The sequence below is a fragment of the Triticum urartu genome, chromosome 4 (genome assembly GCF_003073215.2).
Source record: "Triticum urartu cultivar G1812 chromosome 4, Tu2.1, whole genome shotgun sequence".
NCBI classification, from domain to species: Eukaryota; Viridiplantae; Streptophyta; class Magnoliopsida; order Poales; family Poaceae; genus Triticum; species Triticum urartu.
In genome coordinates this window covers 458,765,479-458,837,567 of record NC_053025.1, presented here as the reverse complement: position 1 = coordinate 458,837,567, position 72,089 = coordinate 458,765,479, and positions in this window count along the sequence as shown.

Below are 72,089 nucleotides of genomic sequence, written 5' to 3'. Positions count from 1 at the left end.
TGCTACAGTAGAGAATGATAAGGTTTTTGCATTAGTTTATACTAACTTATCTCATGAGTTCTTGTTGAATTTTTTGTGGAAGAAGCTTTTTGAGATTTAGGAAAACCGTGATATGAGCAGAATTAAGGAGACACAAAAGCTCAAGCTTGGGGATGCCCAAGGCATCCCAAGATAATATTTCAAGAAGTCTCAAGCATCTAAGCTTGGGGATGCCCCGGTAGGCATCCCACCTTTCTTCTTCAACAATTATTGGTTAGTATCGGTTGAGCCTAAGTTTTTGCTTCTTCACTAGATGTGTGCTCTTCTTAGAATGTCATTTTATATTGCTTTGCTTGTTGTTTTAATAAAGTACTTAGATATGAAAGTTTTTAAATAAAATAGAGTCGTCAAATAGTTGCCAGAGAAGCTAGGTAAGCGGCATTCACATCCCGTCAACAAAGTTCTTTTCTATGTCATTTACTCTTGTGCTTTACTTATACCCTCTGAGTAAATTGTTGAATAAATTGAATGTCATGAAGTTGAAATCATATCATGCCTAGTGGTAGCTTCACATTGGGTTTAGAAAGTGAAATCTTTTGAGGCTTTACAATCACAATATTGGTCGTACAAGCAATTCACGAATAATTAGTATAAGGAAGAGAACTTACATATAAATACACTATCATGGAAATCATTTGTCATTGTGAGCCCCCATCAAAATATTATATGCCAATTTTTAACGTTGGACAAGGAAGACAACATAATGGTTTATGTTTGTTCATATTCACATAGAAGTTATATTGTCATAAATCCTTCAACATGTGGTGCTTGCCCCCCATCTTTGCTAGCCAAAAATTCTGCACCAAGTAGAGACATCAAGGGCCTCGTGATCCGGTTCGGTGTCGCCAACCGCATCATCACCGAAAACGGTTCCCAGTTTACAAGCAACCTCTACAGGTTATATTGTGCTAACTTATACGCCTCCAACGTATCTATAATTTTTGATTGTTCCATGCTATTATATTATCTATTTAGGATGTTTAATGGGCTTTAATATACCTTTTCATATTATTTTTGGTACTAACCTACTAACCAAAGGCACAGTGCAAATTGCAGCTTTTTTTTGCCTATTTCTGTGTTTCGCAGAAAAGGAATATCAAACGGAATCCAAACGGAATGAAACCTTCGGGAGAGTTATTTTTGGAACAGACGTGATCTAGGAGACTTGGAGTTTAAGTCAATAAATAAGTGAGGAAGCCACGAGGTAGGGAGGCGCGCCCAGGGGAACTTTTTAGGTGACTCCGTTAACGATAACTCTACCTGTTTTCCAGGATCCATATGTAGCTCTCCCCTGGTTTCGGCATGTTAAATAGCCTATTGCTTATTGCATTATTTGTATCAATGCGCCTTGACGTACTAATTACATTACAATGAAAAAAGTTTGTAGATGGAGCTTTAGGACCCCAGCTTTTTACCTTTACGTCTTTTGTGTTTTCTTTCTCTCTTTTCTTTTTGACATTCCCTGTCGATAACCCCATCAGGTAGCACCCGTACACTTTGGTATGTCTGATGTTTACTAGGGGCTTTATAGGACCTTACACTACGACAACAAAAGTCTGAACACTTCCTATAAGTATAGTTCGGCACCCCAAATTTAGCATTCTATGCATTGGCTCCGAATCATGTCTTTGGTCATTAGTTGGGTTGCTCGGCTCCTGTGCTTGCTACCCTACGTTCCGCTACATCGTCTAGGGTAGTAAATGGAGAACTACTGCGATTGTGTCCTGGTCTAAACCAGATGAGCAGATCAGTAGAGAATACTGAAAACTGACTGTCATGATGCGGTGAGAGCTGGTGAGCTGTTCGAAAGTCTCAAATCGTTGGAGATTTTTCTGCATTTTGTGAAGGATCAGTACTTCCCGATCAGACGCTGACAACACTTTGGTTCGTATACCAGGGGCTGCGCCTACGTTTTATTATAAAACTCCTATGGCTAAGTGAGGGCGTTCAAGCCGCATAGTGTGGTTGCCTGGTTCGTTGTGCTAAACAACTCCTTCAAGGACCATATAATTGGATCAAGATTGTTTAGATCCCATCCCGAACACCTCCGTACTACCCACGCGAGGGCAAAAGCCGACGACTGGTTAACCCTCAGATTTCATACAACACGACCGCACAGGAGGAAACAATCAAAACATAATAAAAATTATATATTACAAAGCGGATTTATTTATACAAGGCAAAACATGGATGTATTCATTCAAGAATAACATCCTGCCCGCACTATGTTGCTACAAGTCGAGACCCCTCCAGAACATCTTCAAAATATTGCTCAGGTGTGCGGTGCTCCTTGCCCTCCGGCGGCCCCCTGGCCACCTCGACGACATCCATCTTTGCCCACCACATCTTGCAACGAGCGAAGGCCATGCGGGCATGCTCGATGCAGACGGATCGCTTGATGATGTCTAGCGGCGGACAAGCCTCCACCACCTGCTTCACAAGGCCGAAATAACTACTAGGTATAGCTTCGGCCGGCCATAATCAGATTATGAAATCCTTCATGGCCAGTTCGGCCACCCTATGCAGCTCGACCAACTGCTTCAGCTGATCAGAAAAGGCCACCAGTTGTTCTGGCATAGCATACTGCGACCAGAACAGCTTCTCTGAAGAATCCCCTTCCCTGGCTCGGAAGAACTCCGCAGCATCGGATACACTGCGCGGCAGATCCACAAAAGTCCCTGGGCAACTCCAAATCCGTGTTAGTAAAAGGTACTTCCTCTCCACATACTTGCTTTTCATGTTAAATGCCTTGCTTGCTACGATCTTCTTCGCCTCCTGGATCTCATGGAGAGCATCCCGGGCCTCATTCCGTGCGGCCTCTGCACTCTGACGAGCCTTGGTAAGTTTGGCCTCTCGGGCGGACGCCTCGTGCTCCAAAGCTTCAAACTTCTTCACCACGTCTTGGAGCTCCTGCTAGACCTCCCCGACCCGAGCCTTAAACTTCTTACGGGCGGCTTGCTATTGGACAGCCTTCCCCTCGGCTTCGGCCAGGGCCTTTCTCAGGGCCTTGACCTCGGTCGTCGCTTCTGTACAAATCATGGCATTCTGGTCATCACATACAATTTTCTTCTTTTCGAATATATAACAGGTTATTGCTTACCTTGTTTCTCCTGGAGATGCCTCTTCGCTTGGCCCAGCTCCTCCTCGGCCTCCGCCAGTTTCTGCTTCAATCCAGAAACTTCGGCAGTATGCGAGGCCGCGGCTAGCAATGACGCCTGCATTTTAGAAAAATTAAGTCAGTTTCCTGTTAAAACGAGATTGATCCTCTGTCCGGCTTTTTCTTTCCGAACACCGGACAGTGTCTCAGGGGAAACTAGTCTACACTGGGATTTTCTCCTTGTTCGGCGTCTCTTACCTCAAAACCTGTCAGCAAGCTGCTGCAGGCTTCGGTTAATCCGCTCTTGGTGGACTGAACCTTTTCAATCACCATGCCCATAAGGGCATGGTGGTCATCCATAATGGAAGCGCCTCATAGCGCCTCCAGCAGGTTATCCGGTGCCCCTGGTTGGACAGGGGCCACTGGAGCAACAGGCATCCCCCTTATTTCGAAGGAGGGTGCGTACTGGATTCCGGAGCCGCCTCGGTCTCCGGAATTGAGTCCGGTTGAGGGTTGAACTATGTACGGCCCTCCCCGCCAGTCTCATTGGGGATTGAGTCCCCTTGGTGTTCAGCGACGGAGGTTTCGCCTTCAGGCGCCGCCTGAGCCTCTCCCCCACCTAAGACAGTCCTCCGGGACAGCACCTCCACATCCTCCTTGGTCTTGGGGGAGTGTGCGTCCGGCAGGGAGTCGCTGGCCATTGCCTTGGAATCCAGCGAGCCTCTCGACGAAGATTGCTGGGAGCTGTTATGGGCCGGACTACAATAACATTTGCCAATCGTTTCAATACAATGAGGAGGAGGAGCTTTATGGGCGGATAAGGTATTAGTACTTATGATGCGGCCAGAGGCTTATCGCGGGGGCGTCTCTCTGGACTGTCATCCATATCTCATGCGGAGTTACCCGCTAGGGAGCCCTTCCCCTTTTTGGGCGCCTCCGCCTCCAGAGTTGTGGAGGCCGCCTTCTTCTTCCTCCCCCCATCGGGGGGAGAGTCGCTCTCCTCCTCCTCATCCACGTCGTCTTCGGCAGCGGGGGAATGGGCCTTGTCTTTGGACACCGCGTCCGAAGTGCCCTTGCGGCGGGGGCCACTCCGGACCCCCTTGGCCTTTCCCGTGGCCTTCTTCTCTAGTGCCTTGTAAGGCGCCGGCTCCAGCATCTTTTCTAAGCGTGGGGTGACTGGCTCCTCGGGCAGGGGATCCGGACACCGAATCTTCTTCTCCTGCTTCAACCAGTACTGAAAAAGCAATGGTAATGAAAGCATTAGATACCACCCTTGAAACAAGCAAGTAAGGGATGTGTTAAAAATAACATACCTCGTTGGGGAGGTTATTTATGTCGTGGCCACAATTCGAATCGGTGGCCGGCGGTATCTTGTTGCCCTTGAAAAGCAACTTCCAGGCATCTTCATGAGTCGTTGAAGAGCCTCACCAAGGTATGGTGTTTCTTCGGGTTGAAGTCCCATAGAGGATGGCTTCGGCTCTGGCAGGGGAGGATCCGGCGCACCAGCATCACCTGGATTATGTCGACGATCTTGATATCCCTATCGATCATGCTTTGGATGCACGTTTGCAGCGCAATCAGCTGATCCGACAGACACCAGTTTGGGCTCTTCTCGACCCAAGAGGCGAGCCGCACGGGAGCGCCGGAGTTGAATTCGGCAGCTGCGGCCCAGGTGGCATCGCGGGGTTCGGTGATGTAGAACCAAAGCTTCTGCCATTCCTTGAAAGATTCCATGAATGTGCCTTTTGTCCAAGAAACATTGGTGAGCTTGCTCACCATTTCTCCCCCGCACTTTGCATGCTGTACGTCCACCACCTTGGGCTTCACGTTGAAGGTTTTGATCTATAACCCGAAGTGGGGGTGGATGCGGAGGAAGGCCTCACACACGATGATGTACGCCGAGATATTGAGGAAGGAGTTCGGGGATAGATTGTGGAAATCTATCCCGTAGTAGAACATAATCCCGCAGACCAAGTGGTGGAGTGGAAACCCTAGCCCGCGGAGGAAGTGTGGGATGAACACTACCCTCTCATTGGGCTTCGGTGTGGGGATGATCTGTCCCCGGGCTGGAAGACGGTGTGCGATTTCCTTCGCCAGGTACCCAGCCGCCCGAAGCTCGGCGACGTTCTCCTCCTTAACGGAGGAGGCCATCCACTTGCCTTGACCTCCGGATCTGGACATGGTTGAGTGCTTTCTCGAGACTAGGGGAATGAGAACTTGGGCGCTGGAGCTCAAGGACGGAGATGCAAGAGGAAAGTGTGGGGGAAGAAGGAGGAATCTTATCTCCTTATAAGGGTGGTGAATATCGAACGCCCCCCATTCGCCTTAAAATTTGCCTGCTCCCAAGGCTGTGTAAACGACACGGTTGGGTTACCCACGCCCGTATTGATGAGAATCCCGTGATAAGGGGACATGTTCTCTACTTTGACAAGATGTGCTAATGACAACCACGTCTCGAAACGTGGGGTGAAAAATGGTTCGAAATTATAACCGGACAGGTGTGACATCACATTACTAAAGTTGTTAGTGGATGGGACTCGTGTGTTATTATATTCTCCCTACGATTGTGTGCGGTGTGTGTTATAGGTCCGGACACAATCAATTTGTCCGAAGACTATTCAGGAGTTCGGAAGGAGGAACCCGCCTTGCAATGCCGAAGACAGCACTACGCGCCGGATACCTTGTCATTTAAGCCAGGTTCAGGGGCTACTGAGGGAGTCCTGGACTAAGGGGTCCTCGGGCGTCCGACCTGTTATCTATGGGCCGGACTGATGGGCTGTGAAGATATGAAGACCGAAGACTGTACCCGTGTCCAGATGGGACTATCCTTGGCGTGGAAGGTAAGCTTGGCGAACAACTATGAGGACTCCATATTATGTAACCGACTCTATGTAACCCTAAATCCCCCCAGTGTCTATATAAACCGGAGGACTTAGTCTGGATAGGGGATACTCAATACCTTAGTCATATAGGCTAGACTTCTAGGGTTTAGCCATTACGATCTCGTGGTAGATCAACTCTTGTAATACTCATATTCATCTATATCAATCAAGCAGGACGTAGGGTATTACCTTCATCAAGAGGGCCCGAACCTGGGTAAAACTTCGTGTCCCTTGTATCCTGTTACCATCAACCTTAGACACACAGTTCGAGACCCCCTACCCGAGATCCGCCGGTTTTGACAACGATACTAATCTACTAACCAAAGGCCCAGTGCAAATTGCTGTTTTTTTTTCCTATTTCAGTGTTTCACAAAAAGGAATATCAAATGGAATCCAAACGGAATGAAGCCCTCGGGAGAGTTATTTTTGGAACAAACGTGATCCAGGGGACTTGGAGTTTCCGTCAAGAAAGAAGAGAGGAGGCCATGAGGCAGGGAGGCGTGCCCAGGGGGGTAGGCATGCCCCCCACCCTCATGGGCCCCTCGTAGCTCCACCGACGTACTTCTTCCGCCTATATATACCCATATACCTTGAAAACATCTAGGAGCACCACGAAACCCTATTTCCACCGCCGCAACCTTCTGTACCCGTGAGATCCCATCTTGGGGCCTTTTTCGGTGCTCCTCCGGAGGGGGAATCGATCACGGAGGGCTTCTATATCAACACCATAGCCTCTCCGATGATGTGTGAGTAGTTTACCATAGACCTTCGTGTCCATAGTTATTAGCTAGATGGCTTCTTCTCTCTCTTTGGATCTCAATACAAAGTTCTCGTCGATTCTCTTGGAGATCTATTCGATGTATTTCTTTTTGCGGTGTGTTTGTCTAGATCCGATGAATTGTGGGTTTATGATCAAGATTATCTATGAACAATATTTGATTCTTCTCTGAAATATTTTATGCATGATTTTAATATCTTTGCAAGTCTCTTCGAATTATCAGTTTGGTTTGGCCTACTAGATTGATCTTTCTTGCAATGGGAGAAGTTCTTAGCTTTGGGTTCAATCTTGTGGTGTCCTTTCCCAGTGACAGTAGGGGCAGCAAGGCACGTATTGTATTGTTGCCATCGAGGATAAAAAGATGGGGTTTATATCATATTGCTTGAGTTTATCCCTCTACATCATGTCATCTTGCCTAATGTGTTACTCTGTTCTTATGAACATAATACTCCAGATGCATGCTGGATAACGGTCGATGTGTGGAGTAATAGTAGTAGATGCAGAATCACCTCGGTCTACTTGTCGCAGACGTGATGCCTATATACATGATCATGCCTAGATATGCTCATAACTATGCGCTTTTCTATCAATTGCTTGACAGTAATTCGTTCACCCACCGTAGAATTTGCTATCTTGAGAGAAGCCACTAGTGAAACCTATAGCCCCCGGGTCTATCTTCCGTCATATTATTTTCCTATCAATTTGCTATTTCTATTTTGCAATCTTTATTTTCCAATCTATACAACAAAAATACCAAAAATATTTATCTTATTATCTCTATCAGATCTCACTTTCGTAAGTGATCGTGAAGGGATTGACAACCCCTTTATTGCGTTGGTTGCGAGGTTCTTGTTTGTTTGTGCAGGTACTAGGGGACTTGTGTGTTACCTCCTAATAGATTGATACCTTGGTTCTCAAAATTGAGGGAAATACTTACGCTACTATTCTGCATCACCCTTACCTCTTCAAGGGAAAACCAACGCAAGCTCAAGAGGTAGCACTAACCTTCAAATGCAGATATGCTACATTTTGCTGGTGCACCCACGAAGCAACGGCCAGGTCGAGCGTGACAACACGGAGGTCCTTAGGGGCCTCAAGGCTAGAAGCTTCAATAAGAATCTTGAGGCCAGTGCCAGGGGCTGGCTGGATGAGATGCAGCCCGTGTTGTGGTCCATCCGCACCATTGCAACTAAGCCCACCGATGAACCTCCATTCTTCCTTGTCTACAGGGCTGAGGTGGTGCTTCCAGTTGAGATCAAGCTTGGTTCCCCATGGGTCTTAGCATTTGATGTGGCGCACTAGGATGTCGCAAGGGGAACCGATCTCGTGCTCGGCGAGGAGGCCCGTTGCCTAGCCTCCCGCAATGCTGCGAGGTACCAGTAGGCCCTGCGGCGTTACCACGGGCGCAACATCCACTCCCGGACTCTTGAAGTCGGAGACCTTGTCCTGAGGCGGGTCCTCTCCAGGGAGGGCCTTCACAAGCTCTCGCCCATGTTGGAGGGCCCATTCAGGGTTGCCCGCGTCTCCAGGCCTGGCACCGCTTGCCTGTAGACAGAGGACGGGGTCCGCGTGCCAAACGCTTGGAACATCCAGCAACTCCAGAAGTTCTACCCAAGGAACTCTCACATAATAACGAGTTGGGATGTACACGCCCCGGAGTCTCCCGGTGCGCCGTTCCATGCCCAATTGGAAGCCCCATGCTCCGCGTTGGCGAAACAGTCAAACAACGACTATGCCCTCCGGCTTCATGATGGTCTTCATGGCCATCAGGGATGAACTGCGCGATCATATCATCCAGATGGTCCTCAACCCAATCCCCCAGGGCCTCGAAGTCGAAATCAATGTCGGAGCGAAGGAGGTTACTGAAAATGTGCATCGACACCCGTGCCAGGAGATCACGGCTCTCCTTCTCCATGAGTCTGCGCACCCTCTCCGCGCCTCCTTCTAGCCGCTTCACAATCCTGGTGAAGAAGGCAAGATAACCGGCATCGTCGGGCACAAGCGGGCTGGAGACGCTATCCCTCTTAGCGTAGTTCAATGCGCGACGAGCCCTTTGCTCGAGGTCGCAGAACATCTCGGAGTGCATGTGTTACAGGCCCCGACCTCGGCTAGCCTCGTCCGCTGCTCGTTCTGCGAGGGTGGTGACATCACCCACCTGCTGATAAAGGGATGCTAGCTCGGCTTCGGCCGCGGCCTGGGCGTCCAGCGCGGCCTTCTGGCGCCTCTCTGCCTCGGCCAGCTTCCCCTTGAGGTTGTCAATCTTGCCCCTCAATTCTTCGTGCCGTGCACAGAAACAGGTCTCCTGAAGCTTCAATTTCTGACGATGGTCCTTGATGAGGGCTCGATGGGCTGCTGCGACCCCCTCGTTGATCTCGATCTGAACCTCCGCCTCCCAGGAGGCCTGAGAAGCCTCCGTGGCCATTACTTGGAGCCGCATCACCTCCAGCCACTCATGCTCCAGGCTTTGCTCAGGCGCCTCTAGCGCCAGCTGTCCTCGAGAGCACGAAGCCCTACTTCGTGCATCGGTGGCTCTTCTGTTGAAGCGCTCAAGCTGGCTCCACGCGCCTGGGCTTGCCGCTCGAGGACGGCGAGTGAAGCCAGAAGTTCCCGCTCGTGATTTTGTACGGCTTCGCACCGTCGTTCTGCGGCCTCGAGCAAAGGTTGACGGCGACCTCGAGCCGGTGCTACTCGCGCGCCAGGCGCTGATCCTCGTCCTCAATATGCTGGTCAACATGGCGAACCTCCACTTCGAGCCGGTTCAGCACACCCGTCGCGTCCTCAAGGATGCCATGCCAAATGAAGCCACGGCTACGCGCAAGCTCCGACGCCTGACCGGGGCTTTGCTCTATGCTCCAATCCATGGTGGAGGCAAGGGATGGCCCGGGGTCAGCCGCCTCCCCGTCCGACTCTCCTGCCCAGGGCGTGGCCCTACGCGAGATCGACGACCAGTTCGTTGGGGTCGTCGACTCACGAAAGACCGGGCCACTGGCAAGAATTTGTGAGGGGAGCCTCGGGGCCATCCTCGCAAGCCTGATGTTGTGTCTGATGAAGGGAGCCAAAGACGCGGAGCCGAGTCCCGCTAGGAGTCGCCTCAGGAGGGGCTTGACTTCCCCGGCACGCGCGGGCTCGGCCTCGCGACCCACGGGACGCTCTACAACCACGAGCCTTGCACCCACCGGAGTAGGCAGCGGGGATGCCCCCATCTTTTCGCCTAGAGGATACCTGAGAAGCAAGAGATTAAGGGGGTCTTGATGCATGAAAATCAAGGAGACCAAGGTGCTTACTTGTCCGCAGCGATCCACTTCCTCCTCTTCAAGGGCTGCGAGGCTGGCCGGTGCTGTCTTCGAGCCGACCCCTCCTCCGGGGGACACGTGAATCACGCCGTTGGTGCACCGGAGCTTGGCGTGCAGCTCCCCACCCTTGGACTATGGACCGCACCCCCGAGGGAGGTGACGCCGATGGTGTTCAGAGGCGTGGATATGGGCTACCGCGCGACAGGCTGGTCGGTGCGCCCCTCCGCGATCGTTAGTGGTTCCCTGGCTTCAGAGCCCTTAGAGCTTGGGGTCGCCAGGAAGTGGTTGTGTCGAGGTCCCTCATGGCCCTCGGGGACCAACCCCCACTCGTTGAAGCACGGTATTGCCCTCGCGAAGTCTCTCCCATTCGTGTAGTTGTACAGGGGGAGCCCACCCTGAGGGAGCGCAATTGCTTCCTCACCAGTCAAGAGGCGTCGGATACCGTTCAGCATGTTTGGGGGTAGGGAGGCAGCCTGGAGCCTCATGGTGTCATCATGGCTGGTATAGGCCCAGATTGGGTGAGAATGACACTGAAGGGGAGCGATCCGCCAATGGATAAACTCCCTCACCACCATCGTCATTGTTACACCCACCACCCTCAGGCCGGCCAACCACACCGTGACTCGTGAGAGCCTCGGGTCGGTGATGACCCACAAGTATAGGGGATCAATCATAGTCCTTTCAATAAGAGTGTTGAACCCAACAAGGAGCAGAAGGAAATGACACATGGTTTTCAGCAAGGTAATTTCCGCAAGCGCTGAAATTGTTGGTAATGAGTAGTTTGATAGCAAGGTAATTTGTAACGAGCAAGTGACGGTAACGGTAAATAAAGTTAAGCAAGGTAGCCCAATCCTTTTGTGGTGAAGGACAGGCCAAAACGGTTTCTTATAGTAAGCATAGCGTTCTTGAGGGTACACGGGAATTTCATCTAATCACTTTCATCATGTTGGTTTGATTCATGTACGCTACTTTCACTATAGGAATCACATGATTTGCCATTTTTCATGGCAGACGACAAAGCACAAGAAAGCTGACGGCAAAGGTCTTTGCCATCAGCCGCAAACGGGAAACATTCTAGCACTGTAAGTTATGGTAAAGAGCTTCTCTATCGTATGTTTTTGCACATCAAATAACAAAAAGGTTTGCCATCAGCTTTCCTAGGCAAGCAGACAACAAATAATGTGGATGACAACAAATGGACATTAGCCACATTAGGTGGCTAACGCGATGCTTTGCCGTCTGCCAACTGACGGCAAATGTGTCCTCCCCTTTGCCGTATGCCTTCTGACGTCAGTAGAGGCGTCACTCCTCCCCGCTCTTTGTCGTCTGGCACAGACCGCAAACCCCCACTATTTGTCGTCTGCCATAGACGACAAACAACACCATCCTTTGTCATGAGCCACCGATGACAAAGTGACCAAATGGGTCAACTCCCAGGTTGCACAGGTTGCTGCCACGTGGCCACTTTACCGTCTGTGGCAGACGACAAAGGGTCGGTGGCAGACAACAAAGAGCCTGCATTGCCTCTTTTTTTGTTTTTCTTATATCCAAGAATTTTCACAACAAATATATGATATATATATATTCCACAGGGCAAGTTTCATAGCAAATATATGAAATATCCAACACATAAGTTTCATCCATACATTCATAGTTCCATCCATAAATACATATCAAGTTCCACATACATAGTTCCATCCATATATATTACAATAGTTTCATCCATATAGCAAGTTCCACATTGTTCATCGATAGAAAATCAAAACAGAAAGTAAAAAACCAACTCTCCATCAATGCAAGCTTCCGTGAAGTGAATGAAATCTACAAAATGGGAAATAATAAAGTTAGAGGAAGAAGACTAGAAGAAGAGGAAGACTAGAAGGAGAAAATGAATAAGAAGAAGAAGCATATGACATTTATGAGCTTACCAAGGTTATCATGCCATTTATGAGCTAAGTAAGTTAAGTATATGACATTTATGAGCTTACCAAGGTTATCATGCCATTTTTGACCTATGTAAGCTAGGTATATGACATTTATTGGCATACGAAGGTTATCATGCCATTTATGAGCCAAGTAAGCTAATTATGTCATAAATGAACTAAATAAGCTAAGTATAGGTCATTATTGAGCTAACCTAGGTAATTATGCCATTTTTAGTTAGCTAACCATATTATGCCATTTTTGACATAAGTAAGCTAAGTATAGGTCATTATTGAGCTAACCTAGGTAACTAAGCATATTAGAGCTAACTTAGGTAAAATAGAACATTTTGGAGCGAAGTAAGCTTATTATATCATTTTGGAGGAAAATAAGCTAAGTATATGACATTTATGAGCACTACAAAAAACCCACTTCCGTGATGATACGTGTTTGTCACAGTAAGTCATGTTTTCTGTCATGCATGTACATCCATGACAATTTTATGACAGAATCACGATAGTCATACTTGTGATGTCGTAGAAGTGTTCCATGACATTACCAAAATTATCATCACAGAAGTGTCCACTTCCATGACGATAAATCACGCATCATAGAAGTGCTTTCGTAAGGGTAACCGATACGTGGCATCCATTGTAACGGGTCGTCGTTAAGCTATAGGGTTCCGGTTTTGATCCAATAACCTGTTAACAGCCCGAACCAATGGGGATTTTCCACATGTAAAATTCTCATTCTCCGGCAGATCCACGTGTCGGCCCGGCGTTCGGACAGGTGTCATCCAGCGAATGGACGGGACGCGCCTATGATATGTCGACACATGTCTCGACCCAACAATGGCCCATTCAGGTTAAAAGGCCGGGCCTGTCAAAGTAAGCGGGCTGGTCCTTTAGCGGCCTACTTGAGTCAGGCCCATTCACAAGCATGGCCCATACAAGTTACACAGAATCGGCCCATCAAAGGCCCATTTTAGATTTGACAATTTCCAGCCCATCGTTAGTTTTAGCCCGTTAACGGCATGCTATGTCTTTGGGCCCAATTACAACCTGAGCTTCTTTCGGCCTGTTAGCAGCCCATTGCTAGTTCTAGCCCGTTAACAGCCCGGAACGTCTTTCGGCCTTTTCTCCATCCATTCTTCAGTTGGGTCAACTTCTAGCCTGTTGTGACTTTAGGCCTGTCCTCGACCCATTTGGTAAATGGGCCAATTCCTAACCCATTTTGTCTTTTGGCCTGTTAACGACCCACACAACAGTTGGGCATTTGACTATGCAACCTAATTTTGGGTCCATTAGGGGCCCACGTTCCGCAGGGCAAAATTTCAGCCCGATGCGACTTTTGGCCTGTTAAAAGCCTAGTTTGCAAATTGGGCCTCCTCTGGCCCATAACACTTTTGGCCTCTTACTGGCCCATAAAGTAAAAGGTCCGAGACAAAATCGACATTTATTTCGGCCTACTAGAGGCATGCGGGCCATTTCCATTTATACGGCCCTATCAAGCTTTCGGCCTATTAACGGCCTGCTAAGAGCCGTTGTTACGGTGGGCCACATCATTTGGGATCCACTAAATATTATTTTCACCAACCCAATTAAGGCCCCCTTTGACTACACATGTTTGTTTGTTCGTACGACGTCCCGGAAATGTTTGCGCGTGTTGGCCCCCATTTCAACGATATGGCATATTCAAAGAATTATCCTACTCTATACTATCGCCTCTAAAAAACATACACTATACAATAAAAAGACTAAGACATAGAAATGTAGAATAATCCTACACCATACACTACTTCAGGATGGTCCAAACGTGACACTACGATCAGAGACCCTTCGACGAAACTGTGTGTGATGCCATAATCGCAAACAGTGGTGTAAAAAACCTGTCAAAAAAGGTGCAAAACATTTGCGATTACGGATGCATCAAACACGGTTCAGATTTTAGTTGTGTGTGCGATGTAAGGCATACGGTTCAGTTCAATTAAATGTTTGGGATGAGGAGGAACAAAAGTAATGGGCAGCCAGATGAAGGCGTGTGCAATATATAGCATACGATTCACTAGGATGAACTGTGTGTGATTAGGCAACAAAATGGAAACGGTTCAACTGAACAAGATGTGTGTGATACGCGGCAAACAGGTCCGTAATCACAAATGTGTGTGAAGACCAATAATAACACAGACGATTGTTGCTAATAAGCGATGTGATTTGATCTGTCTACAGCAGAATAACATGTATATATATATAACTGAAATAAACATCCAATTACATAAGTGACTATACAGATCATTCGCACACACCTCAATAAACAATTGCATGCATTCTAAAGTAGGAGAAACGATCGTCTAGTCATCTACTTCTTGTGACGCTCCCGCCACTGCTATGTGACTCGATCCCTTGTCTAGGTCAGGAACAAGACAGTTCCTCATGTCAACGATCCACCTGTACATCTCGTAGCTCGTGTACGCGTCCATGGCCGCGTACTTGACATGTTGATCATCCATTCTCTCACGCCACACACTGTGCCAGGCGTTCCTATCCTTATTGCTGTCATTCTTCATCTTCATGTAGTAGGAGTCGATGATGGCCGAGGCGAGGTCAACCAGGGAGTTCTGTTTGTTTTTGTTGCTACCCAGACCTTCTAGTGGCGCTAGATGTTGACAAGATTCGGGCATTTCAAGCCCGAAACCTTGAGCGCTTTTAGATCGTTGGTGGTGTCCACCTCAGCGAAACTGAAGTCGAAGCTGTTGATAAACCTGGAGAAACGCTCGCAAGCCATTGTGGCTAGGTGGTAGTGGAAGACAAGGATGTCATGTCGCACGCACAACTGGGGAACGACAACCTTTTGATCGTGCCCGGCACGACCGATGTTGTACTCGAGGTCGAAGCCGACCACTTTGTACCTATCCTCAGCAAGGAACTGCTCCATAGTTTGGATGGAGCTCTCCACTGTAACCGGATCGTTCGTGTACACCACCGAGAGAGCCTTCCCCCTCACGTGGGTGTCCACGACGTGTTGTGTGGTGAACTGCTTGCCGTTGTCGTCGTCGGCCGCTGGGAGCGCCATTGGAGCCATGGGGAGCGCCATTGGAACCGCTGGATGTCCTCTCTGTATGTGTCCTCGTGCATGTGATTATTGTGTCGTGTGAGACGATAGATAAAGGTAAGTGGCCGCAGGAATAAAAGGAGGCCGGGCAGCGTGGATTCTCGGTGCGTCCGCATGGCAGTTTTTGTAGCGGGTAAGTGCATCGTCACGCCACGCTCGGCGCAACCGCATGCACACCAATGTGCGTGATCATGCGCCAGCCCCAAACACTAGTAGAGCGCGTGGTGGGACGAGGGCAGAGCACCCGAAGGGACGCGAGATCAGAGCACGCGTGGCGGGACGCGAGCAGAGCGCGCCGCGGCCGCCTGAACTAATAGAGGAGTTGAACACGCAGGAAATGGTCGCCTACAAGCCGGCCGACAGTTGCGTCACTGCGTAGAGAGTGGCCGTTTGCTACCACCTCCGTCTAGTCTATAGTCCCTGTCGGTGTCAAAACTGGCGGATCTCGGGTAGGGGGTCCCGAACTGTGCGTCTAAGGCGGATGGTAACAGGACGCAGGGGACACGATGTTTTACCCAGGTTCGGGCCCTCTTGATGGAGGTAAAACCCTACGTCCTGCTTGATTTATTCTTGATAATATGAGTATTACAAGAGTTGATCTACCATGAGATCGGAGAGGCTAAACCCTAGAAGCTAGCCTATGGTATGATTGTATGTTGTCCTACGGACTAAAACCCTCCAGTTTATATAGACACAGGAGGGGGCTAGGGTTACACAAGGTCGGTTACAAAGGAGGAGATATACATATCCGTATTGCCTAGCTTGCCTTCCACGCCAAGTAGAGTCCCATCCGGACACGGGACGAAGTCTTCAATCTTGTATCTTCATAGTCCAACAGTCCGGCTGTCCGGAGACCCCCTAATCCAGGACTCCCTCAGTAGCCCCTGAACCAGGCTTCAATGATGTTGTGTCCGGCGCGCAGTGTTGTCTTCGGCATTGCAAGGCGGGTTCCTCCTCCGGATACACCACAAAAGAGTTTGAATAAAAGGATTGTGTCCGACCCTGGAAAATAAGTTCCACATACCACCGTAGAGAGAATAATTTTTCCAAAAATCTAATCTGCTGACACGTTTTGGCAACATGACATCATGCCATGGCTTGGCGATTATTCGAACCAATTTTTCTTTAACTAGCCCCGCACATAACGCGAGGCAGTTTCTTGACACGTCTTGTCAAAGCAGAGATCGTGTCCCCCTTATTACGGGATTCTCATCAATACGGTCGTGGGTAACCCAACCGCGCCTAGGACTCCGAGATTTTAGGCAAGTCCCAAACGGCCATGAGGAGGACGCTTGTTATTTACCCTCTCTATAAAGGGACAAGGCTTTTACTTTTTTCTTCCCGTATTCAATGGAATCCTTCCCCCGCCTCGAGTTCTAACACCCAAAGCCCAGGTCAGGTGCTTCAGACCTTCAATCATGTCCGGATCTAGCCTTTAGGGCCGGTGGATGCCCTCCTCCGTCATGGAAGAGGATATCAAGAAGTTGAGAGAGGCAAGATACCTGACCGCCGAAGTTTCGCATCGGCTGCCTGCCCGAGGGCAGGTCGTCCCTACTCCTGAACCCAATGAAGATGTCGTGTTCATCTGCCACTTCCTCCAAGGACTAGGCCTCACTCTAGATCCCTTCGTTAGGGGTTTGATGTTCTATTACGGGCTTGATTTCCACGATCTAGCCCCGGATTCCTTCCTCCACATCTCGGCATTTATTATCGTATGTCAGGCCTTCCTCCGCATTACCCCTCACTTTGGCCTGTGGCTCAAGACCTTTGATGTGAAGCTGAAGACGGTTGATGGGCAGTATGCAGCATGCGGAGGTGCATTAATAAGTAAGATTGCTGGAGCTCTGTGGCCAAAGGGTTCCTTTCCGGAGGTGTCCAGATTATGGCAACGGGAGTGGTTCTACATCACCGCCCCCAGAAGTGCCAAGTAGGTAGCTTCCCCTGCCTTTCGCTCGGGCCCTCCACCACAACTGATGTCATGGATCAGCAGGGGGCTGAGCTGGGGTCCAGCCAAGGATGTGCCCATAGTGTAGAGCCCCATACAAGATCTCTTCAAGGGAGATTTTAGTTTGGTTATGGTAGTGCAAGTCATGCTGGTTCGTCAAGTCCAGCGTTGCAAACGTCGGCCCCTCCGCTTGTGGGAATTCAACCCAGAAGGACTGCGCGCTATTCAGAATTTCCTCGGCCTGACGCACGAGGAGATGTACAAGTCGTTCTTCGGACCCCAAATAGAGTGTCCGGACACCTCCGAGGACGTGGGCCTAAGCATCAACCGCACCATGGCCCAAGTAAGTAATCCTAGTCGAACACACTGTCTTTCATTTATCACGACGTCATTCTGAAGAATCGCTTTTTTACCAGGACTGGATAACAAAAGCGAAGATGATATGGTGTTCGGCCCCCCTTCTCGAAGGCTTGGACAACCCGGTGCTGGAAAAGATGCTCGAGCCAGCACCTTGCCCGATGCCCTCAAATGAAGATGAAGGGAGGAATAAAGAGAGCGAAAGCGGGCCTCCACCACTACCTATTCCAACCGAGGGAACGAGCGCATCCATGAGGGAGGACAACCAAGGGAAGGAATCCGACATTCCCTCGCCCCGGGGGAGGAAGAGGACTACCTCTGATGATCCGGAAACCAAGGTTTCCAAACGGGAGAAGAAAACTCCACCAGAGGATCCCGCCTCGGAGGGTGCTCTTGCGGCACAAAGTCCGTGCGGGGATCAGCCCTCTAACGAGCTGTAAGTAATCAAAAAGTACTTAATAGTGAAGATATACTACCTTACTTCTGAGAAAGATAACCGAAGCATTTATCTTGTAGTTCGGATCTGAGCCCTTCTCAGTTGAGCTCGTCTTCGGGGGATCTTCTTCCGGAGATGATGGAGAGCCAAACGCCTCCCCCGGACTCCTCGGCTCAAGAAGTGGGCGACCTTGAAATGTCATCACGGAGAGTTTCTCCGGATCCGGCAAGGCTTGAAGGTAATCCCATGGTCACCCGAAGCCCTCAGTATCCGGCTCTTGAAGAGAGCAATCAAAAGAGTCCGGCACCATCTGGGACGCGGTCGGACATACTGAAGGGTCTGCTAGAGTGAGCGACTATCTCAGAAGAGCACCGTACATTAATGTGTACGGTCATTGAAAGGATTTCGTCCGCCGAAAACGGGTTTCATGAAGCCTTTATGAGTCTACTGACGGGCTTTGAGGTGCGTGAAATGATATACATTTGTGATGGTACCGCACATTTTAGGTGTGCCCTGTGTAGATAGTAGCCCCTGAGACTCTGGTTGTCGTCAACAACGGCGGCGAACAGAGGATCATTGTTCCAGGTAATAACCAGACCACCTTTATGTGCATGTGTCTGAAGCTCCGGTGGCCAGCCGGACTGGTGGGGTTGCCGAACTAAAGCGGCGACTGGATGCGGCGGATGCCGACATCGAGCTTGTTAACAAGCGGCTTGACGAGGCACATGGTAGGTGATGTTTATAATGAATGTCACATAGGAAGAGCAGCGTGATGCCAGTATCTTTAATATATTGTGACTGCAGATGGAGCTACCACCATGGAGGCCCTGCGGGCGGAGCTTGCCCGAGCCAAGGAGCAAGCAAGGAGTAGTAATGCGGCCGCTTTGAAGGCCGCCGAAGAGTTGAGAGCCGACAAGGCCGCGCATAGCGAGAGCAAAGAGAAAATGGCCAAAATGGCTGTGAAGTTAAAAGACATTGCCGACCGCTGCCAGTTTCTTGAAGAAGAAAACCGAGCGAAGGCTACTGACCTTGAAAAGGCCACCATGGCGAACAAAGACACCCGCTCTACAATTACAGCGAAGAAGGAGGAACTGCGTGAAGCCGGGGACCTTGTGGCAGGGAAGCCATTTATGCTACGGAGGAAGTTCGGTGATCCGCGGTATGCCCCTCTGGATCGGCTGTGGAGTTCGGCCGACGCATATCTGGACTTAGCGGCGAGCGCCGTCGATGCGGCCGAATACTTCCGAGATCAAACAAACTGTGAAGCGGACAAGCTGTTCTGGTCGCAATTTAACGTTCCAAAGCGTCCGCTTCCATTGACTAATCAGCTTGCCGAATGGGCCGAACTCAATAGATTGTCCGGACTCGCCATGATTGTCCGAACATCTATTTTAGCTTGGTGCAGCAGTTCCTTGGTGAGGTGCCACGCATTAATGCGATGAAGAGGTCGGCATGCATAGAAGGCTCGGGGATGGCCCTTGCCTGTGTCAAAACATACTGGGCGGAGATGGATGCCACCACTATCGCGGCGCAGGGTTCGGCCATAGGCCGAGTGGCTGTCGAGCACTATTTTGAAGAAGTTCTTGAGGGCGCTCGTTCGATAGAGGCCCAGTGCTCGAAGAATGTTATGTTTAAGTGACATGTATTCCTATTGCAAAAACGACGTTTTATTGAATTTATCAAGGCTGTATTTATACTTTTGCCCGAAAGTATTGTGATGCCTCCTGTGCGGCCGTTTATGTATACCTGTATATAACCTGAAAGATTGCAGTCGTCGGCTTCTGCCCCCACGCATATAATGTGGGGGTGTTCGCAGAAGACGCATATTCACACTTAATCCAACGTCTTGGTCCTATTAAGGAGGTGATAGCGCAGCGAACTAGGCAACCAGATTATAATGCTTTAAGACTTTCACTTAGCCATAGGAGTTTGACGGTGGGGCTACTATATAGCCCCTGGTGGCTCCGCACTCATCCGGATCCGGGGTGCGTACATGCCTGGCCGGGAAACGGCCCTTCGTTAATGCGGAGGAATCCCGAAGATTCCAATAGGTCATCGAGTGGTTGACCAGTTTCACGCTATATCATGACAGTCAGTTTTCGGCTTTCTCTACTGAGGTGCTCGTCCGGATGAACTAGGGCACAATCGCAGTAGTTCTCCTAGTGCCGCCATAGCTGATAGAGCAGAATGTAAGGCAGCAAAACATAGGAGCCGGGCAAACCCAACATTTGACCAAAGACATGATTCGGAGCTGATGCATATAAGGCCAAACTCGCGACGCCGAACACTCCCCAAGGTATTCGGTCTTTATGGTGTAAACCGGGTCTAAACAGTACCCTTTGTAAGAAGCCCCTGGTGTCTAGGTAGGTGCATTATTCTGGCATGGCCACATGCCAAGACGTCAGCATCCTTCTCGATTATACTGAGAATCCAAGGGATGTAAATCAACAAGAGACAGTAAAAGAGGTTTACACATGGTCTTAATCTACAAAGAATCCTTGGAACGGGTCCCTGCTCCACGTCTGCGCCTGTGTCTCCATTGTGCCGTATCCTGGACGGGTGTAGCACGATGGTCATCTGAAAAAGAGAGGAACTTAATTGCCGTGCAAAAGTTAAGTTATACTAAATAAACAATATATAGTTGAAATTGAGTAAAGGTGAGCCTTATTGCCACTTTTGCGCGCGCGTTGAGCCCCTTGTATTGTAATAGGGGTATGGCCATCAAACCTGTATTAATTACGTATAGCTGCACCAGACTTGTCTAACCGCGTCCGTGGTCTTAATGATCTATCAAATGCTTGAGTTGGTGAGGCCGTTTAGTGTGCGGCGGCCAAGGCGGCTGCACCGTCTTCGGCGCGCAAGGAGCGCTCAATATTTCCATTTACTGTAATGATGCCGCGTGGACCGGGCATCTTGAGCTTGAGGGAAGCGTAATGTGGTATTGCGTTAAAGCGAGCGAAAGCTTCACGTCCGAGTAGTGCTTGATAGCCACTTTGGAACGGAGCGACGTGGAAAGTTAAATTTTCGCTGCGGAAGTTATCAGGGAAGCCGAATATAACCTCTAGTAGCAGGGAGCCCCTGCAATGAGCCTCCGGGCCTGGCGTTACTCCTTTAAAGGTAGCATTGCTATGACAAAATTTTGTTGGGTCTATCCCCATTTTGCGGACTGGGTCCTGATATATCAGATTTAAACTGCTGCCGCCGTCCATCAGGACTCGTGTGAAGTGGTATCTGTCAATTTTTGGATCTAATACCAAGGCAGCCCATCCTGCACGCCGGATACTTGCCGAGTAATCCCGATGGTCGAAGGTGATCGGCTGGGACGACCAGTGGCGGAGCTCCGCGGTGATAGGCCCTGGGGCATGTTTCTCTAAAGGTGCCGCTTTGTTTCTCCCTTTTATCACGTGTAACACATTGACTGTTTTGACTTCTGGTGGGAATTTCTTCTGTTCCCCTGTGCTTTGCTTGCGAGGCCCGTCCTTGTCTTCACTTGGTGTATCCTGCCCCTTGTGTTCGGCGTTGAGCTTGCCGGACTGTTTGAAGACCCAACATTCTTTGTGGGTATGATTTGCAGGTTTATCAAGGGAGCTATGGATCTGACATATTTGGTCCAGAATTTTGTTTAGGGTGGACAGTTCGTCTCTGTTTCCTTTGGAGGGCGGCTTCTGCTGCCTTGGCCGAGAGCTTCTAAATCCGGCGTTTACCGCCATGCTCTTCGGGCTGTCTTCTTTATTCCGGCTCTTATTCTTGCTGCGTCGTGATTTCCCGTTTCTATCCCTGACTTCGGATGTACTTGGGTCGCTGGTGCTGCATCGGGCTAACTAGCTGTCCCGCCCCGCGCAAAAACAAGTCATGAGGCTTGTTAATGCTGCCATTGTTCTCGACTTTTCTTGACCGAGGTGTCTGGCAAGCCATTCGTCTCGAACGCTATGCTTGAAAGCTGATAAGGCTTCGGCATCCGGACAGTCGACTATTTGGTTCTTTTTAGTGAGGAACCTGTTCCAAAGTTTTTGGGCTGACTCACCGGGCTGTTGAGTTATATGACTTAAATCATCTGCATCCGGTGGTCGGACATATCTCCCTTGAAAATTTGCCCGAAAGGCGTCTTCGAGCTCTTTCCAACTTCTGATGGAGTTTTCGGGGAGGCTTTTAAGCCAGTGTCGGGCTAGCCCTTTGAGCTTGAGGGGTAAGTACTTGATGGCGTGGAGATCATCTCCTCGAGCCATATGGATATGGAGGATGTAGTCCTCAATCCAGACCCCAGGGTCTGTTGTTCCGTCGTATGCGTCTATGTTTACGGGTTTGAATCCCTCTAGAAATTCATGATCCAGCACCTCATCGGTGAAACATAGAGGGTGTGCAGCACCCCTGTATTTGGGTGTACCATGGTGTTCGGATGTTTGTTGTGTTGCATTGTATGTTGGAGCGCGCTTGCGTGGTCCATAGATGGATCTAGTTGCGCCATCCTTTTGATGCGATCCCTGACGCGGATCGTGTATTGGTTTGTGTGCGGCGTCGTTTGCCGCTTTATGTTGGCTATGAGGTCGTCTATCCGACCGGATGGCCGTTTTATTTTTTAATTGTGGAGGATCTAAGGCCTCCTCACCAAATTCAGGTAGCAACTTTCGCTTCGGATAGCTCTTGGTGTGGCGGTTACTGCCGTACTTCGTTGCAGTGTTGAGTACTTCACTCCATTTGATTTTGACTGTGTCTCGTGCATCCTTGAGCCTTTGCTTCAATTTTTTCAGGATCCTCGCCGTGGCAACAAGCCTTTGGTGGGCGTTATGTTGCTCCTCGCGCCTGTCCGGTGTGGTTTCGTCCGGAATGTTATCTTCGACAGAGTTGGGTTGTTCGGTTTGATTCCCCGTGTTGCCCTGGTCGGGCAATGGTTCACCCTGCTCTATCGCTGGGTCTATATGATCGTTATTTCTGCCGAGGCGGGATTTGGAGCAGCACTTACGCCGCCGCTTTGACTGCTTCTCGAGGGAACAACCCTTTGCTGCGTCCTTCCGTTACTCGTCGTTGTTTTCTTTGGGTGTGTCCACCATGTATACGTCATATGATGAAGTGGGCGTCCAGTGCCCTGTGGGCAGTGGTCCATACCGTCGATGTCTTCGGAGTCGAAGTCGAGCATGTCGGTTAAGTCATCCATAGTGGCTACTAAGTGGGTGGTGGGTGGGCGGCGAATTTCTTCATCATCCGCATCCCAATCCTGCCGAACATAGTTCGGCCAGGACCCTCCTAAGGAGAGAGACCTTAGTGAGTTCAGTATGTCGCCGAACGGCGAGTGTTGAAAAATATCCGCGGAGGTAAACTCCATGATCGGCGACCAATCGGATTCGACAGGAACGGGCACAGGCGGTTCGGAGTCCGTGGCCGGAGAAGGATCCAACAGTTTGGCAACACGGCTCTCGTGAAGGGTAAGGTCGATATTCGGCTCGATCACCGCTGAGGATACGGCCTCCGTGGCGGGGTCTATCCACCCGTCCATGGATGGCGCAACTGGCTCCGAATTAAGGGTCGGAGCGGCTGCCGGTGCGATTTCTTGAACACGGTCCGATGGTAGAGCTAAATCGTACTCATCGTGACCATGTGGCGCACAAGGCAGGGGCTTGAATCTGTCGAAGATAAAGTCTCTGTGGATATCGGCCGTGTAGTTTAAGCTTCCAAACTGACCTGGTGGCCAGGGGCGTAACTTTCCATCTGCTCCAGATGGCCAAGCGAGTTGCCCCGCAGTGGGAAGCCGCCGAACACAAAGATCTGTCCGGGGAGAAAAGTCTCACCCTGGACTGCATCGCTATCGATGATCGTAGGAGCCATCAAGCCTAACGGCGACGACACAGAGGAACTCTCAATGAAAGCACCAATGTCGGTGTCAAAACCGGCGGATCTCGGGTAGGGGGTCCCGAACTGTGCGTCTAAGGCGAATGGTAACAGGAGGCAGGGGACACGATGTTTTACCCAGGTTCGGGCCCTCTTGATGGAGGTAAAACCCTACGTCCTACTTGATTTATTCTTTATGATATGAGTATTACAAGAGTTGATCTACCACGAGATCGGAGAGGCTAAACCCTAGAAGCTAGCCTATGGTATGATTGTATGTTGTCCTACGGACTAAAACCCTCCGGTTTATATAGACACCAGAGGGGGCTAGGGTTACACAAGGTCGGTTACAAAGGAGGACATATACATATCCATATTACCTAGCTTTCCTTCCACGCCAAGTAGAGTCCCATCCGAACATAGGACGAAGTCTTCAATCTTGTATCTTCATAGTCCAACAGTCCGGCCAAAGGATATAGTCCGACTGTCTGGAGACCCCCTAATCCAGGACTCCCTCAGTCCCCTTTATATTATCTACCATACTTTGCCCTCATATTTAACTAACAAAATTTTAATGCATGTTATAAAAATTATATAATTGGAAACTATGTTCAAATATGAATCCAACTATATAATCTTTGGCGACATGCATTTGTATTTTATTAGTTAAATCATACTTATAAACCAGGATGTGGGTATAGTAGGTATTTAAATCGCAAATGTTTTTTATTAACCGTGTGTGTACGTGGCATTTCGTCCTCCTCTCGCACGTCTTGTCACCCCGCTGCCGCAGACAGCTTAGAGCGCAAGCTTACACAGCACACGGGGGCGTTCTTTTGGCCAAACGGTGGCGCCAATGAATCGTCGATGAGCCCGTTCCCGCGCAACCTCGTAGGTTCCCGCGCAAGCTTCCCGCCCGACTTGCTGAAATCCCCCAAAATCCCAATGCTTACCGGCCTGCTATAAAAATCCTCACGGCCGGTGAGTCATGCGTCGCATTTTCCCCTCCCTCCCTCTAGCTTAACTTGTTTGCTTCTCCCACAATCGCCAATGGCACCGGTCCGTCGTTGTCGCTCAGCCACTCTGCCGTCATCAGAGGACAGCTCCAGCTGGGAGGCTACCGCGGTGGCGACACAGTCCCCGGTGTAGTGTAGTGCGCGTGGCGTCCCTGTTGGGTGTGCGCGTAACACCCACCTCACGCTCCTCCGCCGGTGCCCGTCGGCAACTCTTGCCGGCCTGCGGTGCCGCCACACCACCATCGAAAGCTAGGGCCATCGGCCGCTCCGCCGCCGCTGCCCGAAGGCGGGAGGTGGCCGTCGTGGCCGGCAGTGCGCGTGGCCATCACCCGCTCTGCCACTGCGGCCCGAAGGCGGGAGGTGGTAGTCATGGCCGCCACCCCATCGTCGCCCGCTGTGGCCACCAGCCACCGTCGACCACGGGGGTCATCACCCGCTCCGCCACCGCCACCTGAAGGCGGGAGGCGGAGGTTGATGCCCGCACGTGCGTCAGCGACCTTGCGCGCTACACCGAGTTCCTGCAGCAGGAGGAGGAGCGCCTCGTCGAGCACGCAAAGAGCCTTACTGCCGCCGTGGCCGCGGCACACTCTGCCTCCGAGGTGAGGAATCAAGAGATCTACGAGGAGAACCACCGCTTCGAGAGGGGTTGTCTGGAGCGGTAGAGGGCGTTCGAGGTGAGCATCACTGAAGCTGCAACGGTAGAGGAGAGGGAGCCAGAAGTAGTACAAAGCCCCTCTGAAGTAGTAGTAGTATTTAGGGGCTATTTTGTTCAGATCATCTGACTATAGATGTGGTGGAACTATATAATGTACTTAAAATTAGCTAGTATATATAGTTGAACTAGCTATTTCAGTACGTGGTTGGCAACAATTGGGGAAAAAGTTTGGTCGGTTCAGCTATCGAGTTGAACTGTTTATATAAATTAAGAATGACAGCTTAATCTATGAATGAAATCTATGCTTAATTACTGAATTTTAGTTGCAAAAATTAGATACTGCTAGTGTTTTTTAGCTTCATATTTTGAAAAATCGCAGTGTTACAAGGTTGACAAATGGCAATGTTACTAGATCAACAAATGTCAATCTTTCCTGTTTGACAAATGGTAACATACCCAATATGGTAGATGCAAATCGCACCAAATTGTTTATAAGTGGTTGCACACGGGTCATCTGAAAGAACCATTTGCGTTGAAGAGATGCACAAATCCTGCTCCCACTTAGCATCATGTCGTCCCGGGGTCGACGGGCGGGGGACGGGAGGACGGCAACTGGCGGCGCTGAGAGGTAGCATTCGATGCTGGCGTCCCATGCCGCTGTGGGGGCATGCGCACGGAGAGGAAGGTGGGCGGCCATGGAAGTCAAAGGGCTCACTTCCTAGTGAGCCTGCGCAGCGTATAGCTCGCATGCTTCCTGATGAGCCCGCGCATTCGAGGACAGCTTGCACGCCTCTCGGTCTGCCTACGCACTGGACTGCGCTCACACGCCTCCTGTTCAATCAAGGTCAAGAAGCTGTCCGCACGACACCTCCTACAACCATTAAAACCAAGACACATGGCGTCACGTGAATGGTTAACAGAACGCACATGGTTTGAATTATACAAACGTTTGAGATATTAAAGTGGCAACTATTTTTCAAAATGCATTTAGTGGCTGTCATTATTCGAGTGCGCCTTCTCTCAAAATGGACACGAAAAATACCACAGCATGTCGGGTGCCATTCCATGATAGCATGCCAAGTTTCATGAATTTCAGACGAGTTTTGCATTTAGTAGAATTTAAAAATAAAGTATCTCAACGTTTTGCCGGCAATCAGCGGTGCCTTGGTGTTTGAAATTCATTCCCATTCTTGCATGGGACCTAAGCATGCACCCAAGGACACATATTTGATTTTTCAACCAATTTATATGCACTGGAGCATGTGCATGTATTTCAAATTTGAATTATGCACATAAATGCATTGAAAACTCAGTTAATGCATAAAAATGTCCAAACGAACCCCGAAAAATCACAAAAATTGACACAACACTCCTGTTGTTCTATGTTGACACGTGAAAAAATTTGAAAGCAATAAGAGGCAACGGATATCGTTTCGTCCCCAAAGGTACTGTAACACCCACAATGCGGCTATATCTCCCATGTGTCGGGGCATGACTTAGAGGCATAGCCGCATGGTAGGAATGTCGCAAGATGGGTAATCTTTACACATCCCATGTACAGAATAAGAAAGGGATAAAGAGTCGGCTTACAATCGCCACTTCACACAATACACAAATAGTCATACATCATCCAGAATACAAACAAGGTCCGACTATGGAACCAAAATAAAGAAAGACAACCCCAAATGCTAGATCACCGATCATCCCAACTGGGCTCCACTACTGAACATCGGGAAACGAAACATAGTAACGGCCCGAATCCTTGTTGAACTCCCACTTGAGTTCGGTAGCATCCCCTGCACTGGCATCATCGGCACCTGCATCTGTTTGGAAGTATCTGTGAGTCATGGGGACTCAGCAATCTCACACACGCGAGATCAAGACTATTTAAGCTTAAGGGGTAGGAAATGGAAGTGAGGTGGAGCTGCAGCAAGCACTAGCTTATATGGTGGCTAACATATGAAAATGAGAGCGAGAAGAGAAGAAACGCACGGTCGAGAAGCTATAAGTGATCAAGAAATGATCCTGAAGCTACTTACGTTCAAGCATAACACAAGACCGTGTTCTCTTCCCGGACTCCGTCGAAAAGAGACCATCACGGCTACACACGCGGTTGATTCATTTTAATTAAGTTAAGTGTCAAGTTTTCTACAACCGGATACCAACAAATTCCCATCTGCCCATAACCGCGGGCACGGCTTTTGAAAGTTCAAAACCCTGCAGTGTTGTCCCAACTTAGCCCATCACAAGCTCTCACGGTCAACGAAGGGTATTCCTTCTCCCGGGAAGACCCCATCAGTCTCGGAATGCCGATTACAAGACATTTTGACAATGGTAAAACAAGACCAGCAAAGCCTCCCGATGTGCCGACAAATCCCGATAGGAGCTGCACATATCTCGTTCTCAAGGCACACCGGATGAACACTATGTACAAATAAAACCAACACTCAAGTTTCCCCGAGGTAGCGCTGCAAGTGGCTCTGTTTTGGACCAACACTCAAAGGAGCACTGGCCCGGGGATTTAAAATAAAGATGACCCTTGAGTCCACGGAACCCAAGGGAAAATGCTTAGATGGAAAATGGTAAAACCAAGGTTGGGGCTTGCTGGAGGAGTTTTATTCAAGGCGAACTGTCAAGGGGTTCCCATAACACCCAACCGCGTAAGGAACGCAAAATCAAGGAACATAACGCCGGTATGACGGAAATTAGGGCGGCAAGAGTGCAGCAAAATACCAAGCATAAGGCCGAGCCTTCCACCCTTTACCAAGTATATAGATGCATTAACGTAAATAAGAGATAATAATGATATCCCAACAATATCCATGTTCCAACATGGAACAAGCTTCATCTTCACCTGCAACTAGCAACGCTATAAGAGGGGCTGAGCAAAAGCGGTAACATTGCCAAAGAACGGTTTGCTAGGAAAGGTGGGTTAGAGGCTTGACATGGCAATATGGGAGGCATGATATAGCAAGTGGTAGGTAGCGCGACATAGCAAAAGAGCGAACAACTAGCAAGCAAAGATAGAAGTTATTTCGAGGGTATGGTCATCTTGCCTGCAAAGTTCTCAAAGTTCTCAAAAGCTTGATCCTCGTAAGCATTCTCAACAGGTTCCTCGGTCACATACTCATCTCCTGGCTCTACCCAAAGCAAGAACACAAGAAAAGGATCAAAAATCAATCACGGTGCAATGCCCAAGCATCATGATGCAATACATGACATGATATGCGAGATGGGACATGCAATGCATATGCATGCTCCGGAAGAGAGGGAATGATCAAGGCATCAACTTGGCAAACAAAGTGTGCCGCTGGAAAGATGAGATGATTTTGGTCAAAATCAATATAAAGATCACCGGAAACGGATGCATGGTTTGCAAATGGCAAGCAAAACAAGGATGGCACAATTCTGCGATTAACAGCACGATGCCATCTAGACTGCAACAAGAAACTAATCTACTGCACTCGAACATAGCAACAAAGTATATGGTAGTGATGTACTCAAAATGCTTGACAAAACATGAACACTGAGCTACGGCTAAAACACACAAGAGCTGGTTCAAACAAGCATGGCAAAAGTGCAAAAGTGAAAATACTAACATGCCAGAAATAACATCAGGAAGCCATGTTTAGAGCAAGCAAACAACATGCTACAGGAACATATCAAAGCAGACAAAGGCATGGCATGAACCTACTAAATGCATAGATCAAAAGTCCCTTACTGATCATGAGACAAAAAGGCACAGAAGATATGATGGCACCCATGTAAACATAGCAAGTTTTATTAAGAGTTTAAGACTTAGCAGAAAACAGAGCATGGCAAAAACAGAATTTTGAAGGCATCTTTGCGAGCTCAAATCACTCATCACGAAGCCTTGCATGACAAAACAAGCATACCAACAGCAAGATGACATGTTCATTAAGCCAACCATGGCAAGATCAAGGTCATAGCATGTATGGATCAATAGAAACAACCATGGCAAAATTGATTAACATGTAAACATCTGCCAGGAAAATTTTATAGCAAAAGCAGAGCAAGAACAAGACATGCTAGTGCACTCTATAATTGCAAACAGGGGCATGGATGGATAGAGCATAACCATATGTTGCAAAGACCCTTATTGAAGATACTCAAAACAAGCATAGATCTCACTGTAGCATCATGTTTACATCGTAAGTCCCTGAAAACAGCAATATTACGAAGACTATTTTGCATGCTTGTGCTAGTCACCACATTGAACAAAAAAATACATGGCAAGCACCACTTTAAAGATGGCATGGCATATCTCAAAACACATGTAGAGCTCATGCCCATATGAAGCACACATCAAATGTGACAAAAATGACAAATCATCATAATCTGCTAAGTAACAAGAGTAAACATATTATAGCACTCTTGCATCAATGATTAGGGTATCAAGATGAACTCAAACAAGCCTGCCACAATCGAGTGAAATGAAGAGCATCTCCCAATGAACATTTGATATCTCATGCGCATGAAAGAGAGCTACGGTCACGGAGATATGGCATGATGAACAGAGGCATAAAAAATTACAGGGAAAAGACAGACAAAAATCAACCTCCGGATCTCAGATCTAGGGTTTGGGGCACGCTGTACGATGTTCGCCAGAAGTGGCCGGAGTTCGAGGAGATGGACGCCAGCGGGTCATGCTCGCCGGATCCGGCCCTCCTGCGGCCGGATCTGGCCGGAGGTGGAGGAGGAAGGCGCGGGGCGGCGACCTCGGGCAACAGGGAGGCGCGGGGCGACGTGGCGGACGCTGGCGCCGGCTGGAGCGGCAGCGAGCTCGGCCGCTGGCAACAGCGAGGCGGAGAGCGGAGCGCCAGTGCGCGAGCGCCGCGCGGGCGCTCGGGGCGGCGGCGGCGGATGGGCCGGACGGGCCCCTCCTGGGCCCGGCGGGCCTACGCGGAAGGAGCGGTGAAGTGGGCGCGGATTGCCACTTTTCGCCCCCAGATTCGTCTATTGGCGGCGCGGACACATCCGTCCTTGGCGGGGAAGGTGTCCGGCGGAGCGAGGGGTATTTCTAGGGTTTCAATCGTGAATTTGGAGGGAGAGATGCATTTATATAGGTAGAGGGAGTTTGGAGTGTCCAAATGAGGTGTAGTTTTCGCCCACATGATCATGATCCGACGCTGGAGGACATGGAAGTGGTTTGGTTGGTTATTGGGCCGTTTTGGAGGGGTGTTGGGCTGCAACACACAAGAGGCCTTCTCGGATACCCGGTTAATCGTTGGAGTATCAAACGGACTCCAAATGGAATGAAATTTGACAGGCGGTCTACCGGTGGTGTACCGAGGACACTTGGAAAATCTCGGTCCATTCCGAGAACGTTGAGCACCCGCTCACGAAAAGAGACAAGAGGGGTGCGCCGGTGCACGTAGGAGTGTCGGATTGCAAAACGGACAACGGGGAAAATGCTCGGATGCATGAGACGAGCACGTATGCAAATGCGATGCACATGATGACATGATATGAAATGCATGACATGAACAAAATGAAAAACGAAGAAAAAACCCAACCACGAAGGGAATCTCATAACTTAAAGCCTAAAATGGCAAGACTCGGAGTTACAAATATGCCAAGTTACATCTGGGGTGTTACAACACTCCACCACTACGAAAGGATCTTGTCCCGAGATCTATGACTAAAAGAACTCTGGATATTCAGAATGGAGATGGTCCTCGCGTTCCCAGGTGGCTTCTCGGTCGGAATGATGTGACCACTTTACTTTCAGGAATTTGATAGACTTGTTGCGAGTCTTGCACTCAGTTTCTTCAATAATAGCAATGGGATGCTCATGGTAAGACAAATATTCTTGGAGACCAATCCCTTCGAAGTTGATGGTGCGCTTAGGAGTCTTGAAGCACTTGCGAAGCTGTGACACGTGAAACACATCGTGCACATTTGCGAAGTTGGACGGAAGCTCAAGTTGATAGGCGAGATCGCCTCTTTTTCCAATGATCTTGAAAGGACCCATGTATCTAGGGGCAAGCTTCCCTTTGATACCGAAGCGATGAGTGCCTTTCATTGGAGAGACGCGGAGGTAGACATGGTCTCCGATCTCGAAAGCCAAGTAACGGTGCTTGCTATCATAGTAACTCTTCTGGCGCGATTGCGCGGCTTTGAGATTTTCACGGATGACTTTACACATTTCTTCAGCCTCTGTGATTAAGTCATTGCCAAGAAGTTGGTGTTCACTAGTCTCTGACCAATTGAGAGGAGTACGACACTTTCTACCATAGAGAATTCTGAATGGGGCCTTGCCCGAACTCACTTGGAAACTGTTGTTGTAGGAGAACTCGGCATATGGAAGACGATCTTCCCACTTCATACCGAAGGAAATGACACAAGCCCTGAGCATATCTTCAAGGATTTTATTGACTCGCTCGACTTGGCCACTAGTTTGAGGATGGAAGGCTCTGCTGAAGGGAATGTTGGTGCCCATGGCCTTCTGAAAGGAGTCCCGAAACTTGGAAGTGAAGATGCTTCCACGATCTGAAGATATCAACTGTGGAATGCCATGCAAAGAGACAATCCTGGAGGTGTATAGCTCTGCCAGCTGAGCTGCTGTGATAGATTCTTTGATTGGAAGGAAATGAGCCACTTTAGTAAGCTTGTCAATGACAACGAAGATAACATCATTTCCGCGCTTGGACTTGGCAAATCCAGTCACGAAGTCCATTTCAATATGGTCAAATTTCCATTATGGAATAGCAAGAGGTTGGAGGAGACCAGCTGGCCGTTGGTGTTCTGCTTTCACCCTTCTGGAGACATCACATTCATTCACGAATTGAGCAACTTCTCGCTTCATTCAAGTCCACCAATATGACTGCTTGAGGTCATGGTACATCTTTGTACTTCTAGGATGAATGGATAGGAGAGAATTGTGCGCCTCGTTCATAATGACTTTCCTTAGATCACCTTTAGGAACCACAATCCGATCCTCGAAGAATAGAGTGTCTTTGTCATCAATGCGATAGCACTTGTACTTGGGTTGGCTCTTGGCAATCCAATTTTTCACCTTCTTCACCATGGAATCAAGAAGTTGTGGCTCACGAATTTGAACTTCCAAGTAGGAGGGACTATGAGGTTGGCAAGAAAGCCTTGAGGAACAACTTGGAGATTCAGTTTGTGGAAAGCTTCACAAAGGTCCAGTTGGAAGGGTCTGAGAATTAAGCTGTTGCAGTAAGCCTTCTTGCTCAAAGCATCTGCAATGACATTGGCCTTGCCTGGAGTATATTCAATACTTAGATTGTATTCTTGAATCATTTTGACCCAACGAGTCTGCCTGAGGTTGAGGTTGGGCTGAGTGAAGATGTACTTGAGGCTCTTATGATCTGTGAAGATGTCCACCTTCCTTCCCAACAAGAGATGTCTTCACGTTAATAATGCATGGACAACTGCCGCCAACTCGAGGTCGTGAGTGGGGTAGTTCCTTTCGTTGGGCTTCAACTGGCGAGAGGTATAAGCCACAACTTTCTTCTCTTGCATTAACACAACACCGAGACCTTGCAGGGAGGCATCACAGAAAACTTCAAATGGTTTGGATTCATGAGGAGGAGTCAAGACAGGAGCTGTGGCCAGCTTCTCTTTGAGGGTGTTGAAAGCAACGTCACACTCAGGCGTCCAGACATACTTGACATGCTTCTGGAGGTGGTTGGAAAAAGGCTTTGCAATCTTAGAGAAATTCTGAACGAATCTTTGACAATAGCTTGCAAACCCAAGAAAACTACGGAGCTGCATGACATTCTGAGGAGGTTCCCAATTCACAATTGCGGACACCTTCTCGGGATTAACAGTGATGCCCTTGGCTGAGATGATATGACCAAGGTAAAGAACTTTGTCAAGCCAAAACTCACACTTGGAAAACTTCGCATAGAATTGATGATCTCTGAGTTTGTCGAGTACCAATCTCAAATGCTTGGCATGATCCTCCTTATTCTTGGAACAGACCAAGATATCATCAAGATATACCAGGACGAAATCATTTGTGTAAGGGTTGAAGATGAAGTTCATCATGCGAGAGAACATTGGAGGAGCATTGACAAGGCCGAAAGACATGATAGTATATTCATAAGAACTATAGCTTGTTCTGAATGCTGTCTTGGGGATATCTTGTTCACGAATGCGAATCTGATGATAACCCATATGGAGGTCAAGCTTGGAGAATACTTTGGCACCCTTAAGTTGCTCGAAAAGCTCATTGATGTTGGGAAGTGGATACTTGTTCTTTATTGTCTTCTTGTTCAATGGACGGTAATCGACACAGAGTCATTTAGTTCCATCCTTCTTCTTGACAAAAAGAACACCACAACCCCATGGAGATGAACTCGGTCTGATCAGACCCATACGCTCTTGTTCATCGAGTTGTTTCTTCAACTCCTCTGGTCCAAGCTTGTAAGGACGTTTGCAAAAAGGTTTCGTGCCAGGCTCAAGATCGATAACGAATTCAACTGGCCGGTGAGGAGGCATTCCTGGAAGCTCTTCTGGAAAGATGTCTTGATATTCATAAACGACTGGAATCTCAGAGATGGCATTCAACTCGCCCTTCTCATTGAGAGAAAACAGTCGAGTGGTATCATCCCGAGCGGCATAGATGATCACATCCTTAGACGAGTGTGTTAATTGAATCTGCCTGACAGCATAATCAAGATGAGCCTTGTGCTTAGAAAGCCAGTCCATGCCGAGAATTAGATCAATATACGAGTCAACAAGAACAATTGGAGAAGACAGAAACTTATAGTCGCCCATCTCGATAGACACATCTGAGATGCAATTATTAGATGCCATTTCTTACCTAGGGACACAATCTTTAATAGGAAAGGAATCTTTTCAGTCACAAACTCATGCTTGGCAACAAAAGGTCTTGAAATGAAAGAAAGCGATGCACTAGTATCAAACAATACTTTTGCAGGAAAGGAGTTAACTGGAAGGTTACCCATGATCACTTCTGAAGAATCCTCTGCCTGAGATGTGTTCATCGTGTTGACCTTAGCATGGGATTATGCTTGACCACTGCATTACTTGAAGATCTCACAGGAGGGGGAGGCGGAAGGCGCCTTTGGTTGAAGCATTTGTTTGCATAGTGCCCTTTCTGCTGACACTTGTTGCAAGTAACCTCTGAGAGCGGAAGGTGCTAAGGAGCACTTGAACTTGGAGCTTGAGACTGAGCTTTGTTCTGATAGACTGGGTTGGGTGGGTGGGAAGATCCATTGCCACCTTTGCTCTTCTGCTGATAAGGCTGACGAAACGGAGGAGGAGGAGGCAACCAGAACTTCTGTTGCTTAGCTTCCACTTGTGATGAAGAAGATTGAACTGCATCCCTGACTCTCTTCTTAGATGCCTCACACTTGAGCTGAGCAGCTTCTTGCTTTTGTGCCATGTTGTAGAATTCATCAAACTTAGTCGGCTCAAGAAGCACGAGTGCTAATTGCAGATCTTCCCTTAGGCCACCTTTGAATTAATAAATCATACTCTTTTCATCAGGGACGTCTTGTTTAGCGAAGCGAGCATGTTTCTGAAACTGGATATTGTATTGATACACAGACATGCTGCCTTGCTTGAGATTGTGGAACTCCTCATGCTTACTCTCAGCAACACTTTGTGGAATGTGATGAGCTTTGAAGTCTCGGCGGAAATCATCCTAGGTAATCACACAACCTCCCCTGGAATCCCTGTATTGTTGATACCACTCAGCAGCTTGGTCTTTGAGTTGAAACGAAGAAAACTTGACAAACTCCTCATGCCTGACATTCCTACACTCAAAATGTTTGCAGATATCCACGAGCCAGTCGTCAGCGTCTGTGGCCTCGACACAGTTGTTGAAGGACTTAGGCTGGTTTGCAAGGAATTGGTTGAGGGTAGCAAACTAAGGCTGATTGTTGCCTTGGCCTTGATTTCCTTGGTTACGCTCTTTCAAGAGTTGCATAAGCATCTGAGTGTTGGCGTTGGTGGCTGCCATGACAGCTTGCCATGCCTCCGGAGGTGGAGGTGGTGGCGGAGGGTCCGGATTCTGACGCGTTGGAGGAGCCATCCTGAAGAGGTTGCCATCCATTAAAATCTTGAAAAATAGATATTCAAGCTGAATCAATGGATCGAAACTGCAACATAAAGTCTTAACATTCGAACAAGGATGAATGAATGAATTCCAAAGTAAATCATGACACTTCCATTAAGGTTGAGAAGCCACTTAGATAAAGGTAGATGAATAAAGCAACAAGGTACGTATATGAAGAAATAAGTGGTAAGGATTACCCAATCACAAACCAAATATCTGCAAGAAGAAATACTAGAGCTACTTGAATTCCCACCTATGAAACTCCCGAAACTTTCTGGTTATGCAATCAGGTGTTGGGGATACAGGGGAAGCATAATATCTCACCCAAAACTAGCAAATCCTACATCCAGCTGTATCCATCCTTCAACACATAACCAAGAAACCTTTGGAAATCATGTACCTCAACCTTCGAAAAGCATCCATTATACAAGTTATGGCAATACTCCCGAACTCCTCCCATAGTATTGGGAGGCGTCGAGGTTATCTCACCAACAACTACATAAAAGAGATATTCGATGTCGGCGAACTCAGGTATTCCAGAACTGCAATGATAAAATTGTGACGACAACACCTCGGAGCTCAACTCCCTGGGACACTGCCACAACCCCTAAATGTCAGGAGGCACCAAGAACAATGTTCTCGTCACAAAACCATCGGAATGATTCCAAGATACCCACGTGATCCTAAATTTTTTTTCGTGAAATTTGAGAAGAGAAGAGTCAAAACTCTATGTCAGGAGGCCTCACTAGAGCGATGATGGGACTGATGGGTAAAAAGAATCCTACTCTCCGATATATATAATCGTAAGACTCAAAACATTTGTTCTAGACTCAACAACATTAGTGATTCGATCAAGCAGGGGGCTCCTAAGTTGGGGAAGGCTCTGATACCAACTTGTAACACCCACAATGCGGCTATATCTCCCACGTGTCGGGGCACGACTTAGAGGCATAGCCGCATAGTAGGCATGTCGCAAGAGGGGTAATCATTACACATCCCATGTACTGAATAAGAAAGGGATAAAGAGTCGGCTTACAATCGCCACTTCACACAATACATAAATAGTCATACATCATCCAGAATACAAACAAGGTCCGACTACGGAACCAAAATAAAGAAAGACAACCCCAAATGCTAGATCCCCGATCGTCCCAACTGGGCTCCACTACTGATCATCCGGAAACGAAACATAGTAATGGCCCGAATCCTCGTCGAACTCCCACTTAAGTTCGGTAGCGTCCCCTGCACTGGCATCATCGGCACCTGCATCTGTTTGGAAGTATCTGTGAGTCACGGGGACTCAGCAATCACACCCGCGAGATCAAGACTATTTAAGCTTAAGGGGTAGGAAAAGGAAGTGAGGTGGAGCTGTAGGAAGCACTAGCTTATATGGTGGCTAACATACGCAAATGAGAGCAAGAAGAGAAGCAAGGCATAGTTGAGAAGCTATAAGTGATCAAGAAATGATCCTGAATCTACTTACATTCAAGCATAACACAAGACCGTGTTCTCTTCCTGGACTCCGCCGAAAAGAGATCATCACGGCTACACACGCAGTTGATTCATTTTAATTAAGTTAAGTGTCAAGTTTTCTACAACCGGATATTAACAAATTACCATCTTCCCATAACCGCGGGCACGGCTTTTGAAAGTTCAAAACCCTACAGGGGTGTCCCAACTTAGCCCATCACAAGCTCTCACGGTCAACGAAGGATATTCCTTCTCCTGGGAAGACCCGATCAGTCTTGGAATCCCGGTTACAAGACATATTGACAATGGTAAAACAAGACCAGCAAAGCATCCCGATGTGCCCACACCGATAGGAGCTGCATATATCTCGTTCTCAGGGCACACCGGATGAACAGTACGTACAACTAAAACCAACCCTCAAGTTTCCCCGAGGTAGCGCTGCAAGTGGCTCTGTCTAGGACCAACACTCAGAGGAGCACTAGCCCGGGCGTTTAAAATAAAGATGACCCTTGAGTCCGCGGAACCCAACGGAATATGCTTAGGTGGCAAATGGTAAACCCAAGGTTGGGCCTTGCTGGAGGAGTTTTATTCAAGGCGAACTGTCAAGGGGTACCCATAACACCCAACCGCGTAAGGAACGCAAAACCAAGGAACATAACAACGGTATGACGGAAACTAGGGCGGCAAGAGTGGAACAAAATACCAGGCATAAGGCCGAGCCTTCCACCCTTTAACAAATATATAGATGCATTAATGTAAGTAAGAGATAATAATGATATACCAACAATATCCATGTTCCAACATGGAACAAGCTTCATCTTCACCTGCAACTAGCAACGTTATAAGAGGGGCTGAGCAAAAGCAGTAACATAGCCAAACAATGATTTGCTAGGAAAGGTGGTTAGAGGCTTGACATGGAACTATGGGAGGCATGATATAGAAAGTGGTAGGTAGCGCGGCATAGCAAAAGAGCGAACAACTAGCATGCAAAGATAGAAGTGATTTCGAGGGTATGGTCATCTTGCCTGCAAAGTTGTCAGAGTTGTCGAAAGCTTGATCCTCGTAAGCGTTCTCAACAGGCTCCTCGGTCACATACGCGTCTCCCGGCTCTACTCAAAGCAAGAACACAAGCAAAGTACCAACAATCAATCACGGCGCAATGCCCAAGCATCATGATGCAATACGTGGCATGATATGCGAGATGGGATATGCAATGCATATGCATGCTCCGAAAGAGAAAGAATGATCAAGGCATCAACTTGGCAAACCAAGTGTGCCGCTGGAAAGATGAGATGATTTCGGTCGAAATCGATATAAAGATCACCAGAAAAGGATGCACGGTTTGCAAATGGCAAGCAAAACAAGGATGGCACAATTCTGCAATTAACAACACGACATGCTACGGGAACATATCATAGAAAACAAAGGCATGGCATGAACCTACTAAATGCATAGATCAAAAGTCCCTTACTGATGATGAGCCAAAAAGGCACAGAAGATATGATGGCACCCATATAAACATAGCAAGTTTTATTAGCAGTTTCAGACTTAGCTGAAAACAGAGCATGGCAAAAACAGAATTATGAAGGCATCTTTGCGAGCTCAAATCACTCATCACAAAGCCTTGCATGACAAAACAAGCATACCAACAACAAGATGACATGTTCATGACGCTAACCATGGCAAGAGAAAGTTCATAGCATGTATGGATCAATAGGAATAACCATGGCAAAATAGATTAACATGTAAACAATCTACTAGGAACATTTTATAGAAAAAGCAGAGCAAGAACAAGACATGCTAGGGCACTCCATAATTGCAAACAGGGGCATGGATGTATAGAGCATAACCATATGTTCCGAACACCCTTACTGAAGATACTCAAAACAAGGATGGATCTCACTGTAGCATCATGTTTACATGGCATCAAAATAACAGCAGGCACAAGACTTAGCAAAATCCTAAGTCCCTGAAAACAGCAATATTGTGAAGCCTAGTTTGCATGCTTGTGCTAGTCACCACATTGATCAAAAAAATACATGGCAAGCACCACTGTAAAGATGGCATGGCATATCTCAAAACACATGAATAGATCATGCCCATATGAAGCACACATCAAATGTGATAAAAATGACAAATCATCATAATCTGCTAAGTAACAGGAGTAAACATTTTATAGCATTCTTGCATCAATGATTATGGCATCAAGATGAACTAAAACGAGCATGCCACAATAGAATGAAATGAAGAGCATCTCTCAATGATCATTTTGATATCTCATGCGCATGAAACAGAGCTACGGTCACGGAGATATGGCATGATGAACAGGGGCATAAAAAATTACAGGGAAAACACTTAGACGAAAATCAACCTCCGGATCTCAGATCTAGGGTTTAGGGCACGCCGTACGAGGTTCACCGGAAGCGGCTGGAGTTCGAGGAGATGGACGCCGGCGGGTCGTGCTCGCCGGATCCGACCCTCCCGCGGCCGGATCTGGCCGGAGATGGAGGAAGGCGCGGGGCGGCGACCTCGGGCGACGGGGAGGCGCGGGGCGACGGGGCGGACGCTGGCGCCGGCTGGAGCGGCGGCGAGCTCGGCCGCTGGCAGCAGCGAGGCGGAGGGCAGAGCGCCGGCGCGCGTGCGAGGCGGAGTGCGGCACGCGGACGCTCGGGGGGGCGGCGGCGGATGGGTCGGACGGGCCCCGCCTGGGCCCGGCGGGCCTACTTAGAAGGGGCGGCGAAGTGGGCACGGATCGCCATGTGTCGCCCCTGGATTCGTCGGGTGGCGGCCCGGACAAGTCCGTCGGTGGCGGGGAAGGTGTCCGGCGGCGCGAGGGGATTTCTAGGGTTTTAACCGTGAATTTGGAGGGGGAGATGCATTTATATAGGTAGAGGGAGTTTGGAGTGTCCAAATGAGGTGTTGTTTTCGCCCACACGGTCGTGATCCGACGAGGGAGGATATGGAAGTGGTTTGGATGGGTTATTGGGCCGTTTTGGAGGGGTGTTGGGCTGCAACACACAAGAGGCCTCCCCGGATACCCGGTTAACCGCTGGAGTATCAAACGGACTCCGAATGGAACGAGATTTGTCAGGCGGTCTACCGGTGGTGTTCCAAGGCCACTTGGAAAATCTAGGTCCATTCCGAGAACGTTTAGCACCTGCTCACGAAAATAGAAAAGAGGGGTGCGCCCGTGCACGTAGGAGTGTCGGATGGCAAAACGGACAACAGGGAAAATGCTCGCATGCATGAGACGAGCACGTATGCAAATGCGATGCACATGATGACATGATATGAAATGCATGACATGAACAAAATGAAAAACGAAGACAAAACCCAACCACGAAGGGAATCTCATAACTTAAAGCCGAAAATGGCAAGAGTCGAAGTTACAAATATGGCAAGTTACATCCGGGGTGTTACAGGGACGTTCCCTACCGAAACCATCATGCTTGTTGTGAGAGTCTCTGGTTTGTGAGAAGCATATACCCGAACCTGCCCCAAATGGGAAAAAGCATTAACCACGGCATGTTGATGCCACTCCATGATAGCATGCCAAGTTTCATGAATTTCAAACAAGTTTTGGATTTAGTAGAATTTAAAAACCAGGCATCTCAATGTTTTGCCGGTAATCAACAGTACCATGGTGTTTGAAATTCATTCCCATTTCATGCATGGGACCTAAGCATGCACCCAAGGACATAGATTTGATTTTTCAACCAATTTATATGCACTAGAGCATGTGCATGTAGTTCAAAAGTTCAAATTTGAAATATGCACATAAATGCATTGAAAACTCTGCTAATGCATAAAACTGTCCAAACGAACCCCGAAAAATCACAAAAATTGACACAACTCTCCAGTTGTTGTATGTCGGCACGAGAAAAAATTGAAAGAAATAAGAGGCAATGGATATCGTTTCGTCCCCAAAGGTGGGAGGTTCCCTACCAAAACCATCATGCTTCTCGTGAGAAGCTCTGGTTTGTGAGAAGCATATACCGAAACCTGCCCCAAATGGGACAAAAAATTTACCACGGCATGTTGATGCCGCTCCATGATAGCATGCCAAGTTTCATGAATTTCAGACGAGTTTTGGATTTACTAGAATTTTAAAATCAGGTATCTCAATGTTTTGCCGGTAATCAACGGTGCCCTGGTGTTTGAAATTCATTGCCATTTCTTGCATGGGACCTAAGCATGCACCCAAGGACACAGATTTGATTTTTCAACCAATTTATATGCACTGGAACTTGTGCATGTAGTTCAAATTTGAATTATGCACATAAATGCATTGAAAACTCAGTTAATGCATAAAAATGTCCAAATGAACCCCGAAAAATCTCAAAAATTGACACAACATTCCTATTGTTCTATGTTGACACGAGAAATTTTTTGGAAGCAATAAGAGGCAATGGATATCGTTTCGTCCCCAAAGGTGGGACGTTCCCTACCGAAACCATCATGCTTGTTGTGAGAAGCTCTGGTTTGTGAGAAGCTCTGGTTTGTGAGAAGCATATACCCAAACCTGCCCCAAATGGGACAAAAAATTTACCACGACATGTTGATGCTGCTCCATGATGGCATGTCAAGTTTCATGAATTTCAGACGAGTTATGGATTTACTAGAATTTTAAAATCAGGTATCTTAATGTTTTGCCGGCAACCAGCGGTGCCCTGGTGTTTGAAATGCATTCCCATTTCTTGCATGGGACCTAACCATGCACCCAAGGACACATATTTGATTTTCGAACCAATTTATATGCACTTGAGCATGTGCATGTAGTTCAAATTTGAATTATGCACATAAATGCATTGAAAACTCAGTTAATGCATAACAATGACCAAACGAACCCCGAAAAATCACAAAAATTGACACAACACTCTTGTTGTTCTATGTTGACACGAGAAAAACTTTGGAAGAAATAAGAGGCAATGATTATCGTTTCGTCCCCAAAGGTGGGACGTTCCCTTCCGAAACCATCATGCTTGTGGTGAGAAGCTCTGGTTTGTGAGAAGCATATACCCAAACCTGCCCCAAATGGGACAAATTTTATACCACAACATGTTGATGCCACTGCATGATAGCATGCCAAGTTTCATGAATTTCAGACGAGTTTTGGATTTACTAGAATTTAAAAACTAGGTATCTCATTGTTTTGCAGCCGAGTGATAGTGGCAGGGTGTTTGACATTCATTCCTATTTCTTGCATGGGACCTAAGCAGGCAACCAAGGACACATATTTGAATTTTCAACTAATTTATATGCATTAGAGCATGTGCTTGTAGTTCAAATTTGAATTATGCACATGAAAAATGCACAGAAAACTCAGTTAATGTATAAAAATGTCCAAGCGAACCCCGAAAAATCCCAAAAATTGACACAACACTCCTGTTGTTCTATGTTGACACTAGGAAAAAAATTAAAATCGAGAAGAGGCAACGGATATCGTTTCGTCCAGAAAGGTGAAACGTTCCCTATAGAAACCATCACACTTGTTGTGAGAAGCTCTGGTTTATGAGAAGCTTATACGCAAACCTACCCCCAATGGGACAAATTTTTTACCATGAAATGTTGATGCCGGTCCATGATAGCATGCCAAGTTTCATGAATTTCGGACGGATTTTGGATTTACTAGAATTACAAAAGCAGGTACGTCGACGTTTGCCGGAGAGCCACAGTGCTGTGGTGTTCGAATTTCAGCCCCATTTCTTGCATGGGAGATAAAGCATAAACCCATGGACACAGATATGATTTTACAACCAATGTTGGTGCACCGGAGCATATGCATGTAGTTTAATTTTGAATCGTGCACCTGAAATGGCTATAAAACCAATTTAATGTATAAAATGTTCAAACGAACCCTGAATAATTCCAATTCTTTTAGGATACACATATAGTTGCATGTTCACTCCAGATAAAAGGTCTACCAATTCAAACACCATCCATTGCCACTGTGACCCCATTATGTAATTCAAATCAAGATGAAAAATCAAGTAGATCGCACACAATTTATTATCACCAACCGTGTGAGATGGAGCAAAAAATAACCTGGAGCACCGTCGGTGTATAGTACGCATATGGCATACAGGAGAAGGTGCATCGGCTACAGTCCACAGCGGGCGCCTGAAGCACACCAGCTCGCTCCACAAATATCATTTCACTATTTAAATATCGCCGCTGAAAGATGGGCACGTGGTCCCGCATCGTGAGGGCAACTTCGGTGGCCCACTCCGGTGGGAGCGCAGTCGCAGCCGCCATGTACGTTCTAACAAGGTGCATGAGCGCAGCCGCAATCTGTGACCGGGCAGCCATGGCAGCCCAAACGGCCGCTATTGCTTCTCAGGTGGCGGCAGCAACATCTGGCTCAGGGATAACAACTCGCAAGAGCGGCACAGCAGTTGTCCGTTCCGCAGCGGCGGCCTTAGCCCTAATGGAGGCCGCCCATGACCATGTCGAGGCTGCCTGTCGGTGTCAAAACCGGCGGCTCTTGGGTAGGGGTTCCCGAACTGTGCGTCTAAGGAGGATGGTAACAGGAGTCAGGGGACACGATGTTTACCCAGGTTCGGGGCCTCTTGATGGAGGTAATACCCTACGTCCTGCTTGATTGTTCTTGATGATATGAGTATTACAAGATTTGATCTACCACGAGATCGTAGAGGCTAAACCCTAGAAGCTAGCCTATGGTATGATTGTATCTTGTCCAATGGACTAAACCCTCTGGTTTATATAGAGACCGGTGGGGGCTAGGGTTACACAGAGTCGGTTACAAGGGAGGAGATCCACATATCCGTATTGCCTAGCTTGCCTTCCACGCTAAGGAGAGTCCCATCCAGACACGGGATGAAGTCTTCAATCTTCTATCTTCATAGTTCAACAGTCCAGCCAAAGGATATAGTCTGTCCGTCCGGAGACCCCCTAATCTAGGACTCCCTCAGTAGCCCCTGAACCAGGCTTCAATGACGATGAGTCCGGCGCGCAGTTTTGTCTTCGACATTGCAAGGCGGGTTCCTCCTCCGAATACTCCATAGAAGATTTTGAACACAAGGATAGTGTCCAGCTCTGCAAAATAAGTTCCGCATACCACCGTAGAGAGAATAATATTTCCACAAATGTAACCTGCTGACATGTTTGGCAACATGACATCATGTCACGGCCCAGTCATTATTCGAACCATTTTTCTCAACCAGCACTGCACATATCATGAGGTGATTTTCTTGACACGTCTTGTCAAGGCAGAGACCGTGTCCCCCTATCATGGGATTCTCATCAATACGGATGCGGGTAACCCAACCGCGCCATCAATTATGGCGCTTGGGGAATAAGAGGTTTTACCAGGTGAGTGGGGAGGCACACCGCCTCTTTTTCCCTTATAAAGGGACAATGATTCACTCTTTTCACCCACGCCTTCTTCCCGATTCATTCCCTTCTACTCAGGCTCTAGCGCCCAAGCGTTCATCTTCTCTGCCCACAAAAGGCCTTCCAAAGATGTTCGGATCCAGAGTAGGAGGCAAATGGATGGCCTCTACCGTTCGAGAGAAGGATATCAAAAAGCTTCGGGAGGCCGGGTATCTGGCCAAGAAAATCAGCCATCATCTCCCGACGGCGGGACAGATCATCCCTACACCAGACCCCCATGAGAGGGTTGTATTCCTCCCTCATTTTTTCCGGGTCTAGGGTTTCCCCTCCACCCGTTTGTTCGCGGCATCATGTACTATTATGGGATCGATCTTCATGATCTGTGATCTGTCCCCTAATTCCTTCCTCAACATATCAACATTTATTGTCGTGTGCGAGGCTTTCCTCCACATTTTTCCGCACTTCAGTTTATGGCTGAAGGTTTTTAATGTGAAGCCCAAGATGGTGGGCGGCGAGCACGCCGAGTGCGGGGGCGCTATGGTGAGCAAGATGCCCAACGTCATATGGCCAACGGGAACCTTTAATGATTCTATCTAGGAGTGGCAACAACAGTGGTTTTACATCACTGATCCGTGCGGCAAGGAATGGGCCGCCTCTCCCGAGTTTTGATCTGGCGCCCCTCTGCGGCTTATATCCTAGGTCAAGAAAGGCCTGGACTGGTCCTCGTCTGACAAACTGTCGGTGCTTCAGACGCGCGTTAAAGATATGGGAGATAAGAGCATTGAACTTGTCAACGTAATCCAGGTGATGTTAGTCCATCGGATACTTCCTTGTCAACACCGGACTTGGAATCTATGGGATTTCAATCCGGCCAGGCACCAAACTTTGTGAAGGTTCTTCGGCTCCTCGCACGAGGACATTTGGAAGGTGCTTTTCAAGTCCAGCAAATCATGGTCGGACTCCGCCGAAGACCACGGGTACCAACTGTCCCGCCCTGCAAGTTCGATGAGTTTATCAAACTTTCCTATCTGCATGACCCAAAGGAAGCACTTAACGCATGTTTATTCAACTCCCCCAGAGTTGGACGAAGAAGGCGGAGCGGATCCATTGTCCGGCCCCGCTACCCGAACACCCGGCCATCCCACTTCTAACGAAGATGCTGGTCCCGGCGCCCTACAAGGTGCCGAAGAAGATGGCCAAAAAGGAGGCCAAAAAGACCCGGGGTGGCCTTCGTCGTCGCGGCACTTCGGACATAATACCCGAACGATCTGATGCCCGTTTCGCCTCCGAAGAGGATAAAAAGGAGGAGGAAGATGAATCCCCTGCGGGGGGAAGGAGGAAGAGGACGGCCTTCGCACCCTTGGAGGCCAAGCTGCCCAAAAGGGGAAGGGCTTCTCTTCTGGAGGAGTCCACTACTGCCGCCAACAGCGACCTAGCATGGGATCCCAGGGCCCAGCCCCTGGTCAACTCGTAAGTATATAAAATCCGAGTACGTTTAAGCGTCCGAACTCATCGTGGCTTAGTATTTTGACCTTAAGCCATATTTTTTGGTAGTCCGGTGAGGTCCCGTACCAAATAATCCTCATCAGAGGACCTGCTGAGCTCGAATGCTATGGAGAGCGGGACGCCCCAAAAGGCCCCTTCCTCCAAATAGGTACATAACACCGAGGCTTCGTCCCAGGAGGACCCCGGCCAAGGAGGAAAGGAAGAAACCGTGAAGGCGGCGCCTGGAGGTCAAACCACAGGGGCCGGACACGTGGGGGAAAAGATTCCCATAGGGTCTGACGGCAGGGGCGACCTTGAGTTCGGCTCCTCACCGGATGCGATTCCCGAGGTTTATACGGCTCCAGAATCAAGAAGGCAGCCTCCTTCAGCTGGAGGGAGCGTGCATGTTCCGCCGGCAACCTCTGTCCATCCGGAGGTGTCGGATGCTTTGTTGGTGGCGTTACGAGATGCCTCCATTGTTGACGAACACCATGCCCTTATGGGTGCGGTGATTGAGAAGATTCAGTCAACCGAGAGTGGACTGAATGAAGCCTGTATCAGCCTTATAAGAGGCTTTGAGGTATGTTTTATAAGTTGCCGAAGAGTGTCATGGTATAGATAGTAGACCCTGATACCCTGTTCGGTGAAAGAAGGAACTGGACAGGGGATCACATTGATGATCACAAGAAGACTCATTGAGTGATATTGATTTCTCTTCTGTTCCAAGAAGATATCTGTATCGGCTGCTGCCTCTCGTACTGCGGAGATCTCCGGACTGAATCAAAGTCTGGAGCGGGCCATAGAAGAAATTGGCCAATTAAAAATGCAGTCGAGGGATAAACAAGGTATGCACAAGCGTTGCACGCATTTATTGTGAAATAAATGTTCAGTATGAAATAAGCCGCATAATTTGTGCTAGGGGTTATGACCGAAGTCGAGGCCCTCAAAAGGGCCATTGCCGAGGCCGAGAAAAAGGCGGCCATGGTGTGGACTCTTCGTGAGAAACACGAAGCCAGAATTATTAAAGGTGAGCAGGAGCTGCAAAGAGGCCGTAAGTAAATGCGAGGCCTTGGAGCAGAGTTTAACGGAGAAAGAGTCCGAACTCACCAAGGCGCGTCAAGCCACGAGCGACGCCCGTGGGGAAACCCAAAGCACCCTGCAGGGGATCCAAGAGACGAGGAAGATCGCGGTGGGTAAGGCTTTTCCCATGTAAAGCAAGTATTTGAAGGGAAAACTATGTTTCTGATTGTGAATCCGGACTTCTCAGGTGTATTTGCCGAGCTACCTCACATTATATCAGATGCCGCTCAATTCTACCGAGCTGAAGGAAGGAACACCGCTGATAAGCTTTGTTGGTCGCAGTATTTGGCACCGAATTATCCGGTGCCTTTTGCCGATCAACTGAAACTGCTGATCGAACTGCATAAGGCGGCGGTACTAGCCATGAAAGATATGGTTATCCGGCTATGGCCTGCCGAGCCGATTCCAAGCAGCTACTTCGGGCTCGTGAGGCAGCTTGTAAGTGCTTGCCCTCGACTTGACTTCATCAGGCGGTCGGTCTGTATAGAAGGAGCGCGAATGGCCTTCGCCCTCGCAAAGGTGCACTAAGGGAAGAATGGATGCCGAAAAGCTAGTGACCGAGGGACCGCCAGAGGGAAGGAGCACCGCAAGCCCGAATTGTATTATAAGAGTGTCCAGAAAGGATGCTACCTTGCAGCGGAGCTATGTAACAAGGACAGTGAATTCTTCGTCGTCCGCATCCCATTCTAGCCGGACATAGTTCGGCCAAGGTTCTCCTGACAAGGAGAGAGACCTTAATGAATTTAGCACATCGCCGAAAGGCGAATGCTGAAAGATATCCGCGGAGGCGAACTCCATGATCGGCGCCCAGTCGGATTCAATAGGCACGGATGCAGGTGGCTCGGAGCTCGTGGCCGGAGACGAATCTCGCGGTTCGGGGACACGACTCTCGTAAGGGGTGAAGTTAGTATCTGGCTCCATCGCCGCTGAGACTACGGCCTCCATGGCGGGGTCTATCCCTCCATCCTTGGATGGTGCAATTTGCTCCTGATTGAAGGCCGGAGTAGTTGCAGATGCGATCTCCCGAACACTGTCCGATGGCAGAGTTACGTCGTGCTCGTCGTGATTGTGCAGTGCACCTGACACGGGCTCGAATCCATCAAAGATCAAGTCTCCGCGGAAATCGGCAGTGTAGTTTAAGTTTCCGAATCTTACCTAATGGCCAGAGGCGTAGCTCTCGATCTGCTCCAGATGGCCAAGCGAATTGGCCCGTAGTGCGAAGCCGCCGAATACAAAGATCTGTTCGGGGAGGAAAACCTCACCCTAGACCGCATCGCTACCGATGATTGAAAGAGCCATCGAGCCTTACGGTGACGACACAGTGGAACTCTCAATGAAAGCACCAATGTCAGTGTCAAAACTGGTGGATATCGGGTAGGGGGTCCCGAACTGTGCGTCTAAGGCGGATGGTAACAGGAGGCAGGGGACATGATGTTTACCCAGGTTCGGGCCCTCTTGATGGAGGTAATACCCTACGTCCTACTAGATTGTTCTTGATGATATGAGTATTACAAGAGTTAATCTACCACGAGATCGTAGAGGCTAAACCCTAGAAGCTAGCCTATGGTATGATTGTATCTTGTCCTATGGACTAAACCCTCCGGTTTATATAGACACCGGAGGGGGCTAGGGTTACACAGAGTCGGTTACAAGGGAGGAGATCCACATATCCGTATTTCCTAGCTTGCCTTCCACGCCAAGGAGAGTCCCATCCGGACACGGGACGAAGTCTTCAATCTTGTATCTTCATAGTCCAACAGTCCAGCCAAAGGATATAGTCCGGCTATCTGGAGACCCCCTAATCCAGGACTCCCTCACTGCCCACGCCCAGTTCCTAGAGGTCACCGCACAAATCGAAGGAAGCTTCTCCGAGAACGGTCGGCAACCCACGGCCGAAGAGCTGGCAATCGCTAAGAGCGTTGGGCAGCCGTCCGTTCCTCCGCCGCATACCTTGCGATGATGGAGCCCGTCCAAGCCCAGATCACGTCCGCCCACACCCAGCTCGTGGCGGCCTTTTCCAAAGAGATGGCGGATGCGGATGGTGAGATGCTTGCCGAGTATGGTGCGATGGATGCCATGGAGCCCCTTCCCCGGGAGACCGTCGGGCACGAGCTGGACATGGAGGAGGCAGCGGAGATTGACGAGCACCATCTGTAGTAGTACTCTTTGTTTTTTTTAATTACGAGAGCCAATCTTTAATTTGTTAAAGTAATGTTTATGTCAGCTCGCTCTGTTTAATTGCTGAACTTGCTCGATTAAGAAGTGTGGGTGTGATGTAGTCTCCTTTGTGTACCCAAATTATGCAATGACGGGGATGACCACTGTAACCATGGAAATTCGAACCAAAATTTTTGACGTTCAAACTCATCACACACGGGTTATGCTATCTGAATCGTTTGTGATGTTCACAAATCGTACATAGTTATGAATAAGGGACCGTGTCTGATGACACTTTGCACGCCAGTTTTTTCGCTGAAGCGATTCCAAATTTTTGGCTTCTGCAGAAACATCTACCTCCCCGCGCCCTCCTTTCCAAAAGCCACATTTCCCCTGTTTCCGCCTTCCTTTCCAAGTTGAAACCTTCACTCCTTGATTGCAGCGCCGCCTCCTCGTCGGTGACCCTCCTTCATGCTTCTCGGCCTCGTCTATCCAGGCAGGTAATCCACACCCGCCCCCATCCTCCTCCTCCTTCCACATCCCACATGCCCCAACCGCCGGCGCGAGCGCGACACCATCCACCCAAATCACCAACCACTCCACCAAATAAGCGCGGCCCTAAGCCATGGTGCACGCAGTATAGCCAGGATCTCAAGAATCATTTGGCACCAGAGAAGCAAATCGTGGCTGCACGCACGGATGAGGTCGCGATGGCTGCCATTCGTGCCGACCCCCAGATCTTGGAGGAGCACCTTGCCATTTGCTAGCTACGCCAGTTAAGCATGCTCGGTTTACCCGTTGTGTGTGCTGCTCCTACCTTTCCTTCACAAATTCTTGTGAATTGTGCTATCTAATTTTACCATGCAATCTGTTGCTCTAGTTGATATGTTCTATATGTCGTGCAGTGTGGTGCTCACTTATTAACTATTTTGTTAATTAGTTGGCGTCTTCAGTTAACTGTTTGGTTCGAATCTGTAAATGTGATGTTCAATTCTTCAGGCTGCAATCTTGTATTGTCTTCCATGTGAGAAATAAATCAAATTTATCTTTAGAAAATACATGAGAAATGAATACAATTGCTATATTTCCAAGTTGTCAAGCATGCTTGGTTTGGTTATACATTGTGCAATGTGGTGCTCAGTTAACGTTTGGTTCATTTGTGTTGTGGTGCTTAGTTAACTGTTTGGTTCAATTCTGCAATGCGATGTTCAATAGTTGTGGGTGCATTCTGTTATTGTATGCCATGTGATGAATAAATTGAATTTGGCTGTAGTAAATACATGAGAAACAAATACAATTGCTACAATTGGCTGTAGTTAACTGTTTGGTTAACTGTCTGATCTTCTATTAGGAGTTTGTTATATTGTGCAATGTGGTGCTCAGTTATTGTTGGTTCATTTATTGTGGTGTTTATTTAACTGCTTGGTTCAATTCTGCAATGCGATGTCCAATTGTCGTGGGTAGAATTTTGTATTGTTGTGCATGTGAGGAATAAATCGAATTTGCTGCACTTAATACATGAGAAACATATACAAGTGCTATATTTACTAGTTCTTAATCATGCTTGGTTTGGATAAATGGGTTTTCCATGTGGCCTGAATTAATCTGATGAATCTGCAATGTGCTTATTTTTCATCAACATATTTTACTGATAGCATGCGAACCCTTACTTAACCTGATGACAAACTACCTTATATGTGTTGCAAGGAAACAATGGGAAGTACCGAGGTTTACAGTCGAGGTTAGCACGTGCATGGTCCGTTGTCAAATAGCACATTATTGTGCCAATGCAGGAACCATTCTAATATTTTGGTTTTTAACAATTTGGTCTTGCACATGTAGGTCCTGCTGTCAGAGGTTTTGAACCACTGTTCAACCCTTTCTGCATATGAGGAAATGAGTTGTCCATGAATATCAATCAAATCAAGAAACTCAGAAAGATTGTTAGGATAAAGAAATTAGCGACAAAAAATAACAAAATCTTTGTCTGCACAATGAAGAAGACATCAGTTCACTACAATATGGTACTAACTATTATACCTTGCCTTTTTTATTGCTTTGCCCCATTTCCAATATAGCGAAGATATTTATGGGCATCCTTGTTTTCAGGCCTTTCCAAAATAGTTCACTAATGATTACCTCTCAACCCACCTCTATGGCCAGGAGGCGAGGATGGTTTTCATATGACACCCACGGTTCAATATTGAAGTGTTCCTAAAGAGGACGAAGGACGGACGATCAATCATCCACAGGCACTGGCCTAAAGTTGCAAAGACCTTCAACATGAATGAAGGCTCAATATTTGCCTTCCGCTTCAGCAGTTTTCCAGATGAGATGCACATTTCTATATACCATCTATGATGCTAATTTCGAAAGGTTCTACATGTTGCATGTGAACCTTGGTGCTGGTGCAGTTGTGTAATGGGGTAGCTGAGGGCTGAAGCTATATCATGTTGTACTCTTATGTATTTCAATTATGAAATTCTGCTTCCTTAATATGGAAATGAAATATATTATGTGCTTAATATGAATGTCAATTATATTAATAAATGGATTATTAATAATAGGGCAATTAGCCTACTAATGGCGAATTAGCCTGCTAATTGGGTTTTGCTATTGCAAACGGTTGTTGAAAAAATATTGTGGGCGATGACCTCAGGCAACGCACACAGTTTCTAGGAATAAACCATGTTGGATCAATGAACAATCACACATGACTTTCTCTTGAAAACTATTTGTGTTAGGCCATCTTGCGCAAACGTTTACCACATAAAAATTGTGTGTGATGGACAACCTTTGCTACACAGTTTCTTCTACGGACCGTGTGTGATACATTCAATAACACAAACGGTTTAATGGGAAAAATTGTGTGTGATGTACCTGTGAACGGAAATGTTTTCCTTGGAGCGACTGTGTGTGATGTACATATGAACGGAAACGTTTAGCGGAGACTGATTGTGTGGGATGTACTTGCGACCGGAAACAATTTTGCTGTATAATTGTAATTTTTTAGCTCTACTGTAGGTATTTCCACATTTGAGCGCTCGCCGGTCGCACACGACCTCATTTCGTTGAGCGTGTGTGCCAGGAGGGCATATCCCCGATGGTTTCTTAGCCGTGTGGGAAGGACCCCCCCTATCGCCCACACTCACTAGGCAACGGTACCAAATGCCGTCGCGGAAAGGGGTTAAAAACCGTTTGTATAGGACCGACGCGTACCAGTTATACAATAAAGAAATTACAGCCGATTATACCGACTGGGCATTATAGTTTGGCACCAGTGATAATAAAGCATATACACAAACAACAAATTATGTACACTAGGCAAATAAAGCTCATACATCATGGATACGCATCAACAAAACTTACCATTTGAACTATAATCTCTTCAGAAAATAGGATTGGCCGGATTCAGACAGCACAAATTTCAGTCTGCAAAATCTCCAATTCCTTCGTGGTTACCTCAATGTCTCATTTCATTTTTGACTCCTATATCTAATATATGCAAGTCCAGTCTCAACTTGTTGATTGCACATTGAGAATCATGTACACATTGTCTTGCCTCCTCTAGTTAATGCTCAAGAACATTAGCACATTCCAATCCATAATCATTTGGTGATGGCCATGTCGCACAGCTCGCAGATCTTTGTGTTGGTGTCGCTTCATCCTGAAATGTTTCTATAAGTACACATGACTAGGGAAAATATATAGTTACAACAGTGAAGTGAGCAAGACAGACTATTTTGTACATGGCAAAACATGACTAACAATAATGTTACACATCATGAAGCATAAGTAGGTGATATTTTAAAAATTATTAGAATGGTAGTCTGTGCAACCCGCATACAAAAATCTCTCTTAGCTCACCAAAGGAGCATGATGTTGGGGCCAAGTCCAAAACACAGACATGTTACAAATCTAGACAGCATGTTGTGTATAAGTAAGCAAGCAGTTGGCCATTATGTACCTCAATTAAAGTCTTAGGGAGCATAACGAACAGTAGAGGGATTCGTACAAACCTACTATAGCAAGCAAAACTATGCAATCATTAGCCTAGTATAAAATAGATTGTGAGCCTCATGCAGTAATAGTTGGTTAATAGACTTCAAAGCTTCAGGAACACTTCACCAGAGTAATTAAATAGTAAGGCTAATTATGCCAACTAATAGTTATACAAGTACCAAAGATCAGGCATCATTGTTTGGGCATCTCATTAACTGAGGACAAATAAAGCAATTGGAAAGAGCAATTTAACTATGCTTGAAACAAACAAACAATTGAACCAGTGAGTTGGCAGCATGCATACATGCACGCCTCAATAACATCCATGGCCTATCTACATTTACTATATAAAGTAACAAGCAATGTAATATTGTTTGCCCCTATGAAGTATCTCGACTAGTATGTAACCAATATCCTAGTAATGATAGGGAGGCTAATGATGTGAATATACGTTTGGTTTTGAAATTTATGACATCGACAACTCTACCATGGCAGGAAGCAGTTTCACACTGTTCACTACTATAAGATGTTTTAGATATTTAAAAGTAGACTACATCCATAATTAGTGAACAGATACATTAAAATGTTTTTACATACATCTGATTTACAAAAAAGTTAGAACATCATATAGTAGTGATTGGATGGGGTTTTAATCAATGGCCCAATGACTGGGTTACGGGTGAACAACGCTACACAAGCACAATGTTAGACAAATAAGATGTCCTGGTAATTGTAATACAGTGTGACATACCTTAACTGGTTGAACAGGCTCAACACTGCTCCTCCTTCTCTTGGAAGGCTCCTTCCTAACATCTTGTACATGGAAATCCTCAATCTTATCTTCATTGCACCCCCTCTACATGGTGACACAAACTAGTTACTAGTCTCCTTGGAAGATAAATATGCATACTTTCTAGTCTATGAACAACACAAAAAGATGATATAATAACAAAACAACACCACATAATGAAACAGGCCACATCTCTTGCACACAATGAAATGAGCATTTACTATGTGTGCACTATGTAAAAACTAGGCATACCTTCGACTGGATCTTCGAGTACTCTTGGAGAGCCTAATTTAGTGTACAACCAAACCTTTATGTCACCTGTCAGTTATACAAGCCCCCACTACAGCAGTCCTTAGTGTTTAAATCGCTGAGAAGCTCTGTTAGGTCAAGAACAACAAGTAATCAAAGCAAACAGTCCTAGTATGGCTAGCTGACACAAACGAGCAATTGAACAGATGTGTGAGCAACTCTTACATATCAAGAAAAGAAGCATAAAAGGAGGCTTAAAGACCATCACTTGACTGACCAGATTTAAGGGGCATTTAAAGATCATTTGCAACGTAAGAACTAACTTAAACATTGCATATTTCATATTCTATAATGAAATGCACAAGTATTAGGTTTTGCTATGTATGATGATGCCTAAATGTACACTATAGCAGGCAGGAAAGATTCATCATTGCACGCACAATTGAACTACAGGTTAAGGGCCAGTTCTATTCTGCCTTTTTAGAGCTTATTATCAAAATAAGCCATAAAAGATGGAAAGAAGTCATTTTTGAGTTATGGGCTTGGGCTTAACTTATTTCACTTTAGAGGGGGGTGTTTCGGGTAGAAGCTTAATAAAAATTGAAGGGAAGGGGAATAGTGAAATGGCTGTGATGTCTACCTATATTACACTCAAAATGCCACTGATCACGCTCGCGTCACACTTGACCCTAAAGTAAAAACAAACACACAAGCATTCATTGCCCTGCCCTCTTACATATCCTCTCCCCTTTCCCACTACCTCGATCCCCTGCCTGTAGTGCTAGGTTTCCTCCAGTGAGCCGTCGCCATTGGTCCCATCTGGCCTGGTCCTCGACGATGCTCTGCCCAGCTAGGCTACATGGCCGGCGGGTAGGGCCAAATCCCCCCGGCTACTCCTCCCTCTGGCGCTGCCCCTCATTCTCATGGTCTCCAACAACTGCTCCGATGTGGTCCGTCCAACGCACTACTCCGACGGGCGCCCCACAACTACGGCCGATGCCATATTGCGGGAGAAGGCACCTCGTTCCACCTCCCCTCCTCCCAGGCCGAGTCCTTGAGGTGCTATTGAAGGATGAGCTCATCCAACAAGGTGAGGATCTCCTTTGATTTTTCGCCAAATTTTCATTTTGATCCGCTATATGATGAATTCCTATAAGCTGCTTCTGTTGCTGCAATATGATGCATTCCTATGAGCCGCTCCAGCTGCTATATGATGAATTGCTATGAGCTGCTACTACTGTATGATGAATTGCTATGAGCTGCTACTGCTATATGATGAGTTGCTATAAGTTGCTCCTGTTGCTACTATATGATGAATAGCTATGAGCTGCTCCTGCTGCTCCTATATGGTGAATTGCTATGAGCTGCTCCTGCTGCTGGTATATGATGAATTGCTATGAGCTATTGTTGGTATATGATGAATTGCACACCGTTGCTGCTGTATGATGAGTTGCTATGGGCTGCTACTGCTATATGATAATAACCCGCCACTTGGACCATCAAGTTTTAATAAATAATTGTTCTTCATTTAAATTTAAGTCATGTGTTCTTTTTTAAATTAGGCAATGAGATCTCTATGGAAGCCATTGACCAAATTAGTGAAGGAAATATGTCCTAGAGGCAATAATAAAGTTGTTATTTATATTTCCTTATATCATGATAAATGTTTATTATTCTTGCTAGAATTGTATTAACCGGAAACTTAGTACATGTGTGAATACATAGACAAACAGAGTGTCCCTAGTATGCCTCTACTTGACTAGCTCGTTAATCAAAGATGGTTAAGTTTCCTGACCATAGACATGTGTTTTCATTTGATGAACGGGATCACATCATTAGAGAATGATGTGATGGACAAGACCCATCCGTTAGCTTAGCATAATGATCATTTAGTTTTGTTGCTATTGCTTTCTTCATGACTTATACATATTTCTCTGACTATGAGATTATGCAACTCCTGAATACCGGAGGAACACCTTGTGTGCTATCAAACGTCACAACGTAACCGTGATTATAAAGATGCTCTACAGGTGTCCCCGACGGTGTTTGTTGAGTTGTCATAGATCAAGATTAGGATTTGTCACTCCGTGTATCGGACATGTATCTCTGGGCCCTCTTAGTAATGCACATCATTATAAGCCTTGCAAGCAATGTGACTAATGAGTTAGTTGCAGGATTATGCATTACGGAATGAGTAAAGAGACTTGCTATTAACGAGATTGAACTAGGTATGATGATACCGATGATCGAATCTCGGGCAAGCAACATACGGGTGACAAAGGGAATAACGTATGTTGTTATGCGGTTTGACCGATAAAGATCTTCGTAGAATATGTAGGATCCAATATAAGCATCCAAGTTCCGCTATTGGTTATTGACCAGGGATGTGTCTCGGTCATGTCTACATAGTTCTCGAACCCGTAGGGTCCAGACGCTTAACGTCCGATGATGATCTCTATTATGAGTTATGTGTTTTGGTGGCCAGAGTATGTTCGGAGTCCTGGATGAGATCACGGACATAATGAGGAGTCTCGAAATGGTCGAGAGGTAAAGATTGATATATTGGAAGGTTATATACGGACACCGGAAAGGTTTCCGATAAGGTTCGGGGATTTTTGGAGTACCAGGAGGCTACCGGAACCCCCCGGGAAAGTTAATGGGCCTAATGGGCCATAGTGGAGGAGAGGAGGCAGGCCACGGGAGGAGGCGCGCCCCCCTTGCCCAATCCTAATTGGACAAGGGGAGGGGGCGTGCACCCCCCCTCTTTCCTTCTCCTTCTCCCTCGTTTCCCCTTCCCCCCTCTCCGTTGGAAGGGAAGTGGGGGGGCGAATCCTAGCACTACAAAAAAAATACACTTCCGTGATGATACGTGTTTGTCACAGTAGGTCACGTTTTCTATCATGCATGTACATCCATGACAAATTTATGACAGAATCAAGATAGTCATACCTGTGCTGTCGTAGAAGTGTTCCATGACATTATCAAAATTATCATCACGGAAGTGTCCACTTCCATGACGATAAATGGCGTGTCATGGAAGTGCTTTCGTCAAGGGTGACCGACACGTGGCATCCACCGTAACTGGTCGCCGTTAAGCTATTAGGTCCGGTTTTGGATCCGATAACCCGCTAACAGGCTGGACCAATGAGGATTTTCCACGTGTAAAATTCTCATTGGCCAGAGGAAACACGTGTTGGCTCACCGTTGGGATAGATGTCATCCATTCATTGGACAGGAGGCGCGTATGATACGTCAACACGTGGCACGGCCCAACAGAGGCCCATTTCGGTGAAAAGGCCAGCCCGTTTGACTTGGTCAAAAGGTAATGGGACGGCAGTGAACGGCATGTTCGTATATAGCCCATTTACGGCCCGCTAACTCACGGCCCGTTACGGCCTATTGGAATTAAGCCCAGTAGCTTCATCTGGGCCTTCCAATATGATTCCATCCCGGCCGTTGTAACTTCCGACCCATGTATTGCCCATCATGTCTTTCGGCCCATACGAGGCCATTTGTAACTCTTGGCCCATTAATGGCCCGAGGTGAATCTAGCCCGCGATGAACAGTGTACCCCTTTATACCTATTAACGGCCCATTATTCTATTGTGCTGTTTCCAGCCCGTGTTATCTTTCATCCTTCTCATGGCCCATTTATTCTTGGGCTCATTTCCAGCATTCGGTTACTTACGACCCGTCATTGGCCTTTTCTGCTTGTGGGCCAAATTCAGCCCGCGATTACAATTGGTCCATTTGCGGCTAGTTAATCCATTGGGCCGTTTTCATAACGTCATCAAATACGGAAGATAAACGACGGCCTGTTATTGTCGACCCATGAACGAACGATTACGGCCCATAATGCGGTCTGTTATTGGCCCATGTTTGGCCTATCGATCATATGAAGCGTCGAAGGCCCATTGATGCTACGGCCCTTAGAACGCCCATTGATGCTACGACACGTAGAAGGCCCATTCTTTCTACGGCCCTAAGAAGCCCCACTAGTGCGCGTCGGTCCTAAACAAACGGTTTTTAACCCCTTTCTACGATGACATTCGGAACCGTCGCCAAGTGAGTGTGGGCAATAGGTGGGTCCTTCCCACACGACCCAGAAACCGTTGGGGATATGCCCTCCTGGCACACACGGTCGGCAAAATGAGGTCGTGTGCGACCGGTGAGCACTCAAATACAAAAATACGTACAATGGTGCTAAAAAAATACAATTATACAGGCTAAATCATTTCCAGTCGTAAGTACATCCCATACAGTCAGTCACCACTAAATGTTTCCATTCGTATATACATCCCTCACAGTCACTACAAGGAACACATTTTTGCAAGTTGGCATAACTCAAACAGTTTTGAAGAGAATGTCGTGTGTGATTGTTCATTGATCCAACACGGTTTATTCCTAGAAACTGTGTGCATTGCCTGAAGTCATCGCCCACGGTGGTTTCTCATTAACCGTTTGCAATAGGAAAACCCAATTAGCAAGCTAATTGGCGGGCAAATTGCCCTATTATTAATAATCCATTTACTAATCTAATTGACATTCATATTAAGCACATAATATATTCCATTTCCATATTAAGGAAGCATGATTTCATAATTGAAATACCTCAGAGTACAACATGATATAGCTTCAGCACTCAGCTACCCCATTACACAACTGCACCGACAACAAGTTTCACATGCAACATCTAGAACCTTTTGAAATTAGCATCATAGACGGTACATAGAGAGATGCATCTCATCTAGAAAACTTCTGAAGTGGAAGGCGAATATTGAGCCTTCATTCATGTTGAAGGTCTTTGCAACTTTAGGCCAGTGCCTGTGGATGATTGACCGTCCATCGTTCGACCTCTTCAGGAAAACTTCAATATTGAACCATGGGTGTTATATGAAAACTTTCCTCGCCTCCTGGGCACAGAGGTGGTTTGAGAGGTAATCATCAGTGAATCCTGAAAACAAGGATGTGCATAAATATATTCTCTATATTGGAAATGGGGTAAAGGAATACAAAAAGGCAAGGTATAATAGTTAGTACCATCTTGTAAACCTCAGTGCTTCCCATTGTTTCCCTGCAACACATATAAGGTTGTTAGTCATCAGGTTAAGTAAGGGTCCGCATGCTATAAGTAAAATATGTTGATGATAAATAAGCACACTACAGATTCATCATATTAATTCAAGCCACATGGAAAACCCATTTATCTGAACCAAGCATGATTAAGAACTAGGAAGTATAGCACTTGTATATGTTTCTCATGTATTAAGTACAGCCAAATTCGATTTATTACTCACATGGTATATAATAACAGAATGCATCCACATCAATTGAACATCGCATTGCAGAATTGAACCAAGCAGTTAACTAAAAACCACAACAAATGAACCAAACGTTAACTGAGCACCACATTGCACAATATAACATACTCCTAATAGAAGATCAGACAGTTAAGCAAACCAAGCATGCTTAACAACTTGGAAATATAGCAATTGTATTTCTTTCTCATGTATTAGTACAGCCAAATTCGATTTATTTCTCACATGGTATACAATAACAGAATGCAGCCACAACAATTGAACATCGCATTGCAGAATTGAACCAAGCAGTTAACTAAACACCACAACAAGTGAACCAAGCCACAACAAATGAACCAAGCATTTAACTAAACACCAATTGAACAATATAACATACTCATAATAGAAGATCAGACAGTTAACCAAACCAAGCATGCTTAACAACTTGGAAATATTGCACCCTGAAGAATTGAACATCACATTCATAGAATTGAACCAAGCAGTTAATTGAACTCCACATTGCACGACATATAGAACATATACACTATAGCAGAAGATTGCATGGTAAAAGTAGATAGCACAATTCACTAGAATTTATTAAGGAAAGGCAGTAGCTAGCAAACTGAACATGGGTCCTTATAGTTAGCTAATAAGACAAGCTACTCCTCATTGTCAGAGATATCGATGACGATTGGCTCCATGGACATCGAAGAGGGCGAGGCCTCTGCATCGTGGGTGCCCCCGTTGTAGTGGTGAGTTGCCTGAGCCGGTCCGGGCACCAACCTGCTGGCTCTCGAGATGAGGTGAGCACATGCACGCTGAGAAAACACCTCATAGTCTTCGTCGAAGGCACCGACGGTGGCCTCGAGAAAATGCTATGAACTGTCGTTTAAAGCAGCCAACCGCGTCGCAGCGTCGGCGCACGAAGCGTCAACGGTGGCCTCAATGGAGAGGTGGTCCTCCAAAATCTGGGGTTTGGCATGAATGGTAGCCATCGCGACCTCATCCGCGCGTGCGGTCACGATTAGCTTCTCCGCTGCCAAATGCTCCTTGAGGTCCTGGCTATACCGCGAGCACCATGGCTTACGCTGGCGCTTTTTTGGTGGAGGGGTCGGTGATTTGGGTGGAAGGTGTCGCGCTCGCGCCGGCGGTCGGGGCATGTGGGATGTGGAAGGAGGAGGAGGATGGGGGTCGGATGTGGATTAACTTCCTGGATAGAGGAGGCCGAGCAGCGTGAAGGAGGGTCACAAGTGTAATGCCCCGACACCATTGCGCCAGGTGTCTTCCAGTTATTCGCTGTTGTTGCCTTGTCATTGCTTGCGTGTTGCATCTTGTCATGTCATCATCTGCATTGCATCATCATATTTTCAAAACTTGCATCTGCCCCGGTCTCCTCGTCCTCTTCTGTTGTCCGTTCTGAGCCCAGACACACTTGCACGCGCCCGCGGCATGTCCGAAATATTATTTTATAAGTGGCCGGAAAATGTTCTCGGATTGGGTTGAAAGTTGGCGTGTGGTCTTATTATAGTGTAGATAGACCGCCTGTCAAGTTTCATCGCATTCGGAGTTCGTTTGATAGCCCAACCGTTAAACTATAGCGGCAGTATAGTCGGTCTATCGTCGGACGTTTTCGGTCTCCGAAAACTGCTGCCGGGCCCTCTCTCTATTCTCTCCTCTCAGCCCACCTAGTCCATCCACCTATCCCCTCTTCGCGTCCGGTGCCGTCCGATGCGATCGCATGGTCCGAAAACCCCTCTCTACTCAGTTCTTAGACCCCCTCGCGCGTCCGAAAACCTTCCCCAAACCTGAACCGGACTTTCGTCACCGTTGGATCCGAAACATCCCCAAACGTCTACAAAACATCTCCATTTTGTAAATTGGGGCCCCTAACCTATGTATCCGGGATCGTCCGATTATGATCGGATGGACCGAGTAGCCCCTAACCTAACCTATCTACCTATATAAACAGTCAACCCTAATTTCTAGGGGAGTTGTCCCATCCATCCCTCTCGGCCGCCGCCACTAATCCTCTCGGGATCCCCTCATTCCAAATCCCCCTCGAAACCTCCCTCTACCCGATCCAACCAACCAGTGCTCCTCCTTCGATCCCGAGCGCAGCCACCTGCCCAAACTCCGAGAATCCCCATGATCCTACCCACGCCTCCCCTGGATCCCCTCGTCCAGCCATCGCCCCGTGCCCCACGCTCATGCTCGTCTTCCACACACTGACAGGAGAGGAGCTCCCGATCCGTGTGTCCAAGGCGTCCTCGTCGCCGTTGCTCAAGCCTCCTCCGGCAGCCGTCGCCGGCGACCACCTGCAGGACCCCATCGTGCCCATCACCTTCCTCCTCCTTTCTTGTTTCCTCCTTCCCGCCTCACTTCTCTCCCCTGTTTCTCTTGACAGGCATCGAGCCACCAAGTCCGCCGCCAAGGTCCTGCTGGGAGCGACGCCGCCCGGATCCGACTGTCTCTGCGTCGTTCGTGCCCCTGCCTCACCATGGACGCGCCTCCCCAGCTTGCCGGAGTCCCAGCGGCCCGCCTGCTCCCCTGATGATGCCGCTGTCAGGCTCTGTCAAAGACGGCAAGCCCCGCCTCATCTGCGCCCAGATCTGCCGCAGGCTGCCCTCAGAACGGAGTTCCACCGCCACCTAGCCTCGGATCCGGCCGGTTCCTGTACGCCCCCGCCGGAGCAAGTCCCATTGCCGCCGGCACCAGTGCTGCCCTGCTTCCCCTGCATCTCCTCCGCTTTAGGTCGAACAGCAAGGAGCTCGTCCGGTCCAGCCCCGCGCCTGACCGCGCTGGCCAGCTGCGTGGGTCGGCCTCCTCTTCAGCTACGGCCCAGCAACGCTTCCAGCTAAGCCCAGCCGCGCGCCCCTACCGGCCTCACCTCTTTCGCCGACTTGGGCTTGGCCCATGGTGAGGCCCACTGCAGCGCCTCTTTTGTTTTTTTCTTTCTTTATTTTATGCTGGCCCAACATGCTTAGATTTGGCCTGTTTAGGTTTTTCCCCAGATTTATGAATTTAGTTATTTTTCCAGGATCTGTGGTTTTGCAGAAAAACCCTTGTACATCATGCATATAATAACTTTTCACCCGTTCATCGGAACCCAATAAACTTTATATGTAAAATGCTTAGAATTTTGTGTAGATCAATAATATGCAATTTTCAACCATGTTTAAACTTATTTCATAACTAAATAACCGTAACTCGGATTTTAATAAACTTTTTATGTAAATGGGGTGGAAAAATGCCTAGTTTAACTTGGTGACCTTACTTTACATGTTAATTAACTCTAAAATTGTGTTTAAGGCATATCAGTACCAAACCTTAAAATATGCATATGGGGATTTTTCCGGACTTGTTGCTTGTTGTTCCGGCCTCATTTAAACTTGCCTAGATAGGTAGTTTTGTTTTGCTTCACCCTCATGCCATGTTTAACAACATTTAATATTGATGGGTACATAAACGAGATCGGACTAAATAACTTTTTGTGGTGTTTCGTCAATATGCAACTCGTTGCATAGTGAGCTCCAGTTAATTTGTAGAATTGCTTGTGCACTTTGCCATGCCATGCTTCATTAAACCGGACATGCATCATACTTGGTTGTGCATCATGCCATGGTCATGTGTTGGTTGTTTACTATGTTGTTTGCTCCTTTCCGGTGTTGCTTCTTCGGGTTGGTTCCGATTACGTCGTGTGTGTGTGAGGATCCGGTCGACTACGTTCGTTTGTCTTCTTCATGGACTCGTTCTTCTTCCTTGTGGGATCTCAGGCAACATGACCATACCCTCGAAATCACTTTTATCTTTGCTTGCTAGTTGCTCACTCTTTTGCTATGCCTATGCTACGATGCCTACCACTTTCTTATCATGCCTCCTATATTGTTGAGCCAAGCCTCTAACCCACCTTGTCCTAGCAAACCATTGTTTGGCTATGTTACCGCTTTGCTCAGCCCCTCTTATAGCGTTGTTAGTTGCAGGTGAAGATATGAGCTTGTTCCATGTTGGAACATGGATATTTTGTTGGGATATCACAATATCTCTTATTTAATTAATGCATCTATATACTTGGTAAAGGGTGGAAGGCTCGGCCTTATGCCTGGTGTTTTGTTCCACTCTTGCCGCCCTAGTTTCCGTCATATCGGTGTTATGTTCCCGGATTTTGCGTTCCTCACGCGGTTGGGTTATAATGGGAACCCCTTGACAGTTCGCCTTGAATAAAACTCCTCCAGCAATGCCCAACATTGGTTTTACCATTCGCCACCTAGCCTTTTTCCCTTGGGTTTCGCGGACCCAAGGGTCATCTTTATTTTAACCCCCCCCCCCGTGCCAGTGCTTCTCTAAGTGTTGGTCCGAAACGGGCAGCCTGCGGGGCCACCTCGGGGACACTCGAGGGATGGTTTTACTCGTAGCTTGACCTATCTGAGTGTGCCCTGAGAACGAGATTTGTGCAGCTCCTATCGGGATTTGTCGGCACATTCAGGCGGTGTTGCTGGACTTGTTTTTACCATTGTCGAGGATGTCTTGTAACCGGGACGCCGAGCCTGATCGGATTTTCTTGGGAGAAGGAATATCCTTCGTTGACCGTGAGAGCTTGAGATGGGCTAAGTTGGGACACCCCTGCAGGGATTTGAACTTTCAAAAGCCCTGCCCACGGTTATGGGAAGATGGGAATTTTTTAATGTCCGGTTGTAGAAAACCTGAAGTTGACCTTAATTAAAATGCATCAACCGCGTGTGTTACCGTGATGGTCTCTTCTCGGCGGAGTCCGGGAAGTGAACACGGTGTTGGAGTAATGCTTGACGTAGGTTGTTCTAGGATCACTACTTGATCATAGTTGTTCGATCGTGCTTTTGCCTTCTCTTCTCGCTCTCTTTTGCGAATAAGTTAGCCACCATATATGCTAGTCGCTTGCTGCAGCTCCACATCATACCTTTGCCTTACCTATAAGCTTTAAATAGTCTTGATCACGAGGGTGTGAGATTGCTGAGTCCCCGTGACTCACAGATACTTCCAAAACCAGTTTGCAGGTGCTGATGTTACCGAGCAGATGACGCAACCAAGCTCAAGGAGGAGCTGGATGAAGATCTTGTCCTTTGTGTTGATCCGTTTCTAGTTGATCAGTAGTGGAGCCCAGTTGGGGTCGATCGGGGATCTGTGTTGCATTTGTGGTAGTCTTCTTTTATTTTGGTTCCGTAGTCGGACCTTGATTGTATCTCGATGATGTAATGCTTTATTCATGTATTGTGTGACGTGGCGATTGTAAGCCAACTATGTATCTCTTTCCCTTATGTATTACATGGATTGTGTGAAGATTACCTCACTTGCGACATTGCTTTCAATGCGGTTATGCCTCTAAGTCGTGCTTCGACACGTGGGACATATAGCCGCATCGAGGGCGTTACTAGTTGGTAATCAGAGCCTTCCCCGACCTTAGGAGCCCCCTGCTTGATCGAATCGTTGGCGTTGTGGAATCTAGAAAAATGTTTTGAGTCATTTAGGAATTATATATATTGGGGAGTTAGGACTTCTTTTTACTCCTCAGTCCCTTCGTCGCTCTGGTGAGGCATCCTGACGTAGAGTTTTGGCTCTTCTCTTCTCAAATTTCACTAATTTTTTTTAGGATCACGCGGGTATCTTGGAATCGTTCCGATCGATTTGTGACGAGAACATTGTTCTTGGTGCCTCCTGACATTTAGGGGTTGTCGCAGTGTCCCGAGGAGTTGAGCTCCGAGGTGTTGTCGTCACAATTTTATCATTGCAGTTCTGGAATACCTGAGTTTAGTTTCGCCGAGATCGAAAATCTCTTTTATGCAGTTGTTGGTGAGATAACCTCGACGCCACCCAGTACTGGGGCGGGAGTTCGGGAGTATTGCCATAACTCGTATAACGGATGCTTTTCGAAGGTTGATGTAGATGATTTCCGAAGGTTTCTTGGTTATGTGTTGAAGGATGGATACAGCTGGATGTAGGATTTGCTAGTTTGGGTGAGATATTATGCTTCCCCTGTATCCCCAACACCTGATTGCATAACCGAAAAATTTCGGGAGTTTATAAGTGGGAATTCAAGTAGCTCTTAGGATTTCTTTCCGACAGATGTATGATATGAAATTGGGGTTCGACGTCTAGTGGTCCGCCTATTCACGATTGGTTTTACAGTGGTCTCGTTGTGTCTTAAAGAGTCCTTGGCTATGCCGACTCAGGGATGCTTCGTATGTCATGTGCACTGCCTTGTACATGATCATGTTGTACGATCGAGCCCGTGTAGGCCCCACCACGAAAACTTCGGATGAAATCTCTATCATATGTTTGTTCCGGCTTATTCTGCAAGCCAATCCTTTGTTTTTGTTTTGAGTTGTGGTATTCGAGTTGCTTCGAAGTCAAATGTTGATTCCATACCTTTTCCTAAGCGGTGTTCTCATACCCCGATGTGAACACTAATCCTTCTCGATCATCGAGTTTGTCATGTAAATCCTTTTTAACCGGTGTGCTTCTCTTCAAGTGGATCCCATCATTGCAACATCCGCAAGATCAAGTATCAGTTCTTCTCAACGGTGTTTGTTTTATCCGTCCCCAAGTTGCCTTTGTTTTCCCGCCCACCCACCCTTTTTCTTCAAGGAATCCGATGTTTTAATCTAGTATCCTTTATATTCTTGTGAAGTCTCTCCATTCCTTTTTCCGTCAATGTTCTTATCCGGTGATTCTCAGGAAGATTCTAATGGAGCTACAAGTTCGTCATTGTTCATTCTTTTCATCTCCGGTGGTTTCAAGTCAAGATTTGTTGATCATATCCTTTCCTCGTTTCAATGCTTTCTTATGCCGGTGCAATTCTTAATCATTCACCTCTCGCTATTCAATTGTTCCGGAGTGGTCAAGATATCTCGAAGATTTGTGTTTCCACTCTGTTTTCGTAATCCTTTCAAACTCTTTCGAGGACGTTCTCTCATGCAAGCCTTTTAATTCAACCGGGGCAATCTCTCTCTTTAAATCATTTCAACGGTGTTTCTTTTGAGTGGGCCCTAACCCAAAGGTCTTTTCCCAGGATCTTACCTGACTCTTCTAATCTTCCCGGATTTCATCTCAAATCCATTTTTCAAAGTTGACGTAAGAATGAGTTATCATCCGTCAAATGCCTTTCTCCAAGATATGTCAAATTCTATCACCGTTGGCTCAACCTTTCTATTCGTCATCCCGGAGTATCTCAACAATTCTTCATGGTGTGTCACGTCATAATTCTCAGAATTTGAACACCGAAGAAGAGTTTTACATCCATATCTTATCCGTTCTCTCAGAGATTCCTGGCTCTAGTTCGAGACCATCCTCTCATAATCGTTTTCGATTGTCAGAATTCTTTTCACCCACCCGGAGAATTTCATGAGTTGTTTTCCATTTATTTTCCTCTGAAGGCCATCTTTTCAAATATTATTCATTCTCAGCCTGCAGCTATCATGCTCCAAATCTCACCGGTGCATCATTCAATATTCTTTAATCAGCGCGTGATCTCTTTGTTTCAGTTGTATCTAAATCCTTTCAAGCATCTTCGTTCATTTTTTCTTCTTGGTGTTTTTTATCTTCTCTTCGTTCATTTTCAATTCTTGCGGTGGTTCGTTCAAGAGTTCTTCTTCCTTCGTTATCATATCAATTCTTTCGTTCTTTCAAATCCTACCGGTGGATCATTGAAGGCCTCTTCAAGTTTGCGCAATATCTATCTTAATCCTTTCTAAGAGAGTAAGTAGTATGCCAAATCCATCGTTTGTCATCAATTTAATTGGTGAAGGATACGCATAACATAATTCTTACTCTTGTTTCACTCAAGTGATTAATTCCTTATTCCGGAGGTTCATCAAATTCTTGATTCAAGTTGTCCATCTTTCTTTTCTGGAGCTCAAAGTTATTTCAATTATCATTCCAAAGATCCATCAAATCATTGTAAGATTTCACCTTGTGCTTTTTGACCTCTCTTTCCTTTTGTTTGATCATTCTTTTTGTTTATCGGAGGTGGTATTATGTCATTCTTGATAATTGGAGTTCATGTTTCATGATTCACATGTTGTCAAGAATGTGGTATTTTATATCCATCAACCCCTTCATTGGAATTATCTTGGGTTATATTTCACCTAAAGCCTTCCCTAAGGATTTTGCTATTATGGTGCTTATAAACGATCCAAGTTCTTCTTTTATCCTCCCGGTGAAATAGTTTCTCCTCTCTTTGTTCTTATCCAATCTTGTTCCCGTTAGTGGCAAGTTGTCACCTCATAATTTTGAGATGCCTTCTATAAGTCCATATCAAGCTTTTCCTTTCATTCTGGTAAGGGGGAGGGGGCGGGGAGGTAGATATTTCCGCGGAAGCCGAAAATTTGGAATCCCTTCAGACAAAAAACTGGCGCGCAAAGTGTCATCAGACACGGTCCCTTATTTAGACACGGTCCGAAGATATTTTGTGCTGCATCTCACACGGTTGGTTATAATAAACTGTGTGGGATCTACTTGATTTTTGGTCTTGATTTGAATTACATAATGGGGTCACAGCGGCCATGGACGGTGTTTGAATTGCTAGACCTTTTATTTGCAGTCATCATAAAAGAATTGGAATTATTCGGGGTTCGTTTTGACATTTTTATGCATTAAGTGAGTTTTCAATGCATTTATGTGCATAATTCAAATTTGAACTACATGCACATGCTACAGTGCATATAAATTCGTTGAAAAATCAAATCATTGTCCTTGGGTGCATGCTTAGGTCGCATGCAAGAAATGGTAATGAATTTCAAACACCATGGCACCGCTGATTGCCGGAAAAACATTGTGATGCCTGGTTTTTAAATTCTATTCAATCCAAAACCCGTCTGAGATTCATGAAACTTGGCATGCTAACATGGAGCTGCATCAACATGCCGTGGTACAAATTTTGTCCCATTTGGGGCAAGTTTGGGTATATGCTTCTCACAAACCGGAGCTTCTCACAACAAGCATGATGGTTTTCGGTAGGGAACGTCCCACCTTTGGTGACGAAACCATATCAATTGCCTCTTATTGCCTTCATGTTTTTTTCTCGTGTCAACATAAAACAACATGAGTGTTGTGTGAATTTTTGTGATTTTTCAGGGTTCGTTTGGACATTTTTATGCATTAACTGAGTTTTCAATGCATTTATGTGCATAATTCAAATTTGAACTACATGCGCATGCTCCAGTGCATATAAATTGGTTGAAAAATCAAAACTGTGTCCATGGGTGCATGCTTAGGTCCCATTCAAGACATGGGAATGAATTTCAAACGCCACTGCATAGTTGATTGCCGGCAAAACATTGAGATGCCTGTTTTTTAAATTATAGTTAGTCCAAACCTCGTCTGAAATTCATGAAACTTGGCATGCTATCATGGAGCAGCATCAACATGCCGTGGTACAAAATTTGTCCCATTTGGGGCAGGTTTGGGTATATGCTTCTCACAAACCGGAGCTTCTCACAACAAGCATGGTGGCTTTCGGTAGGGAACGTCCCACCTTTGTGGACGAAATGATATCCATTCCCTCTTTTTTTGCTTTCAATTTTGTTCTCGTGTCAAAATAGAACAACAGGAGTGTTTTGTGAATTTTTGTGATTTTTCGGGGTTCGTTTGGACATTTTTATGCATTAACTGAGTTTTCAATGCATTTTATGTGCATAATTCAAATTTGAACTACATGCACATGCTCCAGTGCATATAAATTGGTTGGAAAATCAAATATGTGTCCTTGGGTGCATGCTTAGGTCCCATGCAAGAAATGTGAATGAATTTCAAACACCGGGGCACCGTTGATTGCCGGCAAAACATTGAGATGCCTGGTTTTTAAATTCTATTAAATCCAAAACTCGTCTGAAATTCAAGAAACTGGGCATGCTATCGTGGAGCGGCATCAACATGTCGTGGTACAAATTTAGTCCCATTTGGAACAGGTTTGAATATATGCTTCTCACAAACCGGAGCTTCTCACAACAAGCATGATGGTTTTCAGTAGGGAACATCCCACCTTTGCGACGAAATGATATCCATTGCCTCTTATTGCTTTCAATTTTTTTGTCGTGTCAACATGGAACAACAGGAGTGTTGTGTGATTTGTTTTAGATTTTCCGGGGTTCGTTTGGACATTTTTATGCATTTACTGAGTTTTCAATGCATTTATGTGCATAATTCAAATTTGAACCACATGCACATGCTCCAGTACATATAAATTGGTTGAAAAATCAAATATGTGCACTTGGGTGCATGCTTAGGTCCCATGCAAGAAATGGGAATGAATTTCAAACACCGAGGCACCGTTGATTGCCGGCAAAACGTTGAGATGCCTGGTTTTTAAATTCTAGTTAATCCAAAACTCGTCTGAAATTCATGAAACTTGGCATGCTATCATGGAGCGGCATCAACTTGCTGTGGTACAAATTTTGTCCCATTTGGGGCAGGTTTGGGTATATGCTTCTCACAAACCAGAGCTTCTCACAACAAGCATGGTGGCTTTCGGTAGGGAACATCCCACCTTTGGGGACGAAACAATATCCATTGCCTCTTCTTGCTTTCCGTTTTTTTCTCGTGTCAACATAAAACAACAGGAGTGTTGTGTCAATTTTTGTGATTTTTCGGGGTTCGTTTGGACATATTTACGCATTAACTAAGTTTTGATGCATTTTACGTGCATAATTAAAATCTGAACTACATGCACATGCTCCAATGCAAATAAATTGGTTGAAAAATCAAATATGTGTCCTTGCATGCATGCTTAGGTCCCAGCAAGAAATGGGAATGAATTTCAAACACCGGGCACCGTTGATTGCCGGCAAAACATTGAGATGCCTGGTTTTTTAAATTCTAGTTAATCCAAAACTCGTCTAAAATTCTGGAAACTTGGCATGTTATCATGGAGCGGTATCAACATGCTGTGGTACAAATTTTGTCCCATTTGGGGCAGGTTTGGGTATATGCTTCTCACAAACCGGAGCTTCTCACTACAAGCATCATGGTTTTCGGTAGGGAACGTCCCACCTTTGAGGACGAAACGATATCCATTCCCTCTTATTGCTTTCAATTTTTTCCCATGTGAACATAGAACAACAGGAGTGTTGTGTGAATTTTTGGGGTTCGTTTGGACATTTTTATTCATTAACTGAGTTTTCAATGCGTTTTATGTTCATAATTCAAATTTGAACTACATGAACATGCTCCAGTGCATATAAATTGGTTGGAATATCAAATCTGTATCCTTGCGTGCATGCTTAGGTCCGATGCAAGAAATGGGAATGAATTTCAAACAGCGGGGCACCGTTGATTGCCGGCAAAACATTGAGATGCCTAGTTTTTTAAATTCTAGTTAATCCAAAACTCGTCTGAAATTCATGAAACTTGGCATGTTATCATGGAGCGGTATCAACATGTTGTGGTACAAATTTTGTCCCATTTGGGGCAGGTTTGGGTATATGCTTCTCACAAACCGGAGCTTATCACTACAAGCATCATGGTTTTCGGTAGGGAACGTCCCACCTTTCGGACGAAACGATATCCATTCCCTCTTATTGATTTCAATTTTTTCTCTCATGTCAACATAGAACAACAGGAGTGTTGTGTGAATTTTTGGGGTTCGTTTGGACATTTTTATTCATTAACTGAGTTTTCAATGCATTTTATGTTCATAATTCAAATTTGAACTACATGAACATGCTCCATTGCATATAAATTGGTTGGAATATCAAATCTGTATCCTTGGGTGCATGCTTAGGTCCCATGCAAGAAATGGGAATGAATTTCAAAAACCGGGGCACCGTTGATTGCCGGCAAAACATTGAGATGCCTGGTTTTTAAATTCTAGTTACTCCAACACTCGTCTAAAATTCATGAAACTTGGCATTCTATCTTGGAGCGGCATCAACATGCCGTTGTACAAATTTTGTCCCATTTGGGGCAGGTTTGGGTATATGCTTCTCACAAACCGGAGATTCTCACAACAAGCATGATGGTTTTCGGTAGGGAATGTCCCACCTTTGGGGACGAAACGATATCCATTGCCTCTTATTGCTTTCAATTTTTTTTATTGTGTGAACAAAGAACAACAGGAGTGTTGTGTGAATTTTTGTGATTTTTAGGGTTCGTTTGGACATTTTTATGCTTTAAGTGAGTTTTCAATGCATTTTATGTGCATAATTCAAATTTGAACTACATGCGCATGCTCCATTGGATATAAATTGGTTGAAAAATCAAATATGTGTCCTTGGGTGCATGCTTAGGTCCCATTCAAGACATGGGAATGAATTGCAAACTCCGGGGCACAGTTGATTGCCGGCAAAACATTGAGATGCCTGGTTTTTAAATTCTATTAAATCCAAAACTCGTGTGAAATTCATGAAACTCGGCATGCTATACATGCTGTGGTACAAATTTTGTCCCATTTGGGGCATGTTTGGGTATATGCTTCTGACAAACCGGAGCTTCTCACAACAAGCATGGTGGCTTTCGGTAGGGAACATGGACGAAACGATATCCATTGCCTCTTCTTGCTTTCAATTTTTTTCCCGTGTCAACATAGAACAACAGGAGTGTTGTGTGAATTTTTATGATTTTTCGGGGTTCGTTTGGACATTTTTATGCATTAACTGAGTTTTGATGCACTTTATGTGCATAATTCAAAGTTGAACTACATGCACATGCTCCAATGCATATAAATAGGTTAAAAATCAAATCTGTGTCCTTGGGTGCATGCTTAGGTCCCATGCAAGAAATGGGAATGAATTTCAAACACCGGGGCACCG